A 72,089-nucleotide genomic window follows, 5' to 3' on the forward strand; every position below is an offset into this window, starting at 1 on the left:
CCAGTGATCCTGCATCCTGTATATCTTTTGGCGTCCTTTGTGGAGTTTTGCCTTGTGCGTCACACGAAATTGCGGTTGTTGACCCCGCTGACTCACTTTGCCATTTAAAAACTAGAGAGAGGGCTCCCTTGTCTCTGCCTGCATTATACATACCTTGTGTGTCTGTGATATACAATCCGGACATTGTATTGGTCAGTATTTTTCTCCTATTTTTCTTCTTTTTATTTATGGATGACAGCCTTTACTGATTGTTATTAGATGCTTGAGATGTTGACATGTTGCATTTCATTTGATTTTGTTCTAATCTCAGATATACAATCCTTGATCACTGTTTCATGTGAATTACGTACACCCCTGATGAAGAGAATTTTATACAAGATCTTGAAACGCGTTGGGTTTTTTCTCCTATACCCACTGTAATGTGCTGTAATACAGTGGGGTTTAGGTCAAATTGCATGAAAGCCGGAAAACAAATATTGTCAATTGTGTCTGTTGTTGATGATACCATATTTTTTGTAAATATATGAATTGTGTAATGTACTGTCTATGTCAATTATGTATGTGTTGTTATCATTTTAAGTATCACAATTAAAAATGATATGTTTTATTATATTTGGTAAAATTTTCTGGCCTCCTAGCCCACTTTAAAGTCCTTTCCCTAGAGGAAACAATTTGGTTTTCAAATAAAAAAGAGCTGTCAAAGGACACCAGAAACAAAATTGTAGACCCGAACCAGGTTGGGAAGACTGAATCTGCAATAGGTAAGTAACTTGGTGTGAAGAAATCAACTGTGGGAGCAATAATTAGAAAATGGAAGACATAATCTCCCGCGATCTGGGGCTCCACGCAAGATCTCACCCCGTGGGGTCAAAATGATCACAAGAACAGTGTCAAAAATCCCAGAACCACACGGGGGGGAGGCCTAGTAAATGACCTGCAGAGAGCTGGGACCAACGTAACAAAGGCTACCATCAGTAACCCGCTACGCCGCCAGGGACTCAGATCCTGCAGTGCCAGACATGTCCCCCTGCTTAAGCCAGTGCATGTCCGGGCCCGTCTGAGGTTTGCTAGAGAGCATTTGGATGATCCAGAAGAGGATTGGGAGAATGTCATATGATCAGATGAAACCAAAGTAGAACTGTTTGGTAGAAACACAACTCATCGTGTTTGGAGGAGAGAGAATGTAGAGTTGCAACCAAAGAACACCATACCTACTGTGAAGCATGGGGGGTGGAAACATCATGCTTTGGGGCTGTTTCTCTGCAAAGGGAACAGGACAATTGATCTGTGTACATGAAAGAATGACTGGGGCCATGTATCGTGAGATTTTGAGTGCAAACCTCCTACCATCAGCAAGGGCATTGAAGATGAAACGTAGCTGGGTCTTTTAGCATGACAATGATCCCAAACACACTGCCCGGGCAATGAAAGAGAGGCTTTGTAAGAAGCATTTCAAGGTCCTGGAGTGGCCTCGCCAGTCTCCAGATCTCAACCCCATAGAAAACCTTTGGAGGGAGTTGAAAGTCCGTGTTGCCCAGTGACAGCCCCAAAACATCACCGCTCTAGAGGAGATCTGCATGGAGGACATGGAGGCCACCATACCAGCAACAGTGTGAGACAACCTTGTGAAGACCTACAGAAAACGTCTGACCTCAGTCATTGCCAACAAAGGATATATAACAAAGTATTGAGATGAACTTTTGATATTGACCAAATACGTATTTTCACCATAATTTGCAAATAAATTTGTTCAAAAATCAGACAATGTGATTGGCTGGATTTGTTTCCAGTTTGTCTCTCATAGTTGAGGTGATACCTATGATGACAATTACAGGCCGCTCTCATCTTTTTAAGTGGGAGAACTTGCACAATTGGTGGCTGACTAAATACATTTTTGCCCCACTGTAAATTCAAACATAGAGCAAAGCTTACATTGTATATTTCCAGGACAGTTTAAATAACTTACTGTATCTATGAATACCCTAATATTATGTTTATTATACAACATTTATAAAGCACCAACAGCGCTTTACAACATGAAGGCAGACAGTACACTTACAATTCAATACAGGAGGGATCAGAGGGCTCAGCTCGTTAGAGCTTACAATCTAAAAGAGGGTCAAGCGATACAAAAGGATATAACTGTGGGGGGTGGGCTGATGGAGAAAATAAATGTAGTTGTTAGGTGGGGGCTGGGTAGGCTTCCCTGAAGAGATGAGTTTTCAGGGAACGTCTAAAAGTGGATAGAGTAGGAGATAGTCAGACAGATTGAGTTAAGGAATTCCATAGGATAGGAGAGGCTCTGGAGAAGTCCTGGGGGCGAGCATTGGAGCAGGCAATGAGAGAGCTAGAGATTTTGGGAGGAATGAAGAGAACAATTTGGTTAATATTCTGATACTAGATTAGTGATGAAGCTGGCGGCCATGTTGTGCATGGCTTTATAAGTTATTGTTCGTATATTGAATTTCACTTGTTGGCTGAGCAGAAGCCAATGGAGGGATTGGTGGAGAGGGGTGGAGGACACTGAATGGAGACCAGTGGAGGGATTGGTGGAGAGGGGTGGAGGATACTGAATGGAGACCAGTGGAGGGATTGGTGGAGAGCGGTGGAGGATACTGAATGGAGACCAGTGGAGGGATTGGTGGAGAGGAGTGGAGGATACTGAATGGAGACCAGTGGAAGGATTGGCAGAGAGGGGTGGAGGACACTGAATGCAGACCAGTGGAGGGATTGGAGGAGAGGGGTGGAGGATATTGAATGGAGACCAGTTGAGGGATTGGTGGAGAGGGGTTGAGGACACTGAATGGAGACCAGTGAAGGGATTGGAGGAGAGGGGTGGAGGATACTGAATGGAGACCAGTGGAGGGATTGGCAGAGAGGGGTGGAGGACAATGAATGGAGACCAGTGGCGGGATTGGCGGAGAGGAATGGAGGACACTGAGCCGTTGGTAAGGTGGATGAGTCTGGCAGCAGCAATCATGATGGACCGAATGCTTGGATTATCCAAATGATGATAAGTTCTCTTATAGACACAACAATGCTTTACTTTGAAACTCAGATAAAACCGTTTTTTTAGTGACTGAAGAACGCGTGGCCACTCACTAAAATTAGAAGAGAGGTTTAATCCTAAACTACATAGAGGGTTCTTTACTGTAAGAGCGGCAAGCATGTGGAATTCCCTTCCACAGGCGGTGGTCTCAGGAGGGGACATTGATGGTTTTAATAAAAAATAAGCACCTGAATGACCACAACATACAGGGGTATACAATGTAATACTGACATATAATCACACACATAGGTTGGACTTGATGGACTTGTGTCTTTTTTCAACCTCACCTACTATGTAACTATGTAATATCAGATATAATTTTATTGGCTCCCACATGACAATAGCAGAAAACATGCTGAAATTCCAAATGGGTCTGTCTATGTATTCACTAATTATCACATGTTCTATGGTATGGATGGGTAAAAAAAGGAAAACAACGAGTAGCGTGAGGCACACACGGGTATTGTTCTCTATCATATATAAAAATGGGTGAGATGGGAGGTATTGGGGAACTGCTTAATAAAAAAAAACAATAATTGGGACCAACAAGATTTACAAAGGCACCTTATTTTTTTCAGTTTGGCCATTCCATATTTTACTGACATTTCCATATTTTTTAATGCTTTCTTCCATTGTTTTAATTCTCTCCAAAAATCCAGTCTTTCCTTCCCGCTTCTCTTTTTCGATGAGCAGCTTTATGTAATCCACAGCAGACATCGGATTTGTTTTTAAGGCGATCTTCTGGAGACGTTGGAGGATCTCAGCAATCTTCCCAGTAAGTTCCCGTACCTTATCCTCTGCCTTCTCAATGTCTTCCTTCAATTTAAATAAAACCTCTTCTAGATCCAGCACCTTCTTCCCTACTTTTTCATATTTTTCTTTAATATCAAAATAAGTCTTCTTTTTGATTTCAACACAAGTTTTCCAGTAAGACTTTTCTGAAAGGTGTGTTTTGGTGCCATGTTTACACACACGACAAATTCCCCTCCAATTAAAAACTTCACATAAATAAACCGGGTAGTCAGCAGCCACGGGGCAGTCTTGGTGACATGTAGAGCTGCACTCCCGGCAGTTGATTGAGTATTTGGATGAGTCTACCTTTCTTCTTACAGTTTCCGTCACTTCATACTCGAAATTCTCATTCTTTTTAACCTCCGCCCTGTTTTCATTCAGAACTCTCTTGGTTTGCTCCAATTCCTGCTGTTTCCCGGTCACCATCTCAATGTTTCGGCCAAGTCCATCCAAAGTTATCTCCAAAGCATTTCTTTTTACTAGAACTTCCTTTGTTAAAGTTAAATCTTTACTGGCTAATCCAGGCAAATATTGTAAAAAAAATTCCTCAATGCTTTCCATTGCCATTTCCCACTGCATTTCCTGAGTCTTGTAGACACGTTTACCAACTTTATCAGGGTTGTTATCAGTGTACAGCATGCCGTTATTGACCATAAAATACACAGGTTTTCCATCTTTAGATTTTGCACAGGGAACATCAGCCTCAGTAATTACTGAGAGAACGCTCGGTTCCTGGACATCAGCGAAGGTGGTGAAGAAGACTATATTATCCTTGATGTCTTTTCCAAAAATGGATAAAATGTTGTCATAGATGTACTTCTGTGTTGGAGTTAACCGTGCCAAAGATGACTGAACCACAAAACAAATCGCATCAATTTCCGTGAATTCGCATTTCAAAAAAAATTCTCGTATCTTCCGCATGATTTTCTCATCATGATCCATCCCTCTGGTGTCTCCAAACCCCGGAGTGTCAATGATGGTTATGGGGTACGGGATTCGGAAGCCATCTTCATGGTGGATCTGGTACGTGGTGATACTCGATGTTTGGCTGTGGGCTTGACTCTTCTCACTACTCTCTTCAATTAGCTGGAACCGGTGATCATCCTTCCACTCCACACCAAAGATGTAGTTGATCATAGCATTAATCAGGGTTGTTTTACCGGATCCGGTTTCACCAACCATCATGATCACATTAGTTTTCTTATTGAGCTGCAGTGTTTTAAATTCCTCTTTACTCTGCTGTTCTATTTTCCTCTTGTAAATGGTCAGAGATCCAACCTTCTCTGTGCTGCTCGTTAATTTGTTCAGTTTCTCCAGTAGAGACCTTTTACGATCTTCTACCGTAGAAAGGCCGCGTTCAGTACCTACAAAATCCACATCCACACAGTTATTAATATCTTTATATGATCACTACAACAAGTCACCAAACACTGAATATCATACAAGGGCACAAGCAGACAAGTTATGGTGAGATGGGCAAAGCCCTACCACGTTCTATGCACTGAATAAGCAAAAACAACCTATTTCCTTGTCACAGACACCTATAGGTCAGCAGGACAGCAGAAGCAACAAAGTTGCAACATTGTATTTTATTAATGTTCTCAAAAAAATAAAACAATGAATACATTACTGTAGCCACTGTGGGCTGCTGTTAAATATATCCTTGCAAAGGAGTACCCAGGGCACCCCATGAATTAAAGAGGAGCTCCAGCTCCCCCCCCTACAAAAAATATTAAAAGTCAGCAGCTACAAATACTGTAGCTGCTGAGTTTTAAATGGACACTAAAGGTTCCCTTTTTTTCTTTTTAAAATAACAAACATGTCATACTTACCGTATTTATTGGCGTGTAACAAGCACCCCAAGTTTAGGAGGGAATTTTAAGGAAAAAACGTAATGCCCGTCAATGCAGCCTTATCAGTGTCCATCTGAAGCCTTGTCAGCGTCATTTGCAGCCTTGTCCTTCATTGCACCCTTGTCAGTGTCATATGTAGCTTTGTCATGTAGCCTTGTCCATCAATGCAGCCTTGTCTCCTTGTCTGTGTCATTTTCAGCCTTGTCTGTTTTATTTTTAGCTATCCTTTTTAAAAATTGAGCCGCCGAGATGTCCTGTGTATCTTGGCTGCGCTCGGTAGTTCTCAGCCGCCTTCGGCCGTTCTTATTGGCTTTCGGCCGCCTTCAGCCCTTCTCGGCGGCTTATGGCCGTTCTTGGCCATTCTCAGCGGAGGAAAGCGGATGAGAAGAGCCAAAGGCGGCAGAAAGCCGCTGAGAAGGGCCGAAGGCACCTGAAAGCCGCCAAGAATGGCCGAAGGCAGCCGAAAGCCGCCGAGAAGGGCTGAAGGCAGCCGAAAGCCACCGGGAAGGGCCGAAGGCCACCAGGAAGGGCCGAAGGCAGCCGAAAGCCGCCGGGAAGGGCTGAAGGCAGCCGAAAGCCACCGGGAAGGGCCGAAGGCGGCCAAAAGCCGATGGGAAGGGCCGAAGGCGGCTGAAAGACACTGGGAAGGGCCGAAGGTGGCTGAAAGCTGCTGGGAAGGGCCGAAGGCAGCCGAAAGCCGCCTACAAGGGCAGAGGGCAGCCGAAAGCCGCTGAGAAGGGCCGAAGGCGGCCAAAAGCCGATGAGAAGGGCCGAAGGCGGCCGAAAGCCGCCAGGAAGGGCCGAAGGCCGCCAGGAAGGGCCGAAGGCAGCCGAAAGCCGCCAGGAAGGGCCGAAGGCCGCCAGGAAGGGCTGAAGGCAGCCGAAAGCCGCCGGGAAGGGCCGAAGGTGGCCAAAAACCGATGGGAAGGGCCGAAGACGGCTGAAAGCCACTGGGAAGGGCCGAAGGCAGCCGAAAGCTGCCTACAAGGGCAGAAGGCAGCCGAAAGCTGCTGAGAAGGGCCAAAGGCGGCCGAAAGCCGCCAGGAAGGGCCGAAAGTGGCCGAAAGCCACCGGGAAAGGCCAAAAGCCGCCCAGAGGCTCCAAAATGGTGGGGGTCGGCGTATAACACGCACCCGCGATTTCCCCCTGATTTTAAGGGGAAAGTGCATGTTCTACACCAATAAATACGGTACATCCTCTGTGCAGTTGCTTTTGCACAGAGTGGCCCCCGATCCTCCTCTTCTGGGGTCCCTCCATGGCGCTCCTGGCTCCTCCTCACAACAAGTGACCCTTTGGAGAAGCACTCTCCTTCAGGGGACCGTCCGTAGACACAGATAGCAGGACTTGGCGCCACCCGCGTTATTGAATTTGATTGACAGCAGTGGGAGCCAATGGCTACGCTGCTATCAATCTATTTTCAATCAAGAGCCAAGACATCAGCCAAAGAGGGTGTGCGCATCTCCCGAGTGAAAACAAACTGGCTCAGGTGAGTAAAATGGGGGGTCTGGGGGTCTGGTGCACTACAAACACTAGGTTTTTTTACCTCAATGGATAGAATGCATTGAGGTGAAAAACCAGGAGGGTTTACAACCCCTTTAATATTAGGGTACTTACCTGTCTAGGCTTCTTCTCAGCCTTTTGGCTAAAATCAAGTGTAGTAGACTATCCCCCTTTCAGTCCATCATGAACGTTGCTGCCAGGCTCATCCACCTCACAAACCGCTCAGCATCTGCTGTACCCCTCTGCCAATCCCTCCATTGGCCGCCACTCAGCCAATTAATTCAATTCAAGATACAAACTATAACTTACAAAGCCACCCACAACCTGCCCCTCAGCTACATCACTAACCTGGTCTCAAAATACCAACCAAATCGTTCTCTTCTCTCCTCATAAGACCTCCGGTTCCCAAACTCCCTCGTCACCTCATCCCATGCTCGCCTTCAGGACTTCTCCAGAGCCTCTCCCATCCTCTAGAATGCTCTACCCCAATCTGTCCAAATTTCTCCTACTTTGTCCACTTTCAGACGATTCCCTTAAAATTCATCTCTTCAGAGAAGTCTATGTGCCCCCCACCTAACAGCTGTATGTTTATCTTCTCCGTCAGCCCATCCCCCACTGTTATCTCTCAACCTTCCCTCTTAGATTGTAAGCTATAGACTGAATATAGCCTCAAATACAAAATATACGTAATACATATAACAGTACCATCATCCCAATTGATAATTGTCAAGAATTGGGAATTCTAAGGATATCGGGGCAGTTGCTGAGGCTGCTCCCTTGATAGCCACACCCAAAAATGTTTGTTGAGGGGACTATTGCGGTACTAAATAAATCATAAAAGACTTTGTTATAAAAAATTACAAATAATTTAATAAGGACAAAAAAATGAAATCCATCAAAACTTTCATATTGCTAAAATCATATACACCATAATTTAGTAAACTACCGACGGGTAACCTCATAAGGTTTCTATTGAAGAGGGGTATAAAAACGTTTCCTCTACCGGTTTCGCGGTGAACCGCTTCTTCAGGAGGATAGTCTACAGAGTAAATAAAAATATTTCCAAATAATCAAATAGCAGCGAATCATATAATGACATAACAGAAGAGTTACAGTAATTTAAATAGCGAGGGGATCAGCTCACCAACAAAGGAGGAAGCAGTAGATCACAGGACTCATCGGTTTCCTCCCACGGCAGATGCGGGGGGTTGTAAAGGACTCTTCAAATTTAAACAGATATATATGATATGAGAGTTAAAGTGAGATGAGACATTAACCTATACACACCTAAAGAGCGATATATAGGTGAAAAGGGATGGAAAATAGACTGTGTATAGGGTAGGGATGAGCCGAACACCCCCCGGTTCGGTTCGTACCAGAACTTTCGAACGGACCCCACGTTCGTTACGAACGTTAGAACCCCATTGAAGTCTATGGGACTCGAACGTTCGAAATGGAAAGTGCTAATTTTAACGGCTAATATGCAAGATACTGTCCTAAAAAGGGTTTGGGGACCTGGCTCCTGCCCCAGGGGACATGGGTCAATGCCTAAAATGTTTTTAAAAATGGCCGCATTGATTTTACTGACAATGAAAGTGAAAAAAAAAGTGAAATATTCCTTTAAATATGGTGCCTGGTGGGTGTCTGTAGTATGCCTGTGAAGTGCCACGTGTTTCCCGTGTTTAGAACAGTCCCTGCACAAAATGACATTAAACGGAAATAACATCATTTAAAACTGCTTGCGGTTTTAATGTTATATCTGGTTCCTGCAATATGGTTGAAAATCATTCAGAAAAATGGCATGGGTAGCCCTCCCTGCCCATTACCAGCCTATTTGGGTCTTGTACGCATATTAAGGGGAACCCCGTACCCATATTAAAAAAAAGGAAATGCGTGTGGCCCCCAGGCCCTATATACTCAGAACAGCAGTATACAGGCGGTGCAAACAAGACAGGGACTGTGTAGGTTTGTTGTGTTAAGTTGAATCTGTTTGTAATTTTCAACCGGTACATTTTTAAAGTGTAGCTCCAGTCAAAAAAAATATTTTTAAGCTTTTTGGAAAACATAGGGAAGGGTTATCACCCCTGTATAATTTGTTTTGTCGTCCATCTTTTTTCATCTCACTTGCTGTTGTCTCCTTCCGTTTGCAAGTAGGAGATGTTTGTAAGTTGGATGTTTGAAAGTAGGGGCCTGCCCTATATGCTCTGCAGAAATGGCGGAACAAGGTGTTGGTTTTGCCACAACATTGTAAGCCCTGAAAGTGACTCTTGGTGGGCGCTGGAGCGCCCTGCTGTGAACGATTATATCAAGAATTGTAATTACATGCCATTGTTGAACAGTGGTAGAAAAATTGACCTTTGGTGGTTGTGGTGCTGGTGCCACAACACTATAAGTCCTCACAGTTACTCTGGGTGGGCACAGGAAGGGGCCCTCCTGTGAAATATTATATCAAGAATTGTAATTACATGTCCCTGTTAAACAGGGGCAGAAAAATTTGGCCTTAGGCATTGGTGCTGGTGCCACCACACTGCAACCTCTTCCATATACTCTAGTTTTTTTTGTTGGAATTAGCCCTGCTGCAAAGCATTGCATCAAAAATTGTACTTAAACGTCCCTGTTAAACAGGGGCAGAAAAATTGGGCCTTAGGCTGAGGTGAATATCGCGGTGTATACTGCGGTCAGGGCACGCAGACAATAACCAGAAAACAGCAGAGATAAAGGGGTATATACAGATGTATACTGTGCTGTGCTGGAAGCACACACAACTTCCAATAACTCCTGCAGATGGCAAGTGGGCTCAAATAGAGAACAGCAATGTAGGTGGATATAGTGGTATGTACTGGGTACAGAGCATGCAGACAGCACGCACTATCTCCTAACACTACTGACTGCAAGCTCTATTATTAAAGCTAGATCACTAGCTATATAGGTGAGGTGAATATAGTGGTGTATACTGCGGTCAGGGCACAGACAATAACCACTACACAAGAGCAAGATAGGAAATCTGCCAAAAACGATCGGTGTGTACTGTGTTGAAGGTACACAGTACACCCACTGCTTCAGATGCCAACACACTACACAAGGCCACCTCAATGGCGGCCTTATATAGTGTGGGGCGTGCACTACACAGCCTGAGCTATGATTGGCCACAGGCATCCTGCCTGTGGCCAATCATGGCTCTCCTCGCTGCTGGCGCTGCGATTGGCCAAGCATGCGGGGTCACAGGGCATGCTTGGCTAATCATGAGCCAGCGATGCACTGCGCCATCGCAGTGCATTGTGGGCCGTGAGCGCCACACGAATTTTGACGCGAATGGACCAAGTGTTCGGATTTCGCCGAACGGACGAACAGCCAATGTTCAACACGAAGCTCATCCCTAGTATAGGGGCTGTAAAAAGAGCCTATAAAAAGGAAGTGCTTGATTGTGCATTCTAAGGTGTCCTAAACAAGCAAGAAATTACCAAAGAAATGTGACCAAATTGGGAAGAAAAGGAAAAAGAAATAAGGAGTCTGTGGAGAAGGGCAAACCACCACAAAAAATAGGGTAAAAAGGATATAAGTGAAACAAGTGTGTAAGTAAAAGCCAAACATACAGTTTGTGCTATATTATCCAGTGCACACCACCCATGTTCATAGCGGGAGATCGAACAGGGCAATACCATAGTAGCCAGTGGTGACACTGAAGTATGGTTGTTCCCATGCTTTGTTTATTACATTATTACCTTGATTATACGATGTTTGTAGTATTATTGTTTATATATTATTTTTGTATTTTGTGAATAGTGTTGCTGTAAAGGAGATCCGCTCCCCCAGGGGGAAGCTTGGGTCTTTTCTTGGATCCCTTGTTGTGTTCTCCTGTCTGGCAGATGTGCGCTCGCCCTGGTGGGTCCCTTATTTTGGGTCCTTCTTGTGCTGGATGCGCCCGGACCTTTTGGTCCATGGGCCCCTCCGGCACGCACATGCGCTGTGCGCACATCCATGCACAGTGCGTCCGCATCAGCGTGCGCGATGGTTGCATGGCCGTGCGAGCACGCGGTGTGGGTGGGCGGACCCCCGTGACGTCAGACGCTGCTGTTTAGCGGCGTGCGCTGATGCCGGAAGGGTTGGGGGCTTAAATAGTGGTCTGTGTTAGACCACTGTTGAGCAGTTTTCAGCACTCCACATGCCGGGTTGCGCTGTTGGACATGTCTATACAGGTTAGAGTATTGCTGCTTTTGTACCCGATGACTAGGACCTCTAGTACCCTAGGTCTCCTGGTCTTATCTTACTTTATGCCTTTTTTCATATGTGCTTAAAGTGATTGCTCTGTGTGTACCCCCACAGATGGCAATCAATACCCAGGTTCATGTTTGTTTCCTGGCTAATGAATTACCATATTAATTATCATGATTACCTGGTGTGCTAACCTGCAATACACCTGTGGTGTCCACAGAGGCGGCTCTAGGCTTTGTGAGGCCTTAGGCAAAACCTAGACATGAGGCCCCACTCACGCCCATAATGGGAAAAATAATTCAAGCAATAAAAATTAACTGTATAAATTGTATATAATAAGAGCCTTAAACGCTATGAACTATAATTTCACAGTTTCTAGAATTTTCTCAAGCAAAATCATTAAACATATATATATATATTACATGCACACAAATATAAATACAATTTGCGCAGCTACTACTAGTAATGTGTAGTAGTAGAATAAAAGTCAAAAATCATATTTCTTCATTCACATGAAGCTCAGGTTAATATAACCCAGCACAGAGTTCCGCCTTACATCAGAGTCTGCAACAGGATTCCCCCTTACAGTGCAAGGGGAAATTTGATGTAAGGGGAATGCTGCAGACTGGAGTAAGGGGGAACTTTAAAGTACGGTGGGCTCTGGTGACTAGAGATCACCTTATATCAGAGTGAACAGCATTCCCATTTACATCAGAGTTCCCCTTTTTATCAGGGTCCCTGGAGTTCCAACTTGCATTTAAAATGAGAACGCCAATGTGGGGGATACGCTGGTGACCACAGACCACAGAGTTAATACACTAAGGTGAAGGGGAGGTTACTAATATAAGGGGGAACCTTTATATCAGTGCCTCCTTACCTTACTGTATTCACTCCACCTTACATCACTGACCCTCATCAGACTATCCTGTCACTGACGTCCTCTCAGGTTCACTGGTGCAGGGCTCAGCCAGACAGTCCTCTCTGGGCTCCGGCTTGGTGGCTCTAGTTTCATCCTCTATTATCCTCTACACAGTCTACACAAGTCAAACTCCTCTTGTGACCCCCATCCTAGCAGCGCTCCAGCTCTTGACTCCTTTGCAGAATGCACAATAAAGAAGATGGTCAGAGACTGTGCAGACATGATTCAAGAGATGGTCAGAGACTGCAGACATGATACAAGAGATGATCAGAGACTGCAGAAATTATACAATAGATGGCCAGAAACTGCGGACATGATACAAGAGATGGTCAGAAACTGCGGACATGATACAAGAGATGGTCAGCAACTGCACACATGATACAAGAGATGGTCAGAGACTGCACACATGATACAAGAGATGGTCAGAGACTGCACACATGATACAAGAGATGGTCAGAGACTGCACACATGATACAAGAGATGGTCAGAGACTGCACACATGATACAAGAGACGGTCAGAGACTGCAGACATGATACAAGAGATGATCAGAGACTGCAGAAATTATACAATAGATGGCCAGAAACTGCGGACATGATACAAGAGATGGTCAGAAACTGCGGACATGATACAAGAGATGGTCAGCGACTGCACACATGATACAAGAGATGGTCAGAGACTGCACACATGATACAAGAGATGGTCAGAGACTGCAGACATGATACAAGAGATAATCAGAGACTGCAGAAATTATACAATAGATGGCCAGAAACTGCGGACATGATACAAGAGATGGTCAGAAACTGCGGACATGATACAAGAGATGGTCAGCGACTGCACACATGATACAAGAGATGGTCAGAGACTGCACACATGATACAAGAGATGGTCAGAGACTGCACACATGATACAAGAGATGGTCAGAAACTGCGGACATGATACAAGAGATGGTCAGCGACTGCACACATGATACAAGAGATGGTCAGAGACTGCACACATGATACAAGAGATGGTCAGAGACTGCAGACATGATACAAGAGATAATCAGAGACTGCAGAAATTATACAATAGATGGCCAGAAACTGCGGACATGATACAAGAGATGGTCAGAAACTGCGGACATGATACAAGAGATGGTCAGAAACTGCGGACATGATACAAGAGATGGTCAGAGACTGCAGAAATTATACAATAGATGGTCAGAAACTTCGGACATGCTACAAGAGATGGTCAGAGACTGCAAATATGATACAAGAGATGGTCAGAGACTGCAGATATGATACAAGAGATGGTCAGAGACTGTAAATATGATACAAGAGATGGTCAGAGACTGCAGACATGATACAAGAGATGGTCAGAGACTGCACACGATACAAGAGATGGTCAGAGACTGCAGACATGATACAAGAGATGGTCAGAGACTGCACACATAGATGGTCAGAGACTGCAGACATGATACAAGAGATGGTCAGAAACTTCGGACATGATACAAGAGATGATCAGAGACTGCAGACATGATGCAAGAGATGGTCAGAGACTGCAGACATGATGCAAGAGATGGTCAGAGACTGCAGACATGATACAAGAGATGGTCAGAGACTGCACACGATACAAGAGATGGTCAGAGACTGCAGACAGGATTCAAGAGATGGTCAGAGACTGCGGAAATTATACAATAGGTGGTCAGAAACTGTGGACAAGATACAAGAGATGGTCAGAGACTGCAGACATGATACAAGAGATGGTCAGAGACTGCAGACATGATACAAGAGATGGTTAGAGACTGCAGAAATTATACAATAGATGGTCAGAAACTGCGGACATGATACAAGAGATGGTCAGAAACTGCGGACATGATACAAGAGATGGTCAGAGACTGCACACATGATACAAGAGATGGTCAGAGACTGCAGACATGATACAAGAGATGATCAGAGACTGCAGAAATTATACAATAGATGGTCAGAAACTGCGGACATGATACAAGAGATGGTCAGAGACTGCAGACATGATGCAGGAGATGGTCAGAGAATGCAGGCATGATACAGGAGATGGTCAGAGACTGCACACATAAAAACAGGAGACGGACAGAGATTGCAGAGATAAAAACAGGAGACGGTCAGAGATTGCAGAGATAAAAACAGGAGATGGTCAGAGATTGCAGAGGTAAAAACAGGAGATGGTCAGAGGTTGCAAACATAGAAACAGGAGACGGTCAGAGATTGCAAACATAGAAACAGGAGACGGTCAGAGATTGCAGGGATAAAAACAGGAGACGCTCAGAGATTGCAGAGATAAAAACAGTAGATGGTCAGAGGTCGCAGAGATAAAAACAGGAGATGGTCAGAGGTTGCAGACATAGAAACAGGAGATGGTTAGAGGTTGCTGAGATAAAAACAGGAGATGGTCAGAGGTTGCAAACATAGAAACAGGAGACGGTCAGAGATTGCAGGGATAAAAACAGGAGATGGTCAGAGATTGCAGAGATAAAAACAGGAGATGGTCAGAGATTGCAGAGATAAAAACAGGAGATGGTCAGAGATTGCAGAGGTAAAAACAGGAGACGGTCAGAGGTTGCAGACATAGAAACAGGAGATGGTCAGTGATTGCAGAGATAAAAACAGGAGATGGTCAGAGATTGCAGAGGTAAAAACAGGAGATGGTCAGAGGTTGCAAACATAGAAACAGGAGACGGTCAGAGATTGCAGGGATAAAAACATGAGACGCTCAGAGATTGCAGAGATATAAACAGTAGATGGTCAGAGGTCGCAGAGATAAAAATAGGAGATGGTCAGAGGTCGCAGAGATAAAAACAGGAGATAGTCAGAGGTCGCAGAGATAAAAACAGGAGATGGTTAGAGGTTGCTGAGATAAAAACAGGAGATGGTCAGAGGTTGCAAACATAGAAACAGGAGACGGTCAGAGATTGCAGGGATAAAAACAGGAGACGCTCAGAGATTGCAGAGATAAAAACAGGAGACGGTCAGAGGTCGCAGAGATAAAAACAGGAGATGGTCAGAGGTCGCAGAGATAAAAACAGGAGATGGTCAGAGGTCGCAGAGATAAAAACAGGAGATGGTCAGAGGTCGCAGAGATAAAAACAGGAGACGGTCAGAGATTGCAGGGATAAAAACAGGAGACGCTCAGAGATTGCAGAGATAAAAACAGGAGACGGTCAGAGGTCGCAGAGATAAAAACAGGAGATGGTCAGAGGTCGCAGAGATAAAAACAGGAGATGGTCAGAGGTCGCAGAGATAAAAACAGGAGACGGTCAGAGATTGCAGGGATAAAAACAGGAGACGCTCAGAGATTGCAGAGATAAAAACAGGAGACGGTCAGAGGTCGCAGAGATAAAAACAGGAGATGGTCAGAGGTCGCAGAGATAAAAACAGGAGACGGTCAGAGGTTGCAGACATAGAATCAGGAGATGGTCAGAGGTTGCAGAGATACAAACAGGAGATGGTCAGAGGTTGCAGACATAGAATCAGGAGATGGTCAGAGGTTGCAGAGATACAAACAGGAGATGGTCAGAGATTGGTAATGACAAGCAAACTCACTTTGCTGCAGCATCCATCGAACACTTGCAGGGGGTGGTTCCTTGAGAAGGGGAAAGACTTGTGCTGGGGGGTGAGGGGAGTGGATTTCATATCCATCCCCCCTTGTAGCACCAAGTCTTCTACAATCCTAAAGTGCCCATATATCCTCTCCAAGTGGATATACAAACAAATCCAAGTGTAATGCATGTTTAACCCCCCCCCCCCCCCCCCGTAAGTCTCACTTTTAGTCTATTAAAAATGACCTCAGATCAGCGCTGTCCCGGCAGAGCTGCGTGGCTGTCCTTCCTCCCTGCCTCCTCCTCTGTGTCCAGGAAAACATCACAGCAGGTGGAGGAGGGGCGGGGTCAGCGCGCAGAGCTCCGTATGTGAATGTCAGCCAGGGAGAGATGGCACTTTGCGGCTGTCATACAAAGCGCTGCTCATGGGAACCAAGGCATCCCGCGGGCATTCCGGGACTCTGATTCGCCAGCACTCCAGATTGGGACATTGTACAAGTTGCGTGACGATCCCAGGGATGTTGAGCTATGGGCAAATTAGGCTTTTGCGAGGCCCCTCGGATTTCGAGGCCTTAGGCAAACGCCTAAACTGCCTAATTAGAGAGCCGCCTCTGGGTGTCCATCTACAACAGCAACCTGTGCATACATGCTTACCAATTCCTCCCTTTAGGGAGTGGATTATATATATATATATATATATATATATATAGTAGGTGATACCTGCCCTGCACACTATACATTTGTATTCCTTGGCTACTATGGTGGTGCCCTGTTTGATCTCCCGCTATGAACATGGGTTGTGTGCACTGGATAATATAGCACAAACGGTATGTTTGGCTTTTACTTTCACACTTGTTTCACTTATATCCTTTTTACCCTATTTTTTGTGGTGGTTTGCCCTTCTCCAGACTCCTTATTTCTTTTTCCTTTTCTTCCCAATTTGGTCACATTTCTTTGGTAATTTTTTGCTTGTTTAGGACACCTTAGAATGCACAATCAAGCACTTCCTTTTTATAGGCTCTTTTTACAGCCCCTATACACAGTCTATTTTCCATCCCTTTTCACCTATATATCGCTCTTTAGGTGTGTATAGGTTAATGTCTCATCTCACTTTAACTCTCATATCATATATATCTGTTTAAATTTGAAGAGTCCTTTACAACCCCCCGCATCTGCCGTGGGAGGAAACCGATGGGTCCTGTGATCTACTGCTTCCTCCTTTGTTGGTGAGCTGATCCCCTCGCTATTTAAATTACTGTAACTCTTCTGTTATGTCATTATATGATTCGCTACTATTTGATTATTTGCAAATATTTTTATTTACTCTGTAGACTATCCTCCTGAAGAAGCGGTTCGCCGCGAAACCGGTAGAGGAAACGTTTCTGTACCCCTCTTCAATAGAAACCTTACGGGGTTACCCGTTGGTAGTTTATTAAATTGTGGTGTATATGATTTTAGCAATATGAAAGTTTTTTGATGGATTTCATTTTTTTGTCCTTATTAAATTATTTGTAATTTTTTATAACAAAGTCTTTTATGATTTATTTAGTACCGCAATAGTCCCCTCAACAAACATTTTTGGGTGTGGATATCAAGGAAGCAGCCTCAGCAACTGCCCCATTATCCTTAGAATTCCCAATTCTTGACAATTAGATTGTAAGCTCTAAGGATCAGGGCCCACTGAAACTGTTGGCGCTATATAAATACTGTATTATAATAATAATAATAATAATATCCAAAATGGAACAACACAATTTTTTTCCATTCTGCACATGTCTACTGACGTGGCAGCAGAAAGTCTTCCCCTCAGCTGTGGATGTGAGAGGAGTGAAGGAATAGCCCCCTACAGCTTTGCATATGAATGAGTCAGAGGTAGGATTTGAATATTAAAGATCCACTATAGCTCATTCATATACAAGCCCTGCCATCAGATCATTTCCAAATTTGCATATTGCGTGTCAATTTACATGTGAATGCCCATTTTTTTTCACATTCGTTTTTCTTTTTTTTTTTTTGGTTAACTTTTTTTTGTCTGTCTATAGATCTATGTTTATCCCATGCATGTTTGAAGCCATTTACTATTGACTGTCTCACTACCTCTGTTGGTAGTTTATTCCAATCATCAACTACCCTTTCAGTAAAATAATACTTTCTAAGATTAGTTTTGAACTTTCCTCCAGTTAGTTTGAGGTCACGTTCCCCGTGTTCTTGATTTTGGTTTCATATTGAAAAAAAAAAAAGTAGCGCAATCTGGGACTGTTAGGAGGTAAGTCTGGACATACACTAGTAGGGTGCAGCCAAACTGCCCTGGATTCTTTTTCAGCAGGGTTCGGTGAACTTCAAAAAGTTTGGATGTGGAATCCTCACCCACTGACATTAATGGGAATCAAATCTGTCCAATTAAAAACACCAATTTTCTAGTCAATTTGGCAAGACGGTGTCAAAAAAATAATATCACAGGGGGAGGGGCACTACCTTGGGAAACGTGTACCACTAAATTCCATTGGCCCAGGATCAGTGATTTCTTTTTTAAATGCTTAAAGTGAACCATTAATAATGTCCAGTTACATGTTGTTATGGACCAGCTGGCATCCCGTGTCGGTGCTTCCACCTCTCCAACCTAGTGTGCAGTTGGGTCACCATATTCCCTCTGACATTTAACCTGTACAAGATTAATATTACACCTTTCCATCCACTCCAGAAGGAAAGCTTTATTGTCCTTATTCAGAGAATGAATTCAAACCTCTCTCTCAGCGTTCATCACGTTGTCCATCCTTAGAGAATGATCTTCTCTCTCCATGGGATCAGATGTGGAACTGAGCTCTTTTTCATGCTTTGACCGAGAGAAGCAGACAAATCCCCAGTCTCCTCCATTAGTAGTGGGTAGGAGTCCCCTCCAAAAGCCCCTGTCTCCTTTGGGTCTGTGACATTTCTTCCCCCAGCAAATGTAGACTAACCAGGTCCCAGACTTCCACCTGGTAGACCCGTGTTAGTCAGGCAGAGTGACACCACTAGTGATGGACGAACTTCCGACGGGATGTTTCGCGAACGCGACCAAAAGTTTGCAAACCGCAAAGTTTGCGGCGGACCTCATTGACTTTAATGGCAGTGAACCTTAAAAACCTCCAGGTCATATTTTCAGCCACAAAATACTTACTAGCTGTGCATACATAGTCCCACCACATGGACACTGACATAACACATGTATGAAGTGAATCTGGGATCGACAACGACAAGAATTCTTTTTTTATCTGTGAAATTTTACAATTCAGGAGCGCATGAAGGCCATGGAGGAGAGCCAGGGTCAGGGCAGGCTATGAAGGGGGTGCAGGAGATGATCAGTGCCACAGTCAGGGCAGCGCAGTCCTGTGCCAGTGTGCCAACCTGTACTTGAGCCCCTCCCTCTGCCCAGCCCTTACCCCTACCTATGCAGGGCTCCACTGCAGTGGTCCGGAGGTGCCAGTCCAGTGCTGATCTTCAGCCATGGTGCTGACCCTGCCTGCTGATTGGCTTCTCCGCTGCTATCGCCCTCACTGACACCAGCACTGAGATAGAACACTGACACCAGCACCACGATAGAGACTGAGCACTGACACCAGCACCGAGATAGAGAGAACTGACACCAGCACCGTGATAGAGAGTACTGAGACCACACCAGCACCAAGATAGAGAGCACTGACACCAGCACCGAGATAGAGAGCACTGACACCAGCACCGAGATAGAGAGCACTGACACCACACCAGCACCGTGATCTAGAGCACTGATACCAGCACCGTGATCGAGAGCACTGACACCAGCACCGTGATCAAGAGCACTGACACCAGCACCGAGATAGAGAGCACTGACACCACACCAGCACCGAGATAGAGAGCACTGACACCAGCACCGAGATAGAGAACACTGACACCAGCACTGAGATAGAGAGCACTGACACCAGCACTGTGATAGAGAGCACTGAGACCACACCAGCACCGAGACAGAGAGCACTGACACCAGCACCGAGGTAGAGAGCACTGACACCAGCACCGAGGTAGAGAGCACTGACACCAGCACCGAGGTAGAGAGCACTGACACCAGCACCGAGGTAGAGAGCCCTGACACCAGCACCGAGATAGACAGCACTGACACCAGCGCTGTGATAGAGAGCACTGAGACCACACCAGCACCGAGATAGAGAGCACTGAGACCACACTAGCACTGTGAAAGAGAGCACTAAGACCACACCAGAACTGAGCTAGAGGGCACTAACACCACACCAGCACCATGATAGAGAGCACGGACACCAGCACCATGATAGAGAACACTGAGACCACACCAGCACCGAGATAGAGAGCACTGACACCAGCACCGTGACAGAGAGCACTGAGACCACACCAGCACTGAGATAGAGAGCACTGACACCAGCACCGAGATAGAGAGAGAGCACTGACAACAGCACCGAGATAGAGAGCACTGACACCAGCACCGAGATAGAGAGCACTGACAGCAGCACCAATACCAGAAACTTGCTGCGGTACCCAAAAATATGACATCGCTCAACCTCTTCAAACAGGAGGGTACGGGCATATAGTACGGTGTGCTTTTTCTGTACAAGGAAGTGAGTCAAAGGTAGAAGAAAGGTCTGTGTGCTCGATTAAATAAATTGTTTATAGAGTTATACATATACATGGTCTACTGGTCACATGTGTTGAATTCCTCCGAGATCCATGCCTCATTCATTTTTATAAATGTCAGGTAGTCAACACTGTCGTGAGCTAGGCGAGTACGCTTATCGGTCATGATCCCCCCTGCTGCGCTGGACGTCCTTCCGGACAGGACACTGGAAGAGGGGCAAGCCAACAGTTGCAAATTGGGCAAGCTCTGGCCAGAGGTCAAGCCTGCCCACCCAGTAGTCCAAGGGTTCATCAATCCTCAGAGCATCCACATCGGCTGTTAACCCGATGTAGTCGGACATCTATCGGTCTAGGCATTCCCTGATGCTGGATCCGGATGAGACCTGTCGATGGGTCGGCTGAAATAATGACCTCATATCAGAAGTAACCAACACATCTTCAAACCGCCCTCTTCTTGCAGGCGCTGTTTGATTGGTACCCGCAACTTTCTCTGGGAGTGGGAATTCCTCCTCTGCCAGCGCACGCAAAGCCGAATGCAGCAGTTGTCGAAGCAAGCCTGGAAGTGCTCCATTCTGGCAGCCCTCTGTGGTGCTGGTAACATTTCCGCCATTTTGTGTTTGTACTGGGGTCTAAGTACATTGGCCACCCAGTACTGGTACTTGACCCTTATGCTTTTTATACGGGGTCCCTATTAAAAGACTGGAGCATGAAGGCCCCCATTTGCACTAAACTGGAAGCGGTGGTGGCCTGGCTCCTGCTCATCATCCAGGATAATGTCGTCCTCCTCGTTCTCCTCTCCCCATCCACGCACAACAGGGATCCCAGAAAGTTTAAAGCACGCTCTTCTTGCTCCTCCTCATCTGCCCCGGCAACATCCTCCTCTGACTCCTGTTGTTCACTTGTCTCAGATAGTGTAGCCCCCCTGGGAATTCATCCAGCATTGCGACTTCCTCATCTTCCCGCTCCTGCTCCACCACGGCTTGATCAATGACACAATGCAATGCACACTCCATAAAGAAGGCATAAGGTTCCATGTCACTGATGGCGCCATGGCTGCGACTGACCAGTTTGGTGATCTCATCAAATGGCCCGCAGAAGTCTGCATGCGTCGCGCATAAGCAGCCACTGACGGGGTGAAAAAAAACCAAGCTCCCAAGAACCTGTTCTGCTGCAAAGTTCGTACAGGTAGTCGTTAACTGCACGTTTCTGCTGGAGTAGCCTGTCGAGAATATAGAAGGTTGAGTTCCATCACGTCGGGCAATCGCAAATAAGACGTCTGACCAGCAGATTGTGTCCGGCTGAATGTCAGCAAGGCGAGCCATGGCCGTGTAAGATCTTCTGAAATGGGCCGAGATTTCCTTTGCCTGCCGCAAGATGTCCTGGACCCCAGGATATTGGACATCAAATCGCTGCACGACCAGTTTAAGACATGTGCTATGCATGGCATGTGCGTAATTTTGCCCTGTTTCAATGCGCTAAGCAGATTGCCACCGTTGTCACCCACCACTTTACCAACTGTCAAATTGAGCGGTGTTAGCCACTAATCTGCCTAAGAACGCAAAGCTGAAAGGAGTTCAGGGCCAGTGTGGCTCTTGGCTTCCAGGCACAACAGATGCAGCACAGCATGGCAATGTCTCACCTGGCATGTCGAATAGGTTCTGGGGAGCTTGGGCGGCGCAGTGGAAGAGACGCTAGCAGTGGAAAAGGAGGAGTCAGCCAAGGAGGAGAGGGAGGAGGATGGAGTAGGAGGAGGAGAAGAAGAGGCAGGCCTGCATGCAATCTGTGGTGGTAAAACCAAATCTAGTTTACCCAGTGGGCAGTAAAATGATATACCTTCCCTGCCTGTGTTTGGTAGACCACGTATCTGTGGTAAGATGTATCTTGGCACTGACACTGTGTGCCAGAGATACATTCACTTGCCGCTGAACATGGCCATATAGCTCTGGGATGCCCTTCTGTGAGAAATACTTCCTTCCTGGGACCTTCCATTGTGGTGTTCCAATGGCCACAAATTTTTGAAAGGCCTCCGAGTCCACCAGTTTATATGGCAGTAGTCGACGGGCTATCAGTTCTGACAAGCCAGCCGTCAACCATTGGGCAAGAGGGTTATCTGGCGTCATCATTTTTTTACGCTCGAACATTTGGTCCACGGAAGCTGCCTTTTTCCAGAAAAACGTGAGGATGGCGTGATGGAAGGTGGAATGGAGGACAATTGTGAGGAGAGAGGAGAAGGAGAAGTAGAAGACGAGGCTGGACGGTGAGAGCCTGGAGTGTGGCTTTGTGTGTTCCTTTGCTCCCACTCGGCTCGGTGATGGCTGCTCATGTGCCTTCTTAAGGCGGTCGTCCCTAGGTGAGTGTTGGGCTTACCGCGACTAATGCGTTGACTGCAAAGATTGCAGATGGCAACGCTATTGTCAGCAGCGGACACGTTAAAAAAAGCCCACACTGCGGAGCCATGTGCCGGTGTCCTGGGAGCGCCAGATGTGACCGTACATGGTCGATGACTCGCTCCTGATACATTAGCAGTCTGCTTTGTCCCTCCTGTGCAATCTACGTTCTGCCTGCTTCTCCTCCTTATCTGCTGGTCCATATCTCCCTCTGAACTCCCCTCCTCTTCCTCTCTTGTGGGCACCCACGTGACATCACTAGACACGTCATCATCAATGTCACCTTCCCCACCGCTGTAAGTAGAGATCTCGGAGTAGGCAGCAACACCGGGGACCAACCTCCTCCTTGGGCTGATCTGGGTACTGTCTTCAGACTGCTGAGTGGCGGTTGTTGCTACCTCCTCTTCCTGATCCAATACCAAGAGTGGCTGCGCATCAGAAATGTCCTCTTGATATGGATCGGAAATAATTCCTGTGACTCAAGCGGAAGGTATGTGGTGGTGGTGGTGTGTTGGTGGTAGTGTCTTTGGGGGTGCACATAGCAGAGAGTGAAGAAGAGGGTGCAGATCGAGAGGATGAGGAGGGTGCAGAAAGGTAAGGCTGAGTGAGCCACTCAACCAAGTCTGGTGCGTCCTTTGACGTAATCACACGCACCTTTTGCAATTTGCCACGTTGGCTCAAGTCTGTTGCTCCTGCCCTACCTCTACCACCCCTGCGGAAGGGACGCCTCTTCCTCTGCCTGTCATTTTTTAAATGACCCCTGTGACAAAGTCTCTAGAGAAGTGCAGTATGTATGTGGAAAGTATATTATACGTGTACAAGCCTATATACTGTATACCTATAAAAGGACCTTTGTGGACCTAGTAGCAAGTGATTTGCAGACTGTCCCTGCTCAGAACACCAAAGTGTCCCTCAGTCCCTACACTGATAAAAGACAGCTACAGAACCGGGCAGCACTCAGCAGCAAAGCAGTCAGCAGTGCACCATAATATACGTTCTATATTTGAAAGAGGTATATTATACGTGTACAACCCTATATACTGTACACCTATACCAGTCCTTAAAAGGACCTTTGTGGACCTAATAGTAATAGCTAGTGATTAAACTGACTGTCCCTGCTCCACACAGCGTCTTGTCCCTACACTGATAAAAGACAGCTGCAGAATCGGTCAGCAGTGCACTCAGCAATCACCAGCACAGCAGTTAGCAGCAATGCACCAGAACCCTACATACTGTACACCTATACCAGTCCTTAAAAGGACTTTTGTGGCCCTAATAGCTAGTGATTTGTGTCACTACAGTCTGTCCCTGCTCCACACAGCAACCTCTCCCTACACTGACAAAAGACAGAATGTAAAATGGCCGCCAGATCAGGTCTATTTATAATTAGGGGGAATGTCCAATTGTCCATGTGCTGGAATGTCTCAATTGGCTGTCCTGTACCCCATGATGGATGTGTCATGGGTCAAAGTTCTTCACAATGTAAACAAATATGGCCGCCGCGAACAACGACAGAAGTCCGCCGGCTTGGCGAATCGCAAACGAGAAAAATTTGCCACGAACCGACCGCCGGGCGAACCGCAAGGCCATCACTAGACACCACATAGTCCATTTTTATTCTTGGCCACAGGGAAAGGTTTTGTCAGTAGGTGGTCATGAACCCTTTGTCCAGCTGGCAAAGCTTCAGCTGGGTGGTCTTTACCATTCTAGGACTTGGTCTGCTGCTGGGGAGAGGGGCAACTCCCCTGACTCCCTGGAGCTCTGAAGTTGTTTCCAGTGCTGGGCAGAGGTTGGTAGCACTCTGCCCTGATGCCAGCACTTATGTTGGGGACCCCACATCGTTCGATCTGGCTAACTGTTGGGGAGGGAAGCCGGCTTCCTCCACTCCCAGACTTTGAATCTGCTGCTGGGGAGGGAGGACAACCACCAACTCTCCCAAACTGTATATATAGATGTATATAAAATGCTATTCTTTGTCAAAAGTGTTTCCCAGCGCTAAACCTTTCATCCGGATTCTAAATTGCTGCATTTGTACATTTCAAAAGCCAATATAAAGGAATAGTAGTGGTAAAAAAATAAAAAATCACTTGTGGGTTTAACTTTTTTGCATTATTTTTCCTTAAAGGGGGTGGGGCAGGGGGCATGTCCTATGCCTACATACTTTTGCTTATAGGTGTCCCTCTCAGAAAGTTGGGAGGTATGCCACGTCTGTACACCCCACTACCCACCCCTGTCCACCCCACTGCCCCCTGCATATCACATTACATCCCTGTCCACCCCACTACTCCCTGCACACCACACTACATCCCTGTACATGCCACTGACCCCCTGCACACCACAATACTTCCATATACACCCCACTGCATCCCTGTACATCCCAATGGCCCCCCTGCACACCACACGATTTCCCTGTACACCCCGCTGCCCTCCTGCACACCACATTGCCCCCATGCACACCACACTACTTCCCTGTACATCCCACTGCCCCCTGCACACCACACTACTTCCCTGTACACTCTACTGCCCCTTCACACCACACTACTTCCCTGTACACCCCACTGCTCCCTGTACACCACACTACTTCCCTGTACATCCCACTGCCTCCCTGTACACCACACTACTTCTCTGTACACCACACTGCCCCCTTGTACACCACACTACTTTCCTGTACAGCCCACTGCTCCCTGTACACCCCACTACTCCCTGCACACCACACTACATCCTTGTACATGCCACTGACCCCCTGCACACCACACTACTTCCCTATACACCCCACTGCATCCCTGTACATCCCAATGCCCCCCCTGCCACACACACTACTTCCCTGTACACCCCGCTGCCCCCCTGCACACCACACTACTTCCCTGTACATCCCCACTGCCCCCCTTGCACACCACACTACTTCCCTGTACACCCCACTGCCCACCAAACTACTCCCCTGTACATCCCACTGCCCCCCTGCACACCACACTACTTCCCTGTACACCCCACTGCTCCCTGCACACCACACTGCTTCCCTGTACATTCCACTGCCCCCCTGCACACCACACTACTTCCCTGCACACCCCACTGCCCCCTGCACAACACACTACTTCCCTGTATACCCCACTGCCCCCCTACACACCACACTACTTCCCTGCACACCACACTACTTCCCTGCACACCCCACTGCCCCTGCACACCACACTACTTCCCTGTACACCACACTACTTCCCTGTACACCCCACTGCCCCCTACACACCACGCTACTTCTGTGTACACCCTACTGACCCCTTTACACCCCACTGCCCCCTGTACACCACACTACTTCCCTGTAAACCCCACTGCCCCCTATACACTCCACTGCCCCTTCACACCACACTACTTCCCTGTACACCCCACTGCTCCCTGTACACCACACTACTTCCCTGTACATCCCACTGCCCCCCTGTACACCATACTACTTCTCTGTACACCACACTGCCCCCCTGTACACCACACTACTTCCCTGTACACCCCACTGCCCCCTTGTACACCATACTACTTTCCTGTACAGCCCACTGCTCCCTGTACATCCCACTACCCCCCTGCACACCACACTACTTCCCTGTACACCCCACTGCCCCCTGCACACCACACTACTTCCCTGTACACCCCACTGCCCCCCTGCACACCACACTACTTCCCTGTATACCCCACTGCCCCCCTGGCACACCACACTACTTCCTGCACACCACACTGCCCCTTGCACACCCACTTCTTCCCTGCACACCCTATTGCCCCCCTGCACACCACACTACTTCATGTACACTCCACTGCCCCCTGCACACCACACTACTTCCCTGTACACCCCATTGCCCCCTGCATACAACACTACTTCCCTGTACACCCCATCGCCCCCTGCACACCACACTACGTCCCTGTACATCCCACTACCCCCCTGCACACCGCACTACTTCCCTGTACACCCTACTGACCCCTGTATACCCCACACTACTTCCCTGTACACCCCACTGCCCCCATGTACACCACACTACTTCCCTGTACACCCCACCTTCCCCCTGTACACCCCACTGCCCACTGCACACCACACTACTTCCCTGTACACCCCACTGCCCTCCTGCACACCACACTGCCCCCATACACACCACACTACTTCCCTGCACACCACACTACTTCCCTGTACACCCCATTGCCCCCCTGTACATCACACTACTTCCCTGTACACCCCACTGCCGTCCTCAGTTCATCCCATTATCACTTCTGTAAATCTTTCTGCCCCCTATCAAAAACAAAAAAAAAATACAAAAAGAAAGAATGATAAACAGACTGACTGCAGAATGTATATAAGAAGTCTGTATAAAATGATATCTATTAGATGATGTGTCATTTAGTAATGATTTGCAGTGATCTGTGTCATTGTTATTGAATTCGGATGTAATTAATAAACAAAGAATACGCCTTCAATCACACGACTGACAGCCTGTCATTGTATTGTACGGGAGAAGCGGCTGCAGCTATCCGCTCACAACTGCCAAACCCAGGAGCATGTGTCAGTAAATTTCCCATGTGACTGGAGGATGAGAAAGCTGAATTGTTGACACGAACATCAAAAAATTATTTTGTTACTTTTAGGATATAAAATGTTACAAATTTCTTATTGGACTCAAATAAAGAGGAAACCCCCTCTTCCCACCAACAATGTGACTATAAAGACTCTCCGATAATTCCCCTCCAATCCCCCCCTGGTTATAACACTATGTAGTCATACCTGTCCCTGGAGCAGCAGCATGGTCTCTGTGTCTGTCTGTTATCTGTTACCAGTCCTGACTCCTCTCTTATATACTCTTCACCTTCTTTCACTTTCTCTTCACCTGGATGTCGGCCAGCAGAACTTTCATCATTTTTTTTCTTACAAATAACATTAAACTTGTACTTCTCTCTCCATGAATATGTAAATTCAAAGAGTACAATATAAACACCGCAATCACTATCAGCTGAGGCGGCTGGTGCTCAATACTGGGGGGGGGGGGGGATCAACACCACCCCCCAGTGGGAGATGGTGGGGGGGTGGCCATCACTCCCCCCTGTGGGAGACGGGCAGTTGTGGTGGCCGGTGGTAATTTTCTTTGGAGGGGGGGCAGCAAACAAGGAGTTTTTGTGCCCCCCCCATAAGCAGCCTCAATGTCCCGACCGCTGTGAGCTGTCCCTACCTGACATGTTTTGTTTTTATTACAACATTCACAATCATTTTAAGTGGTGAAAACACAAAATAAATTATTAGACCTCAGATCACCCCAATTCCTGCACCTTCACCCCTCAGATCACCCCAATTCCTGCACCTTCACCCCTCAGATCACCCCAATTCCTGCACCTTCACCCCTCAGATCACCCCAATTCCTGCACCTTCACCCACAGCTCACCCCAATTCCTGCACCTTCACCCCTCAGATCACCCCAATTCCTGCACCTTCACCCCACAGATCACCCCAATTCCTGCACCTTCACCCCTCAGATCACCCCAATTCCTGCACCTTCACCCCTCAGATCACCCCAATTCCTGCACCTTCACCCCTCAGATCACCCCAATTCCTGCACCTTCACCCCTCAGATCCCCCCAATTCCTGCACCTTCACCCCTCAGATCACCCCAATTCCTGCACCTTCACCCCTCAGATCCCCCCAATTCCTGCACCTTCACCCCTCAGATCACCCCCCAATTCCTGCACCTTCACCCCTCTGACCACCCCAATTCCTGCACCTTCACCCCTCACGTCACCCAATTCCTGCACCTTCACCCCTCAGATCACCCCAATTCCTGCACCTTCACCCCTCAGATCACCCCAATTCCTGCACCTTCACCCCTCACGTCACCCCAATTCTGCACCTTCACCCCTCACGTCACCCCAATTCCTGCACCTTCACCCCTCTGATCACCCCAATTCCTGCACCTTCACCCCTCAGATCACCCCCCAATTCCTGCACCTTCACCTCTCAGATCACCCCCCAATTCCTGCACCTTCACCCCTCAGATCACCCCAATTCCTGCACCTTCACCCCTCACATCACCCCAATTCCTGCACCTTCACCCCTCACATCACCCCAATTCCTACATCTTCACTATTTGGATCACCTCCCCATTCCTCACTGCACCACCCTGAATGCTGTCCCCCTTTCCTGCACACCTGTGCCCCCCCCCACCTAATGCCTGTTCCCCTCTCTAACCCCCAAATCCTTTTTACAACTGTACCTCCTACATACAGTACCTGTTCTTCACTGTAAACCCTCCCAACCAACACACACACACACCTTTGCCCCTCTGTACCTCCTACATATTTGTGTTTTCCACTGTGACCCCCCCCCCCCCGCTCTGCTGTTGTAGAACTAAGCGTGACATGTGCATCTCCTTCTGCTACAGATTCCGATGATCGGGGGGGAGGTGGATAGAGGGGATATCAGGCAAGCAAGAACTTACATGCCGGTCTTCTGACGCACCTGCCCTGCGGCCGTGGTTCCCTAGTCATGCCGCTTGGATAGTTGCAGACTTCTCTTTATCCTGGATATTTCCTCTCCTGCTCGCGCTGCAGACACCTTTTTCCAGTGAGAGCTTGAGACAGTCACGGCAAATTTCAAACTGCTTTTGCAATCTAAGTGCTTCCTTAAATTTGAATTGCCTCTGTTCCTCAATTCAGTGTCCATAAAACAACATTAAACTGGGAAGATCAGCATTAAAGTTGATCCAATACAAAGGAATAACCCTTTTTGAGCAGTCATTAAACACTTCACTGGCAGCAGGACAACATTTGCCGTGACCGTCTCAAGCTCTCACTAGAAAAAACATACTGACTGATTGAATTTCTTAAGCACCCTTCTCTAATGCCGTGTACACACGATCAGAAATTTGGCCAGCAAAAGACCGATGAGAGCTTTTGGTCGGAAAATGCGACCGTGTGTAGGCTCCATTGGAATTTTGCTGGCTGAATTTCGGCCAGCAAAATATTGAGAGCATGGTCTAAATTTTTCACTCGGAAAAAGTTCCTATCCGAAATTGTGCAATTGGCTACTGGCTATTGAACTTCCTTCTTCTAGTCCCGTCGTACGTGTTGTACGTCACCGTGTTCTTGACGGTCGGAGTTTGGTGTGACCGTGTGTATGCAAGACAGCTTGAGCAAAATCCCATCGGAATTCTGTTGGAAAAACTATCAGAGCTTTTTCCGACCAAAATTCCGACCATGTATAGGACAAACAGGCTCAACTGGAGGGTATTTGTTCTTCCCTCCTGCTCTTGGCACAGACATCCCCGATCAGACCTCCTGGAGGGGTTTAGGGATTATTTGGAACCATAATCATTAAGGGTGATATTGTATGTAAAGGTACTACAGAAGCTCCAGACGAAGCTACGATTGTGGTGAAACATGGAGAGGCAACCATTCTGTATTGTAACCACAGGGCTGTTTTTGCCTGAATATTTTATAGTAATTTTTTATTGTCTATGTAATATAATAAAAAAATTTTTTTTTTTTGATAATTTGATGTTGATCAATTTTTTCTGTACCTCAAAACTCCATCTTTCTACCCTTCGGATATTTTTTGCTCTGGTCCTTGCTTCAGCTACTCGCTGTGGTCTCTGGTAATAAGGTCCCTTAGTGGCGACAGCTTCCCCTCTACCTCCGACCATGACAGGTTCTCCGGCCGGTAGAACCGTCACTTCTGGTTGGACTGCAAGCCGCAATCCCAACCCTGCGCTGCTCTCTTGCTTCTGGATAGGCCCTCGGACAGCCTGGCAGCCAGATGTGCCCGGGATAGGCCCACACTCTGGCCTAGCAGCCTGGGGAAATATAACACACGTCACCCAGACAACCATCCAGGTGGCACAGAACACCGATCACCTGACTCCACCCAAATATATAGGTTCTCCAAGCAGGCCAAGGGATTCAAGAAAACCCCTGCCAATTGGCTGAGATACCCCATATACCCATAATCTGACCTTGCATTGCCCTTCTCGTATCAAATGCCATCAGGTACCCGGCCACCTAGCGGCACAGGAGATGGTGTTATATGTGACACTGAAAGTGTGCTGAGATAGGCAGGAGGAGAACCAGGAAAGAGTAGAATCGCAGAGGCTAAGGAAGTAGAGTTTGTTGAGGAGGAGCAGGTGGTCAACTGTGTGATTATATAGGGGTGATTCTTTCCTATACGCACTGTACTCAGGGCCAATGGCAGGGGGGCACCGCAACTGGTACCAATCCTCCTGCATCCCCACCTCTACATCCCGCTAGTGGACCGACACCAAACCCCCCCCCCGCTACTCCGGTCCCCCGCAGCACTCACCTCCTCTCCCTGGGTAGCTGTGCAGTATGTGGACGGGCTGGATAAAGACATAATCCTAAGCACTGAATATTGTTCTCTTAGGGCAGGATGATGAGATCAGGATAGACACCACATCCCAATTTTATGAAAGATACATGAAAAAGGAAGGAAAACGATGGGACTTTTAAGGTGTAAAAATAAATGAGTAATAGATTGTATATGAAAAAACAGAAATTTTATTAATATTACAATTCATAAAAATTCCTTGTTGTACTATTAGATCAATTCATATACAGATACAAACACTAGCGCTTTACATGTTTCGCTTCAAAGAGCTTTTTCAGGAGACTTTAAAGTGCTGTATAGATTGAATGCTAAAAAAAAATATAACAAAAGAACAGCAAGAAAATAATTACATAAAGTTTTGAAAAAAACAAAAAATTACATTTATCATATGAGTTCCGCCTTTTAGATTTTGCGCATTCGCATTAGCATCCAAACAGGTGCCTGCGTTCCAGAAGTGACGTCAGAGGCTCCCGCAACAGTGCAGGTATATAATTTTGGCTGCAGCCACCATTACTCTGTCAGAGGGCACCTGGAGTGAGAGATTATACATATTTCTTCCCTCTTTTATGCCTCAACCCATATCCAACTGATTGGTAAGTCTCTTTCCTTGAAAAAAGTTGCTTTGTTCCCTATTTACTCTATTCTCTCACTCTTATGGCCTATTCTAAGGCCAGACCTCTCTATATTATACCCATTTTATAGGTGTGCTCCTAGTGATCTACCCTGGAGTTTATCAGTTCTGGGGTGATCAGTTGAGGAGGAATTTTAGGCGGATCAATATTACTCTGCTAATCCTCAAGACTTCTCACCAGTACCATCTTGATTTACAGGCCTTCTCTCTTCCTCCATCTAGCGCTCAATGTTTTGGGGTCTTGTTCTCCATCGAGCACTAAATATATTGATCCCATCATACCATTAGGATGAAGGTAATCTCCTGTTCATCTATTGAAGTTAGGAATACTTTTTCAATATCTATAATATATATATATAATGACATATTTAGGCCTCCTCTTTCCTAGAAAAGAGGCGATATTCCTTATCCCCACTCTGTGATTTCTTGATCTATTGGATTAGGGCTTTCATCTTGTCTGGCAATCGGAATTTCAATATCTCTTTGATCCTATATTTGTTCTCCCGCTCTTTTCTTCCTCCGCTTTCCATCCTGTCTGCTGCCACGGATAATCTAGATGGAGAGCGGGGGAAGGAAAGAGCAGGAGAACGAGTGCCGTGGAAGGATATGTTATAACTGTGTTTGCCTGTCTTTCCGGATCGTACGATGAGCTTCTCAGTGCGGAGGATCATGTCTTTATTCAGCCCGTCCTCTGCCACATACTGCATTGCTAGCCAGGGAGAGGAGGTGATCGCTGCGGGGGACCAGAGAAGGAGGGGGAACAGAGGAGCAGAGGGGACCAGAGGAGCATGGGGGGGGGGGGGGGACCAGAGGAGCATGGGGGGACCAAAGGATAAGGGAGGGAAACAGAGGAGCATGGGGAGGGCAACAGAGGAGTATGGGGGGGGCAGAGGAGCATACGGGGGACCAGAGGCATACAGGGCGGACCAGAAGAGCATGTGGGGGACCAGAGGAGCATTGGGGGACCAAATGATAAGGGGGACCAGAGGAGCACAGGAGGGACCAGAGCAGAATAGGAGGGACCAGAGGAGCATGTGGAGGACCAGAGGAGCACGGGGGGGGGGGGGGGTTTGAGGAGCACAGGGGTACAGAAATGCGTGGGGGGGAATAGAGGAGCAGGAGGGAACATAGGAGCATGTGCTGACAAGTAGAGCACAGGGGACCAGAGGAGCATGGGGATACGAAAGAGCATGGGGGGAATAGAGGAGCATGTGTAGTACCAGAGGAGCATATTTGGTACCAGAGGAGCATGGGGAGAATATAGGAGCATGTGGGGGCCAGAGGTGTACAGGACAGACCAGAGGAGCATGTGGGGGGCCAGAGGAACATGGAGGGACCAAAGTATAAGGGGGGACAGAGGAGCAGGGGGGACCAGAGGAGCATTGTGGGGGATCAGAGGAGCATGGAGCATGGAGGGACCAAAGGGGGGATCATGTCTTTATTCAGCCCATCCGCTGCCACATACTGCATCGCTAGCAGGGGAGAGGGGGGGCAGAAGAGCAGGGGGGGACCAGAGGAGCATGTGGGGGACCAGAGGAGCATGTGAGGGACGAGAGGAGTACGTGGGGGACCAGAGGAGCATGTGGGGGACCATAGGAGCATGTTGGGGGCCAGAGGAGCATGTGGGGGACACGAGGAGCATGTGGGGGACAGAGGAGTACAGGAAGGGGGGGGACAGAGGAGCATGTGGGGGAGTAGAGGAGCTTCGGGGGGACCAGAGGAGCATGGGAGTACAGAAGAACATGGGGGAAAAAGAGGAGCAGGGGGAACATAGGAACATGTGTGGTACCAGAGGAGCAGGGGGGGCTCCAGAGGAGCATGGGGGGAATAGAGGTACAAGGGATAACAGAGGAGCATGTGTGGGAGGAGCATGGGGGAAGACCAGAGGAGCAGGGGGGCAACAGAGGAGCAGGGGGAACAGAGGAGAAGGGGGGGAACAGAGGAGAAGGGGGCAGAGGAGCACAGGGGGGGACAAAAGAGGAGCACGGGGGGGGCAGAGGAGCACGGGGGGGGGGGACAGAGGAGCACGGCGGATGGGGACAGACAACTGACTCAACAGCTACAGCCTAGGAGTTTCTCACTTTCCTGCCTGATCTTGTCCTGGTATGGGGGGGGGGGGGGGGGGTGTGGAGGGGGAACGCCAAACATAGTATTTGCCCCGGGTGAAAGAATGTCTAGCTTCACCACTGAATGTACTCTTCACTCTCTTTCACTTTCTGTAGGTCTGGACATTTGCCAACAGAAACGAATCTGCTTTCATTTGCTTGGAAATACCGCTGAGATATTATATTTCTACAAAAAGAACAATGCAAACACCGCTGTCACTATCAGAGTAATTCTGATTGATTGATTGGTTGAGTTCAGGGTGGCTCCAGGCAATGTGCAACTTTCCTTATACAAAGCTTTTATTAGTTCTATACTGGAGTATATCTACGGTGTATATACTTATGGTTAAGGTTAAGTGCTGGTTGCAGTAGCTCCTCTGCCCCCAATGACTTTGATTAGATTACTGGTTCATTTCCCAGGAAGGGACTCCTTTCTGTTCTTGCAGATTGCAACTGCACTTTGAAAAGTTGACAGTCTATTTGCTTTTAGTAAATCAACCTTTCATTACCTCCATTCTCACCACATAGATATTGAATGGTTGCAAAAAGCACATTTGAAGCATATCTGTGCACCAAAATACTTCAGTGCTTGTGTAGCGGTGTGTTGCCACTAGTTACTAACAACATCCACGTATATTCACCCCTCTGCCAGGCTTTCACACATCACTCTCCAGTAGACAATGAACAGTCATTTGCGTTGTTTTGTTTTATTTGGGGGATATAACTTGGTTGTGGAAGGGATATGGGGTGCCCATAGAACAGATTACATTCGCCATGTTATAGCAGTTGTGCTTTAAACTGGAAATGGTCATTGTGACTTTGCTGATTAAACTTGAAGAATTGTTATAGTAGTTGCACTTTGCATATTCTTGAATAGAGCACTTAGAAAACTGATGGACTCTAACCTTGACAGACTTTACACTCCTCCTCTGCACGAACTCTAGGAGACTGTAAGACCCCTTTCACATTGCTGCCGGCGGCGTCGGCGGTAAAGTGGCGGTATTTTTAGCGCCACTTCAGCTCTCAGCCCTGTGCCTCTTCCAGAACATTCTCACTGAAAGCAGGGTAGGTGCCCAAGAGCTGAAGCACATGTCAGTCACATCCACTGCTACTCTAACCACTCCCTGCCCCCAGATCAAAAACAGCTCACAGCATTAGGCCTGCTTAAATTTACCTGCGCCTATGGTAGAGGGTAGTGATGGACGAACTTCCAGCGGGACGATTTGCGAACGTGAACTGCGAAAAATTCACAGATAAAAAAAGAATACTTGTTGTTGTCGATCCCAGATTCACTTCATACATGTGTTATGTCAGTGCCCATGTTGTGGGACTATGTGTGCACAGCTAGTAAGTATTTTGTGGCTGGAAATATGACCTGTAGGTTTTTAAGGTTCGCCTGCCATTAAAGTCAAAAGTTCGTGAACTTTTGACTTTAATGGCAGGCGAACCTTAAAAACCTACAGGTCATATTTCCAGCCACAAAATACTTACTAGCTGTGCACACATAGTCCCACAACATGGGCACTGACATAACACATGTATGAAGTGAATCTGGGATCGACAACAACAAGCATTCTTTTTTTATCTGTGAAATTTTGACAATTCAGGAGCGCATGAGGGCCATGGGGGAGAGGCAAGGTCAGGGCAGCCTATGAACGGGGTGCAGGAGATGATCAGTGCCACAGTCAGGGCAGTGGAGTCCTGTGCCAGTGTCCCAGTGTGCCTACCTGTGCTTGAGCCCCTTCCTCTGCCCGGCCCTTACCCCCACCTATGCAGGGCTCCACTCCGGTGGTCCGGAGGTGCCAGTCCAGTGCTGATCCTCAGCCATGGTGCTGGCACTGCCTGCTGATTGGCTTCTCTGTTGCTATCTCCCTCACTGACACCAGCACTGAGATAGAACACTGACACCAGCACCGTGATAGAGAGCACTGACACCACACCAGCACTGAGATAGAGAGCACTGACACCCCACCAGCACCAAGATAGAGAGAGAGCACTGACACCAGCACTGAGATAGAGAGCACTGACACCAGCACCGAGATAGAGAGCACTGACACCAGCACCGTGATAGAGAGCGCTGAGACCACACCAGCACCGAGATAGAGAGCACTGACACCAGAACCATGATAGAGAGCACTGACACCAGAACCATGATAGAGAGCACTGACACCAGCACCGTGATAGAGAGCACTGACACCAGCACCAGGATAGAGAGCACTGACATTAGCACTGAGATAGAGAGCAGCACTGACACCAGCACCGTGATACAGAGAACTGACACCAGCACGAGATAGAGAGAGAGAGCACTGACACCAGGACCATGATAGAGAGCACTGACACCACACCAGCACCGAGGTAGAGAGTACTGACACTAGCACTGATACCAGCAACTCGCTGTGGGACCCAAAAATATGACACCGCTCAACCTCTTCAAACAGGAGGATACGGGCATATAGTACGGTGGGCTTTTTTTGTACAAGGAAGTGAGCCAAAGGGAGAAAAAAGGTCTGTGTGCTCGTTTAAATAAATTGTTTATAGATTTAGGCATATACATGGTCTGCTGGTCACGTGTTGAATTCCTCCGACATCCATGCCTCATTCATTTTTATAAATGTGAGGTAGTCAACACTGTCATGAGCTAGGCAAGTACGCTTATCAGCCACGATCCCCCCTGCTGCGCTGAACGTCCTTTCGGACAGGCACTGGACGAGGAACAGCCAACAGTTCAATTGCAAATTGGGCAAGCTCTGGCCAGAGGTCAAGCCTGCCCACACAGTAGTCCAGGGGTTCATGACTTCTCAGAGCGTCCACATCGGCCGTTAACCCGATGTAGTCAGACACCTGTCGGTCTAGATGTTCCCTGATGCTGGATCCGGATGACACCTGTCGATGGGTCGGCTGAAAGAATGACCTCATATCCGAAGTCACCAACACATCTTCAAACCGGCCTCTTCTTGCAGGCGCTGTTGGATTGGTACCCGCAACTCTTTCTCTGGGAGTGGGAATTCCTCTTCTGCCAGCGCACGCAACAGCAGAATGCAGCATTTCTCTAAGCAAGGCCTGGAAGTGCTCCATTCTGACAGCCCTCTGTGATGGTGGTAACATTTCCTCCATTTTGTGTTTGTACCGTCGGTCTAAGTACGTTGCCACCCAGTATTGGTCCTTGACCCTTATGCTTTTTATACAGGGGTCCCTGTTAAAACACTGGAGCATGAAGGCCCCCATTTGCACTAAACTGGAAGTGGTGTGGTGGCCTGGCTCCTGTTCATCATCCAGGATAATGTCGTCCTCCTCGTTCTCCTCCCCCCATCCACGGACAACAACAGGGATCCCAGAAAGGTTTAAAGCATGCTCTTCTTGCTCCTCCTCTTCCGCCACGGCACCATCCTCCTCTGACTCCTCTTCAGACTCCTGTTGTTGACTTGTCTCAGATAGAGTAGCCCCCCTGGGAATTCATCCAGCATTGCGACTTCCTCATCTTCCTGTTCCTGCTCCTCCACAGCTTGATCAATGACGCAACGCAATGCACGCTCCATAAAGAAGGCATAAGGTACCATGTCACTGATGGCACCATGGCTGCGACTGACCAGTTTGGTGATCTCCTCAAATGGCCTCAGAAGTCTGCATGCTTCGCGCATGAGCAGCCACTGGCGCGATGAAAAAAAACCCAGCTCCCTAGAACCTGTTCTGCCGCAGAGTTCATACAGGTAGACGTTAACTGCACGTTTCTGCTGAAGCAGCCTATCAAGCATATAGAAGGTTGAGTTCCATCACGTCGGGCAATCGCAAATAAGACGTCTGACTGGCAGATTGTGTCGCCGCTGAATGTCAGCAAGGCGAGCCATGGCCGTGTAAGATCTTCTGAAATGGGCCAAGATTTTCCTTGCCTGCCGCAAGATGTCCTGGACCCCAGGGTATTTGACAACGAATCGCTGCCCGACCAAGTTTAAGACGTGTGGCATGCATGGCATGTGTGTAATTTTGCCCTGTTTCAATGCGCTAAGCAGATTGGCACCGTTGTCACACACCACTTTACCAGCTGTCAAATTGAGCGGTGGTAGCTACTGATCTACCTATGAACGCAAAGCTGAAAGGAGTGCAGGGCCAGTGTGGCTCTTGGCTTCCAGGCACAACAGACGCAGCACAACATGGCAACGTCTCACCTGGCATGTTGAATAGGTTCTGTGGATCTTGGGCGGTGCAGTGGAAGAGACGCTAGCAGCGGAAAAGGAGGTGTCAGCCGAGGAGGAGAGGGAGGATGGAGTAGGAGGGGGAGAAGAAAAGCCAGGCCTGCATGCAATCCATGGCGGTAAAACCAAATCTACACAGATGCCACAGGTTACATGCTTGACGGCCGTCAGAAGGTTCCCCCAGTGGGCAGTAAAAGTTATATACCTTCCCTGCCTGTGTTTGCTAGACCACGTGTCTGTGGTCAGATGTATCTTGGCACCGACACTGTGTGCCAGAGATACATTCACTTGCTGCTGAACATGGCCATATAGCTCTGGGATGCCCTTCTGTGAGAAATACTTCCTTCCTGGGACCTTCCATTGTGGTGTTCCAATGGCCACAAATTTTCGAAAGGCCTCCGAGTCCACCAGTTTATATGACAGTAGTTGGCGGGCTATCAGTTCTGACAAGGCAGCCATCAACTGTTGGGCAAGAGGGTTATCTGGCGTCATCTTTTTTTACGCTCGAACATTTGGCCCATGGAAGCCTGCCTTTTTGCAGAAAAACTTGAGGACGGCATAATGGAAGGTGGAGTGGAGGACAATTGTGAGGAGAGAGGAGAAGGAGAAGTAGAAGACGAGGCTGGACGGTGAGAGCCTGGAGTGTGGCATTGTGGGTTCCATTGCTCCCACTGGGCTCGGTGATGGCAGCTTATGTGCCTTCTTAAGGCGGTCGTCCCTAGGTGAGTGTTGGGCTTACCGCGACTTATGTGTTGACTGCAAAGGCTGAAGATGGCAACACTATTGTCAGTAGCGGACACGTTAAAAAAAGCCCACACTGCGGAGCCATGTGCCGGTGTCCTGGGAGTGACAGATGTGACCGTACATGGTTGATGCCTCGCTCCTGATACATTAGCAATCTGCTTTGTCCCTCCTGTGCAATGTAAGTTCCGCCTGCTTCTCCTCCCTATCTGCTGGTCCATATCTCCCTCTGAACTCCCCTCCTCTTCCTCTCTTGTGGGCATCCAAGTGGCATCACTAGACACGTCTTCATCGGCGTCACCTTCCCCACCACTATAATTAGAGATCTCGGAGTAGGCAGCAACAGTGGGGACAAAGCTCCTCCTTGGGCTGATCTGGGTACTGTCGTCAGACTGCTGAGCGGCGGTTGTTGCTACCTCCTCTTTCTGATCCAATGCCAAGAGTGGCTGCACATCAGAAATGTCTTGATATGGATCAGAAAATAATTCCTGTGACTCAAGCGGAAGGTATATGGTGGTTGTGGTAGTGTCTTTGGGGGTGCACATAGCAGAGAGTGAAGAAGAGGGTGCAGATCGAGAGGATGAGGAGGGTGCAGAAGAGTAAGGCTGAGTGAGCCACTCAACCAAGTCTGGTGCGTTCTCGGATGGTGGATAAGCAGCCCCAAACAAGTTCCAAAGAAATTCAAGCTGTCCTGCAGGCTCAGGGACCATCAGTGTCAGCGCAAACTATCCGTCGACATTTAAAAGAAATGAAACGCTATGGCAGGAGACCCAGGAGGACCCTACTGCTGACACAGAGACATAAAAAAGCAAGACTACAGTTTGCCAAAATGTACTTGAGTAAGCCAAAATCCTTCTGGGAAAATGTCTTGTGGACAGATGAGACCAAGATAGAGCTTTTTGGTAAAGCACATCATTCTACTGTTTACCGAAAATAGAATGAGGCATACAAAGAAAAGAACACAGTACCTACAGTGAAATATGGTGGAGGTTCAATGATGTTTGAGGGTGGTTTTCTGCCTCTGGCACTGGGTGCCTTGAATTTGTGCAAGGCATCATGAAATCTGAGGATTACCAAAGGATTTTGGGTCGCACTGTAGAGCCCAGTGTCAGAAAGCTGGGTTTGCGTTCGAGATCTTGGGTCTTCCAGCAGGACAATGACCCCAAACATACGTCATAAAGCACCCAGAAATGGATGGCAACAAAGAGCTGGAGAGTTCTAAAGTGGCCAGCAATGAGTCCAGATCTAAATCCCATTGAACACCTGTGGAGAGATCTTAAAATTGCTGTTGGGAAAAAGTGCCCTTCCAATAAGAGAGACCTGGCGCAGTTTGCAGAGGAAAAGTGGTCCAAAATTCCGGGTGAGAGGTGTAAGAAGTTTATTGATGGTTATAGGAAGTGACTGATTTCAGTTATTTTTTCCAAAGGGTGTGCAACCAAATATTAAGTTAAGGGTGCCAAGAATTTTGACCAGCCCATTTTTGTTTTGTTCCAATACACACAAAGGGAATAAACACGTGTATAGCAAAACATGTGTTACTGCAATACTTTTCTGTGAGAAATACTTGATTTTCTGGACAAATGTCTGGGGTGCCAACAATTTCGGCCATGACTGTACGCTCGCTTGATTAATACCTGGCTAGGTATTGGTGATGGTGTAGTTCATGAAACTATAGCAAAAATACTTTCAAAATTTTCTCGGCCAGACTGTATTTGTCAGCACGTGGATATGATTTTGCTGAGTAATCAGAATATCGATGAACTGGCTCTTTTGTCTGAGATGTTTATGAAAGAGCGAACAAAAGTCCTTGATGGCTTAACTCCAATGAAAAAATGCATATAAAAGCAAAGGACAAGGCCTTTAAAAAATACAAGGTTGAGGGATCATCATCAGCATTCAGACTTTATAAAGAATGCAACAAGAAATGTAAGGGAACAATAAGGACGGCTAAGAGAGAACATGAAAGACACATAGCAGAGGAGAGCAAAAAAATCCCAAGAAATTCTTTAAGTATGTAAACAGTAAAAAAGGGAGGACAGACCATATTGGCCCCAAAAAGAATGAGGAAGGACATCTGGTTACAAAGAATGGGAAGATAACGAAGGTATTGAATTTATTCTTCTCCTCAGTCTTCACAAGGGAATCGAGGAGCTTTAGTAACCAAAACTGCAGTGTTTATCCCCATGATACATCACAGGAAGCACCACCATGGTTAATAGAGGACAGAATTAAAATTAGACTTGGGAAACTTAACATTAATAAATCACCGGGACCAGGTGGCTTGCACCCGAGGGTACTTGGGGAACTCAGTCAAGTCATTGTCAGACCATTGTTCCTAATTTTTACTGACAGTCTACTGACTGGAATGGTACCAGCTGATTGGAGAAAAGCCAATGTAGCACCAATATTTAAAAAGGGCCCAAAATACATCCCTGGGAATTATAGACCAGTTAGCCTAACATCAATAGTATGTAAACTCTTGGAAAGGATGATAAAGGACTATATAGAAGATTTTAGTAATGAGAACAGTATCATTAGCAGTAATCAGCATTGATTCATGAAGAATCGTTATTGCCAAACCAATCTATTAACCTTCTACAAGGAGATGAGTTGACATCTAGATAAAGGAAGGCCTGGATATTGCAAAAGCATTTGACACAGTTCCCCATAAATGTTTACTGTGCAAAATAAGGCCCATTGGCTTGGACCATAGGTTGAGTACATGGATTGAAAACTGTCTACAAGGGCGAGTTCAGAGGGTGGTGATAAATGGGGAGTACTCAGAATGGTCAGGGGTGGGTATTGGGGTAGGGTTTGGTGCAGGGACCAATCCTGTTTAATTTGTTTATAAATGACCTGGAGGATGGGGTAAACAGTTCAATCTCTGTATTTGCGGATGATACTAAGCTAAGCAGGGCAATAACTTCTCCGCAGGATGTAGAAACCTTGCAAAAAAATCTGAACAAATTAATGGGGTGGGCAACTACATGGCAAATGAGGTTCAATGTAGAAAAATGTAAAATAATGCATTGGGGTGGCAAAAATATGAATGCAATCTATACACTGGGGGGGAGAACCTCTGGGGGAATCTAGGATGGAAAAGGACCTGGGGGTCCTAGTAGATGATAGGCTCAGCAATGGCATGCAATGCCAAGTTGCTGCTAACAAAGCAAACAGAATATTGGCATGCATTAAAAAGGGGATCAACTCCAGAGATTTTTTTTTTTTTTCTTGCCATCTCAGTCCGTTACTTTATAGTCGCGGAGCCTAATCAACTTAATGTTCATATCTCCGCTTACTCCTTTTGACATCATTGTGGCAATTCTTTCTTTTCTTTTCATTTCATTTAATAACCTATCTTCTTTATTTATCCATTTTACATTTAAACATATATGTATACATTACATGAAATTACTTATACTCCTTTTCTTTCATTAATTTCCCTAACCTCCCCCCCTCTCCAAAACCCTTGGGCAGAAGAGGAACAAAAAAAAATAAAAATTTTATTGAGTGGGGAGGTCTGCCCCCCTCGCTTCCCACTCAACGTCCTCCCCCTCTCTGTCCCCCTATCCCTCGATTATTTCACGACAGTCCCCTCTCTCCAAGAATGCAAGCCATTGTTGCCACTCCCCGTGGCCCTCTTCCTCTATATCTTGTAATTTATATAACGATTCCTCCATTATCCTCGTTTGCTCCACCCTCTTTACCCATTCCGCTATCTTTGGGATTTGTATGGTTTTCCAGTAACGAGGAATCAGCACTTTAGCAGCATTCAGGAGATAGGGGACTATCGTGTTTCTATATTGCGTTACTCCAAGTTCGGTGTCATGGAAAAGGCATGTCCAGGGGTTTTTTATAAGTTTCTTTCATGTCACCATGTTTATGATTTCAACAATTTTGTCCCAGAACGGTGTTATTTTGGGACATTCCCACCAAATATGCAAGAGGGAGCCCTCTTCCGAACACTCCCTCCAACACAATGCCTGCTGTGCCCCTGTAAACTTCTGCATCCTTTGGGGGGTCATATACCATCTTGATAGCAATTTATAGGACATCTCTATCATGCGAACTTCTCTTGATACTGAGTGTGTCAATTTAAATATTTTTATCCTGTGTTCATCATTCCTTAGTGAGCCTAAATCTTCTTCCCATTTCCCTAAAAATCTTGGAAATTCTGAATCCGCTTCCTGTCTTAATATTTTATACATTTTTGATACTTTTCTAACTAAACACTTTTTATCCTTCAGTAAATTCTCCAGAGGTCTCAGATGCTCTAATCCCCGTAATGGATGTGGAAGACTTTGGGTAAAGTGCAAAATTTGAGCGTGCCTCCATTTATCTAACGGTTTATGTCCCCACTCTTGTGTAAGTTCCCTATATGTGAATATCCTATTCCCCTTAATAACTTCTCCTAATTTTATTTCCTCTTTACTTGCCCATCTACTGAAATACAACCGCTCCTCTTTTCCTGGTAAAAAATAATCTGTGTCCAAAAGTGACATTAATGGTGAATTATACGTCCAGTTATGTGCCCTATTAATTTTATCCCATACTCTTAATGTGTGTCTCGTTAAGGTACTTGTGTTTGCTCCTAAGTTCCGCTGATCAGCTGGTATCCATATAATTTTTTCCAAAGGTGCCCCACTCAGTCTAGTTTCCAGGTCTACCCAACCCTTTTCCTTCTGATTATATAGCCAATCTGCTACTCTGGCTATTATTATTGCCTCATAATATTTCTTGATTTCTGGTAATGCTACTCCCCCCCCTCTCTTTTCCCTTTACCAAAACTTTGTATGGTATACGCGAGCGTTTCAGAGGCCATATAAAGGCCATCATCAATGTTTTTAATTTCCTAAAGAAACACATTGGGACTGGAACAGAAATCATTTGAAATGTATAATTTATAATTGGGAGTATAGTCATTTTTATTACATTTACTCTGCCCATCCAAGATACTGCTTTATACCTCATATTTTCATTGTACTTTTGATTTTATTAAGGAGAGGGATATAGTTTGCCTCGTACAGCCCCTGTCTTTGTGCCGTTAATTTAGTCCCTAAGTAGGTCAATTCTCCCTTACACCATTTAAACGGTAAACTTGTTGCTAGGATACTCTGTTCTTCCTCGGATAGATTCAAGTTTAAGATCTCTGTCTTCATGAGATTTATCTTAAAATTTGATAATTTTCCGTAGTGATCTAGTTCTTTCAGGACCGGGGGGATCGATGTTCTTGGGTTAGCTATATATAATAGTACGTCATCTGCAAATGCAGATAGTTTATACTCTATCCCTCCAACCCGGATACCTTGGATATCCTGGTTCCTACGTATTGCTACCAATAGGGGTTCGAGGCTCAAGACGAACAGCAGCGGTGAGAGAGGGCATCCCTGTCTCGTCCCGTTGAACAACTCAAGGGGACGAGACAGGGATCCATTAACTCTTATTCTAGCAGTTGGCTGGGTGTATAGCGCCTTGATCCATTTCATCATTCTTTCCCCTACCCCCTTATAACTTAGGGTCTCATACATAAACTCCCAGTCTAGTCTGTCAAAGGCCTTTTCGGTATCGACTGACATAAGGACTGTTGGGGTCTTCTCTTTACTTGCCTCTTGGATCGGAATGATGGATTTCACCGCGTTGCCCCTTACCAGAGATAACTCCAGAGATAAAACGATAATTCTTCTGCTCTACAAGACTCTGGTCCAGCCGCACCTGGAGTATGCTGTCCAGTTCTGGGCACCAGCCCTCAGGAAGGATGTACTGGAAATAGAACGAGTACAAAGAAGAGTAAAGCCCTACTTCACATGCAAATTAGTCAAGGAAAGAGACAATTGTTGCAAGAAACAGATAGAGATATCACTGCAATCCCAACTCCAACAACTCATAAGGCATTGCATACATTTTTGCATAAAATAAATCATTGCAAAGAATTTGTACACTGTTTTGCAGAAAAAGTTAATCCACTATATAATCTTTTGAGGAATAAAAGGTAATATAGTTGACCAATAGGGTCCAAATTAGAAAAATGCCTTTGAAGTGTTGAAAAAAGATTTGCAGAATGATACAGCATTAAGTGAAATAGAGGTTTGTTTTGAAGCATCATTTGTTGTGAAAACTCATGTATCTGAGAATGCCATCTTAGTAACTTTGTCTCAATCATAAAAAGGTAAGGAGAAAACAATTGCTTATTTCTCCAGAGTTTTTTCATTTTTGGAAAAAAAAATTGATTCAGGTGTAAAGCAACTGCTAAATGTTTACTATGCAATTAAAGCTACAGAGAGCATAGTAAAATCAAACAAAATCATTGTACATACACCCGACTACTCACTAAAAGGTATTTTTGAAAAAGATAGTTTTAAAGAATGTCGGAAAACATTTCCTCTATGGTTCAAAGCTTTATCATCCAAACACATTCAGATAGATGTAAAAGGAAGACATCTTCAGGAATGTACACCAGCACATGTTTATATAGCTGTATCTGAGAAGTCTTTACCTCAGGTTTCCAGCATGAGAACAGAGAAAGACATTGAACCAGTATTTGTTACTACAGAAGAGTCTAACACTAGAATAAGAGCTTCAACACAGAATACAGGTACACATATTTCTAATGTTTTAGAGATAAGAACAAAGGCATAGTCCATTCTCAACTCTGGGGTGATACAAAACCTTTCTTTGTTTGTGAAAACAAGGATTTGTATCATGACCAAAAGGAGGTGTTGCGTCCTGTCATACCTAAACTTCACAGTACATATGTTTTATAGTTTAGGCCATCTTAGACAAGATAAGGACATTGTCATACAGAAGTTCTCTTTGAAGGAAAATATAAGATAGTATTATTTGACATATAGTTTAACAAATTCACAAAGCTATTGTTGAAAAGAAAGGAGAAAAAAAGTACAAGAACGAATGTAGATATTTTATGCCTAATTAATGATACTGCATCTCTTTTACAGAAATGGCATCTAAAATTAAATAAATATGGAGGATAACAAGCTCATATGAAGAGCAAAGAGAATATCAGGAAATTCAATGTTAAAGAAGGAATCCTCTCGGGAAGAATATTGGACAAAAGATTTATACTTCATATTTTGTGTTTATGTTTTATCTTATTCAACAAGGTTTTACTAACCTAACAGAACTTGAAGAAGAAATTTTAAAGACATTTCATGGATAAACTTTATCTCTCTACTATAGATAAATAATTTAGGACTGAAACATTTGTCCATATATAAATTTTTTGATTATCCAATTATTCTGATATTAACCACCTCAATACAGTGCACTTACACCCCCTTCCTGACCAGACCAATTTTCAGCTTTCAGCGCTCTCACAGTTTGAATGACAATTACTCAGTCATCCAACACTGTATCCATATGAAACTTACGTCCTTTTTTCCACACAAATAGAGCTTTCTTTTAGTGGTATTTAATCACTAGTGTTTTTTTTTTTTTTTTGCGCTATAAATAAAATAAAACGTACATTTTGTGAAAAAAAAATGCCTTTTTCTTTGTTTCTGTCATAAATTTTTGCTAATCAGTAATTTTTCTTCATAAATTTTGGCCAAAATTTATACTGCTACCTATCTTTGGTAAAAATAACCCACATTAGTGTATATTATTTGGTCTTTGTGAAAGTTATAGAGTCTACAAACTATGGTGCCAATCACTGAAAATTGATCACATCTGATCAGGCCTTCAGTACATCAGGTGTACCTCATTTCTTGAGACACTAACAAGTCAGGAAAATACAAATACCCCCCCAAATGACCCCTTTTTACAAAGTAGACATTCCAAGGTATTAAGTAAGTAGCATGGTGAGTTTTTTTAAGTTGTCATTTTTCCCACAATTCTTTGCAAAATGAAGATTTTTTTTATTATTATTTTTTTTTACAAAATTGTCATATTATCAGGTTATTTCTCACACACAGCATATGCATACAACAAATTACACCCCAAAATACATTCTGCTACTCTTCCCGAGTACGGCGATACCACATGTGTGAGACTTTTACACAGCCTGGCCACATACAGAGCACCAACATTGATGTAGTACCTTCAGACGTTCTACGAGCAAAAATGACGCATCTCATTTCTCAACCACCTATTACACTTTTGAAGACCCTGGAGTACCAGGACAATGAAATTTCCCATAAAATGACCCCATTTTGGAAAGCAAACACCCCAACCTATAATCTGTGAGGCATAATGAGTCTTTTGAATGGTTCATTTTTTTCCAGACGTTTTTGAAATATGTGGAAAAAAATTAAAACGCATTTTTTTTTACACAAAATTGTCAATTTATAAGATATTTCTAACACATAGCATGTATATAGCAAAAATTACACCCCAAAATACATTCTGCTACTCCTCCCGAGTATGGCGATACCACATGTGTAGGACTTTTACACAGCCTGGCCACATAGAGAGGCCGAACATTGAAGTAGTACGTTCAGGCATTCTAGGAGCATAAATGACACATCTCATTTCATTCCTACCTATCACACTTTTGAAGGTCCTGGACCACCAGGACAGTGCAATTACCCACAAAATGACCCCATTTTGGAAAGCAAACACCCCAACGTATATTCTATGAGACATGGGCTGCAAATAGGTACTCGGGTACTCTGATGGCCTGGTGACAAGTACTCGGGTACTCTGATGGCCTGGTGACAGGTACTCGGGTACTCTGATGGCCTGGTGACAGGTACTCGGGTACACTGATGGCCTGGTGACTGGTATTTGGGAACTCTGAAGGGCGGTGACAGGTACTCATATGGACTGTGACAGGTACTCAGGTACTCAGATGAACTGTGACAGGTACTCGGGTACTCAGATGAACTGTGACAGGTACTCGGGTACTCAGATGGACTGGGACAGGTACTCGGGTACTCAGATGGACTGGGACAGGTACTCGGGTACTCATATGGGCTGGGACAGGTTTTAGGGTACTCGGATGAACCGTGACAGGTACTCGGGTACTTTGATAGGCTGTGACAGCTACTCGGGTACTCGGATGAACCGTGACAGGTACTTGGGTACTTTGATGGGCTGTGACAGGTACTCGGGTACTCTGATAGACCGTGACAGATACTCGGGTACCATGATGGACTGTGACAGGTACTTGGGTACCCTGATGGACTGTGACAGGTACTCGGGTACCCTGATGGGCGGTGACAGGTACTCGGGTACTCTGATGGGCTGTGACAGGTACTCAGGTACTCTGATGGGCCGTGACAGGTACTCGGGTACTCTGATGTGCCATGACAGGAACTCGGGTACTCTGATGTGCCGTGACAGGTACTCGGGTACTCTGATGGGCTGGGACAGGTACTCAGGTACTCTGATGGGCTGGGACAGGTACTCGGGTACTCAGATGAACTGTGACAGGTACTCGGGTACTCAGATGGGCTGGGACAGGTACTCGGGTACTCAGATGAACTGTGACAGGTACTCGGGTACTCAGATGGGCTGGGACAGGTACTCGGGTACTCAGATGGGCTGGGACAGGTACTCGGGTACTCTGATGGGCTGTGACAGGTACTCAAATACTCTGATGGACTGTGACAGGTACTCTGATGGACTGTGATTGACAGGTACTATGAGGGGTGGTGACAGGTCCTCTTTATTGGGGTGGGGGGGCAATCAGTGTGCTTGATGTGTACTGTAGGCGGTAACGAGATGTTACCGCAATTTCCTCCTCACACACGATCGGTGTGTGAAGAGGAGAACCCGGTAACATCTCGTTACTGCGGTTTGTTTACATTTTAGTGATCGGCTGTGAAATGATCACAGCCGATCACGTGGGTAAACAGCCGGCCAATGGCTGTTTACCAGCGTCAGTGACGAGCAGTGTTCCCAGGGAACACGCCGCCACCGACGCGCACGATCGCGCGCATGCGCCGTGCACAGTCGGGGTGTGACCATCTGTGATCGGCCGTGACTTCATCACGGCCGATCACGTGGTAAACAGCCATAACCAATGGCTGTTCACCCCCTTCGGTGGCGAGCGGTGTCTACGCGACACGCCGCCACCGAAGAAACAGGGATGCGCGCGCACGATCGTGCGCATTCCCTGTTTAAACGGGAGGCCGTCATATGACGGCCTCCCGTCACAATAGCTGCGCCGCCTGGCCATCATTTGACAGCCGGCGGTCAGCAACTAGTTAATGTTCATGTTAAATTAGGATTAAGTTAGGATTAAGTTAGGATTATCATTATTATTTTACCTTATTCATATATTGAATAATTTTTAGTTTACAACTGCACAATCATTCTAGTTAATAGAACATCTTTTGTTCATAACTTAAGAAACATATCACTCTTGAAAGAACAATGGAACATTATGACAAGTATTAGAGTGTAAAGTATATTTCCAAAGAGCTAAAATATAATTTGAGCACAAATATGGAAATATATTATTGCATCCTTTACTTATATTATTATTATTATTATTATTATTAATAATAATAATAGTTATTGTTATTAATATTATTATTATTATTAATAATAAAAATAATTATTGATATTAGTTATCTTTATGTCATACATTTTTAAAATCTATACCATTATTTTAAGATTTTGAATAGATAGATCTAAGAGGAGTTAATAGTAAAGTGAAAAATGTTCAGAAGGAGAGCTATTTCTAGCTGCTTCAATTTTAAGGAATATTGTGTCCGATCATTTGATACAAGGATGTGTATATATGACGTGAATGATATTTTGAATGTATTAATAATAATTTAATACGATTAATCATAATTCAGGGGGGTTGTTATAATATTATTCCAAATTCATAATTTCGCATATATGGTTGTTATATTATATTCATGGAAAGCTTACAAAACATATTTGGTTTTATGATTAGTCATAATAAATATAGTATGTGTGAATGACCTTGATCAATTGATTTGATATGAGTCTTCATCTAAAGCTGAGTATTGCTAGGAGTTTCTGGTGTATGAGAATGACATATAAGGTATCTTAGCATAGAATAGGGATGAGCTTCGTGTTCGAGTCAAAGCCATGTTCATCTCGAACATCGCCTGTTCGACTGTTCGGCGAATTCCAAACATTATGGGCCAAATTCGAGTGGCGCGCCACTGCCCATAATTCACTGCGGCATTGCTGGCTGATGATTGGCCAAGCATGCACTATGCCCCGCATGCTTGGCCAATCACAGCGCCATCTGTACAGCGAGCTGTAATTGGCCAAAGCCAGTGGCCCCACACTATATAAGGCCTTGCGTAGTGTATTGCGTCGGTGGAGAGAGAGATAGACGGAAAGACAGTGTCTTTGAATTTCATTTGAAGCTCTTGCAATTACAGTCGGTTTATTGTGCCACCTGCACAGTGTACACCTAAAGCTACCCCAATTGCTGGTGTTCTGCTGGTCCTATACTACAGGCAGCTGTAGTAATTACAGTGGGTGTATTGTGCCACCTGCACAGTGTACATCTAAAGCTACCTCAATTGCTGGTGTTCTGCTGGTCCTATACCACAGGCAGCTGTAGCAAATACAGTTGGTGTATTGTGCTACCTGCACAGTGTACACCTAAAGTTACCCCAATTGCTGGTGTTCTTCTGATCCTATACCACAGGCAGCTGCTGCAGCAATTACAGTTGGTGTATTGTGCCACCTGCACAGTGTACACCTAAAGCTACCCCAATTTCTGGTGTTCTGCTGGTCCTATACTACAGGCAGCTGTAGTAATTACAGTGGGTGTATTGTGCCACCTGCACAGTGTACACCTAAAGCTAACCCAATTGCTGGTGTTCTGCTGGTCCTATACCACAGGCAGCTGTTGCGGTAATTACAGTCGGTGTATTGTACCACCTGCACAGTGTACACCTAAAGCTACCCTAATTGCTGATGTTCTGCTGGTCCTATACCACAGGCAGCTGTAGCAATTACAGCTGGTGCATTGTGCCACCTGCACAGTGTACACCTAAAGCTACCCCAATCGCTGGTGTTCTGCTGATCCTATCCGCAAGCAGCTGTAGCAATTAGAGTCAGTGTATTGTGCCATCTGCACAGTGTGCACCTAAAGCTACCCCAATTGCTGGTGTTCTGCTGATCCTATACCACAGGCAGCTGTAGCAATTACAGTAGGTGTATTGTGCCACCTGCACAGTGTACAGCTAAAGCTACCCAATTTCTGGTGTTCTGTTGGTCCTATACCACAAGCAGCTGTAGCAATTACAGTTGGTGTATTGTGCCACCTGCACAGTGTACAGCTAAAGCTACCCCAATTGCTGGTGTTCTGCTGATCCTATACCACAGGCAGCTGCTGCAGCAATTAGAGTCGGTGTATTGTGCCATCTGCACAGTGTGCACCGAAAGCTACCCCAATTTCTGGTGTTCTGCTGATCCTATACCACAGGCAGTTGCAGTAATTACAGTGGGTGTACTATGTCATCTGCACAGTGTACACCTGAAGCTACCCCAATTGCTGGTGTTCTGCTGGTCCTTTACTACAGGCAGCTGTAGTAATTACAGTGGGTGTATTGTGCCACCTGCACAGTGTACACCTAAAGCTACCCCAAGTGCTGGTGTTCTGCTGGTCCTATACCACAGGCAGCTGTAGCAAATACAGTTGGTGTATTGTGCTACCTGCACAGTGTACACCTAAAGTTACCCCAATTGCTGGTGTTCTTCTGATCCTATACCACAGGCAGCTGCTGCAGCAATTAGAGTGGGTGTATTGTGCCACCTGCACAGTGTACACCTAAAGCTACCCCAATTGCTGGTGTTCTGCTGGTCTTACACCACAGCCCGATGTAGCAATTACAGTTGGTGTATTGTGCCACCTGCACAGTGTACACCTAAAGTTACCCCAATTGCTGGTGCTCTTCTGCTCCTATACCACAGGGAGCTGCTGCAGCAATTACAGTTGGTGTATTGTGCCACCTGCATAGTGTACACCTAAAGCTACCCCAATTGCTGGTGTTCTGCTGGTCCTATACCACAGGCAGCTGTAGTAATTACAGTGGGTGTATTGTGCCCCCTGTACAGTGTACACCTAAAGCTACCCCAATTGCTATTGTTCTGCTGGTCCTATACCACAGGCAGCTGCTGCAGCAATTACAGTTGGTGTATTGTGCCACCTGCACAGTGTACACCTAAAGCTACCCTAATTGCTGGTGTTCTGCTGGTCCTATACCACAGGCAGCTGTAGCAATTAAAGCCGATGCATTGTGCCACCTGCACAGTGTACACCTAAAGCTACCCCAATTGCTGGTGTTCTGCTGATCCTATCCGCAAGCAGCTGTATCAATTAGAGTCAGTGTATTGTGCCATCTGCACAGTGTGCACCTAAAGCTACCCCAATTGCTGGTGTTCTGCTGATCCTATACCGCAGGCAGCTGCAGTAATTACAGTTGGTGTACTGTGTACTCTGCACAGTGTGCACTTAAAGTTACCCCAATTAAGTTACCCCAATTGCTGGTGTTCTGCTGATCCTATACCATAGGCAGCTGTAGCAATTACAGTAGGTGTATTGTGCCACCTGCACAGTGTACAGCTAAAGCTACCACAATTGCTGGTGTACTGCTGATCCTATAACACAGGCAGCTTTAACAATTTCAGTCGGTGTATTGTGCCACCTGCACAGTGTACAGCTAAAGCTACCCCAATTGCTGGTATTCTTCTGATCCTATACCACAGGCAGCTGCTGCAGCAATTAGAGTCAGTGTATTGTGCCATCTGCACAGTGTACACCTAAAGCTACCCCAATTGCTAGTGTTCTGCTGACCCCATCCGCAGGCAGCTGTAGCAATTACAGTCGGTGTACTATGTCATCTGCACTGTGTGCACCTAAAGCTACCCCAATTGCTGGTGTTCTGCTGAACCTATACCACAGGCAGGCAGCTGTAGCAATTACAGTCGCAGCTGCAGTAATTACAGTTGATGTATTGTGTCATCTGCACAGTGTGCACTTAAAGCTGCCCCAATTGCTGGTGTTCTGCTGATCCTATACCACAGGCAGCTGCTGCAGCAATTAGAGTGGGTGTATTGTGCCACCTGCACAGTGTACACCTAAAGCTACCTCAATTGCTGGTGTTCTGCTGGTCTTACACCACAGCCCGATGTAGCAATTACAGTCGGTGTATTGTGCCACCTGCACAGTGTACACCTAAAGTTACCCCAATTGCTGGTGCTCTTCTGCTCCTATACCACAGGCAGCTGCTGCAGCAATTACAGTTGGTGTATTGTGCCACCTGCATAGTGTACACCTAAAGCTACCCCAATTGCTGGTGTTCTGCTGGTCCTATACCACAGGCAGCTGTAGTAATTACAGTGGGTGTATTGTGCCCCCTGTACAGTGTACACCTAAAGCTACCCCAATTGCTATTGTTCTGCTGGTCCTATACCACAGGCAGCTGCTGCAGCAATTACAGTTGGTGTATTGTGCCACCTGCACAGTGTACACCTAAAGCTACCCTAATTGCTGGTGTTCTGCTGGTCCTATACCACAGGCAGCTGTAGCAATTAAAGCCGATGCATTGTGCCACCTGCACAGTGTACACCTAAAGCTACCCCAATTGCTGGTGTTCTGCTGATCCTATCCGCAAGCAGCTGTATCAATTAGAGTCAGTGTATTGTGCCATCTGCACAGTGTGCACCTAAAGCTACCCCAATTGCTGGTGTTCTGCTGATCCTATACCGCAGGCAGCTGCAGTAAGTACAGTTGGTGTACTGTGTACTCTGCACAGTGTGCACTTAAAGTTACCCCAATTAAGTTACCCCAATTGCTGGTGTTCTGCTGATCCTATACCATAGGCAGCTGTAGCAATTACAGTAGGTGTATTGTGCCACCTGCACAGTGTACAGCTAAAGCTACCACAATTGCTGGTGTACTGCTGATCCTATAACACAGGCAGCTTTAACAATTTCAGTCGGTGTATTGTGCCACCTGCACAGTGTACAGCTAAAGCTACCCCAATTGCTGGTATTCTTCTGATCCTATACCACAGGCAGCTGCTGCAGCAATTAGAGTCAGTGTATTGTGCCATCTGCACAGTGTACACCTAAAGCTACCCCAATTGCTAGTGTTCTGCTGACCCCATCCGCAGGCAGCTGTAGCAATTACAGTCGGTGTACTATGTCATCTGCACTGTGTGCACCTAAAGCTACCCCAATTGCTGGTGTTCTGCTGAACCTATACCACAGGCAGGCAGCTGTAGCAATTACAGTCGCAGCTGCAGTAATTACAGTTGATGTATTGTGTCATCTGCACAGTGTGCACTTAAAGCTGCCCCAATTGCTGGTGTTCTGCTGATCCTATACCATAGGTAGGCAGCTACAGTAATTACAGTTGATGTATTGTGTCATCTGCACAGTGTGTACTTAAAGCTACCCCAATTGCTGGTGTTCTGCTGATCCTATACCACAGGTAGGCAGCAGCAGTAATTACAGTCAGTGTATTGTGTCATCTGCACAGTGTGCACCTAAAGCTACCCCAATTGCTGGTGTTCTGCTGATCCTACAGTTGATGTATTGTGTCATCTGCACAGTGTGCACTTAAAGCTACCCCAATTGCTGGTGTTCTGCTGATCTTATACCACAGGTCGGCAGCAGCAGTAATTACAGTCAGTGTATTGTGTCATCTGCACAGTGTGCACCTAAAGCTACCCCAATTGCTGGTGTTCTCATAGTAAGAATACTACAGGCAGGCAGTTGATTCTGCTAGCTGCAGTATAATCAGTATATACGTCACAGCTTTGTGTAGCTACATCTCCCTGCAGACCATTAGTATGTCTGGAAGGCCAACAAGAAGAGGCAGACAGTCATGAGCCAATAAAAGAGGGCTAGCAGGCTCTGTGTCTAGAGGCAACAGTGCTGGTCGTGGACACGGTGCATCCTCATCATCATGTGGCCATGGGACACGCTTGTCCTTATTTTCGGCAGCTGGACGTGTTGAGCCGCAACATTCCGAAGACTTGGTAGAATGGATGACCAAGCCATCCTCATCCTCCTCATCCTCTCTCACCCAGGCTCAGGGTATTGGCAAAGCAGCTGCCAATGTGGCCTCTTCCCTTGTCTCAATGGCGTCAGTCACTCATTCCCAAGCCCCACCATGTCCTCCTGAGGTGTCCCCCAAACTGTTGGAGCACAGTGTTGGGTACATGCTCCAGGAGGATGCCCAGCATTTTGAAGGCTCTGATGATGATACCCAGCTAGAGGAAGGCAGTAACGTGAGACCAGAGAGAGGGAATGCCCAAGTAGGACAGCAATCTGGCAGTCATGTTCCCCCAGCTGCAGCATACTGACAAGTTTGCTCCAGTGATGAGGAGAGAGGGGATGATGAGGTCACTGACTCCACATGGGTGCCTGATAGGAGAGAGGAGGAGGAGGCACATCTCCAATCAGGCAGGATGCCCTCCAGGGGCCAGCTTAAGGGCAGCACACCGACTGCATCACACCGCAGAGCTCCGCCTGTGCAGAGCACTGTCTCTGCGGGTTATTTCAAAAGTTGTTTGGTGTGGGCCTTTTTTGAGGCGAGTGCATCAGATCGCACCGCTGCTATTTGCAACATATGTCTCAAGCGTATCTCACGTGGCCAAAACATCATTGGGCACCACATGCTTGACCAGACATATGTTGGCCTGCCATGCAGTTCTTTGCCAAGCACACCTAAAAGACCCACACCAAAGAACAAAGCGGACCTCTCCTTGCTCCTCATCTGCTGGGATCTCCAATCCCACTATACCTTCAATCACTTCTGAAACCTGCACTGAGAGGAATGAAGGTGTAGAATTAGGTGTGTCACAGCCAAGTACTTGCGGGCAATCTGCTATCGGTACCTCGATGTCTGATTGTATCAGGCAAATTTCCCTGCCCCAGCTGCTGCACCGCCAGAATAAGTTCACTCCCAGCCATCCACATGCCCAGCTTGGCTAAATTGCTAGCACTTCAACTGCTGCCTTTTCAGTTGGTAGACTCTGCCCCCTTCCGTTTGTGCAATGTGCGGTTCTGAAGTGGCAGGTTCCCAAACGCCACTTTTTCTCACGGAAGGCGATTACGGCTCTCTACTGGCATGTGGAAGGCCTCCCTGGACATGGCGGTCAGCGGTAAGGTGCATATTACCGCTGACTCATGGTCCAGCAGGCATGGACAGGGACGTTACTTATCTTTCACGGTGCATTGGGTGACTCTTCTGGCAGCTGGGAAGGATGCAGGACAAGGTGCAGTAGTGTTGGAGGTTGTTTCACCACCACGCCTCCAAAATGCTACTACTGGTGATTGTGATACACCTCTCTCCTCCACCCCCTCCTCTTCTTCTTCCTCCATGGCCTCTTCCTGTGCTTTGTCCTCGGAACCAGTGGTGCTCCGTAGGCATTCAAGGGGCTACGCAAGTACACAGGCAAAAAGATGCCGTGCTTGCGCTGGTGTGCTTGGGAGACAGGAGACACACTGGGGCAGAGATTCTGTCAGCTCTGCAGAGGCAGGCTGAGAGGTGGTTGATGCCACGCCAGCTTAAGCCAGGAATGGTGGTTTGCGACAATGGCACCAACCTCCTCTCCGCCCTCCGACAGGGACAACTGACCCATGTGCCCTGTCTGGCTCACGTCTTTAACTTGGTGGTGCAGCGGTTCTTGGGCAGGTACCCGGGCTTACAGGATGTCCTGAGACAGGCCAGGAAAGTCTGTGTGCATTTACGCCAGTCATATAATGCCAGTGCTCGGCTGGCTGACCTCCAAGAGGAATTGAACCTGCCCAAGAACCACCTTAGTCTGTGACATGCCCACCAGGTGGAACTCAACATTGGCCAGGCTGCAGCAGCTGCACATGCAGCAGAGGGCCTTAATAGGTACCTGTGCGATTACGGCACCAGGACAGGGTCAGGGGAGCTTGTTTTTTTCCCCCATGCCAGTGGGCCATGATCAAGGATGCATTCACTGTCCTGCCACCATTTGAGGAGGCCACGAGAATGGTGAGCAGTGACAGTGCATGCATCAGTGACACTGTCCCTCTTGTCCACCTGTTGTGGAATAATGGACAGGTCACTTGAGGCAGAACAGAGGCCTCTCAAGGCCCCTTTATCCAGACAGTGTTCCTGCTGGCCCGCCGATCACACAGGAAGAGGACGAGGAGGAGGAAGATTGTGTCAGCATGGAGGTGGAGCCTGGCACTCAGCAACAGCAGCAGTCTTTTAGGTATGATTTACAGTCCCAAGAAACCCGTGAACTTGTACGTGGCTGGGAGGAGGTGGCTGCAGATCATGTCGTCCTCAGGGCCCACTAATAGGCCAGGTTTTATTTATTACCTTGGGAAGATGCAGACTAGAATACTGCAATCACTGAGCAGCAAATGATATCACCTGTGATGTATCTCAGTTATCTTGCAAAGCTGGACTGTTAGTGGGCCCTGAGGACAGGGTTGATGACCACTGACCCAGAGGACTCTGGACCGAATGCCTCAGCTAACCTATGCTGCATGGCCTCCCCGATCCTGCAAAGCCTGCGGAAGGATCCTCGTATTCATCAGATCAAGGAGGGGGATCATTAAAATAGGCACGTATCTATGTAGCCTATGTATAAATATAACTGCTAGTTAAAACCCAAGTAAGGGAAAAAGAAAACCCAGTGCAAAAAATTGCTAAGTTAGTAGCTAACAATACACATGTGAAAAGAAACAATATTGCATAACAGAATGGATAGGCCTTGGAAACCAGAAGTGGGATCGAGAGGGTATGAGTGAGCATGTTCCCAGAGCTGGGAGAAGGAATAGGACAATATAAAGGATGTAGAACCATGGTAAGGTAATTCCAAATTTTTATGGTTGGCTTAAGACCAGACCACTTTTTGCGATTCGGCACTGCGTCACTTTAACTTACAATTGCACGGTCGTGCGACAATGTACCCAAACAATTTACGTCTTTTCTTTCCCACAAATAGAGCTTTCTTTTGGTGGTATTTGATCACCCCTGCGGATTTTATTTTTTGCGCTTTAAACAAAAATAGAGTGACAATTTTGAAAAAAACACATTATTTTTTACTTTCTGTTATAATAAATATCCCCCAAAAATATATCCCAAAAATTCTTTTTCCTCAGTTTAGGCCGATACGTATTCTACATATTTTTGGTAAAAAAAATCGCAATAAGCGATTATTGATTGGTTTGCGCAAAAGTTATAACGTTTACAAAATAGGGAATAGTTTTATGGCATTTTTATTAATAATTTTTTTTTAATATTATTTTATTATTATTATTTAATAACTTTTTTTTTTACTAGTAATGGAGGCGATTTATGGGACCATTGTCATTTATACAGCAATCAGTGCTATACAAATGCAGTGTAAATGACACTGGCAGTGAAGGGGTTAACCAGGGGGTGGCAGTGTAGGGGTTAAGTGTTCCTATGGGCGTGTTACTAACTGTGGGGGGCTGGGCTTTGTTTTAGTGAACACTGATCTCTGCTCCAATCACATGGAGCAGAGATCAGTGTCACTTGTTGCTAGGCAGAACGGGGGGATGCTGTTTACAACGGCATCTCCTCGTTCAGCCGCCCCGTGAGACGATCGAGGGAATCCCCGCGGCGATCGAGTCCACGGGAACCGCGACCGGACTCACGGGGGTCGTGACCGGCATGCGAGCACGCCGGCGGCGGCGCGCACGCGATGGCAGGGCGGCATTTAAAAATGGACGTACCTGTACGCCAATATGCCTGCTTGTGCCATTCTGCCGACGTACATCGGCTCGTGCCGGTCGGGAAGTGGTTAAGCATCAAAAAATCACTGCTGATTTAAAAATGATTTTATCCCCAGACCCCCATATCCTTTGTATGCCCAATTACTTGCATGTAAGCCTTCAAAATGGGCACTTGATTTTTCCAGTTTGGGTCCCATAGACTTCAATGAGGTTCGTTATATGGTTCCAAACTTTTGCGGTGTTCGAAAGTTCTGGCGTGAACTGGTGGTTTCTTCCCATGTCTACTCATAGGCACCAGGTCCCTGACTGGGCTGCAGGCTGTGACAGACTTCCAACTCTCATCCCTGATGTAACTTCTCTTCACAGGGGAGTCACCAGCCTTAGACTCGATCAGATGTTTCCCGGCCCACTCTGACCTTCCGGTGTTCCCTGGTTGTATCATGCAGAGGCTTGCCTCTCCGTCCCCTCGATCATCCCAAGGGCCAATCCGCTGCATTGCTCCAGCCTGACACTGGTGTTCACTAGTATCTGCTACTGCACATTAGGCTACCAGGTCAGCGCTGGGTACACGCTTGCACCTTCCGCCATCTTGATCCTCTCTAACTCTCTTGCTGTAAGCAGAGCACACTGGGTCTCCTCCGGGGTGTGGTTCCACAACCAAACTTCAAGGCTGGCTGCGCCCGCAGTTCTGCTGAGCAGGCCTTTTTCCACACACTCTGCTGTAACCTCTTGTTAACTGTACTGAAGTTTGCTGGCACAGTGATGATGATGATGATGATGATACACACACTGGAAGTTGCAGAACTTGTCCAAACATGCCGCTCAGCGCCAATTGGGCCCGAGCAACTGGAGGTTGCAGATGGCAGCAAGCATTTACTATGGTTGCCATGAGTAACATCAAAAAAATCCATATAAAAATTCCCATGAAAAATCTTTTCTATGCAAAAAATTCCTATAAATAAAAAATCGCATTACGTAAAATGCAATTAGCGATCCGAAACAAAGAAATTTATGTCAAACTCTACATTTAGACCCATAGGCACTGCCACCTTAGTTTCATATAACCAGTATGATTCTCGACGGCTAAGTTGTCGGATAAAATTACCCCCCCTCCTGTGTTTCTTATCTCTCTTAACACCCCAAAATTTGAGGTGTCTGGGGTCACTATTGTGAAACAATTTAAAATGCTTAGAACCGTTACGGGTTATGAGTCCTTTTTTAATATTAACACATTCGTCCAATTCTGACTTGTAACGATCTGGAAGTTCTACCTACGTATTGCAAGCCACACTCACATTCCAACATATATACGACTCCTGTGGTTGCACAAGTGATAAACTCTTTGATTTTATAAGTCTTGTTGGTGGCAGCTGTCACAAAATCCTTTCTTTTCTTCATATTACCTCTGGCCTGCCTACAGGCTGGACATCGCCCCACACGCATAGAAGCCAGTCAGAAAGGAAAAGAGCCTATTCTCTACTTGAGTAGGGGGGGCCAATTAACCCTGGTGCTAATCTGTCCCTAAACGTGGGTGCCTTCCTGTAGATGGACTGAGGCCTTTCGGGGAGGACTGGACCCAAAATCCTGTCCTGCTTTAAAGAGGAAGTAAACCCTGATGAGTTTACTTCCTCTTTCATTCCCTGCAAAGGTAAAGTATAATGGACTACTATGCATCGCATCGCATCGCATAGTAGCCCATTATGTGTCACTTACCTGACACAGGAGCCAGCGAAGTAACCGCTGTCCCCTGTAGTCGGGCGCATCCATCTTCTCAGTGGGTCTCGCTGCTCCGCCGCTGTCATTCGGCGAAGCCGCGATGACGTCATTCCCGCGCATGCGCACGGGAGCCGCCACTTGCGGCATATCGCTGTTGACCGTGGCGCGCTCAGTGTGCCTGATCACCACTGTCTACGGCGCATGCGTCGTAAACAGCGGTGCCTGTCTTTCAGCAAATATCTCCTGAACCGTGTAGGTTTAGGAGATATTTCTTGGACCTACAGTTAAGCCTTAATCTAGGTTTACCTGTAGGTCAAAGTTGGTTGTAAGGGTTTACAACCACTTTAATATAGGTCAATGCTTCTGGATGATTTTTTTAAACTTTTTATATTGGATGTTGTAGACCAGAACCATCTTCATATTAGTAGAAGTATTTTCATTCTTACGTGATATGTTGGAAACCAAAATCTTTCTTTCCATTTCCACCTCCTTCTCAAGGCCAAATCTATCATACACTTTCTTTCTTTCATAGTTAGTAAGTTGAATAAAGACACCAGTCCAACCTGAGTGAATGTCTACAATTGTCCCTATCCCTGTACATTGCACACTCACATCAGTCCCTACCCTCAAGGAGCCCACAATCCAAGTGTCCCCATTCATATACTAGGGCCAATTTTGGACAGAAGCCAACTAACCTACCTGCATGTCTTTGCATTGTGGGAGGAAACCAGAGTACCTGGAAGAAACCCACGCAGGTACAGGGAGAACATGCAAACTCCAGGCAGGTAGTGTTGTGGTTGGGATTTGAACCAGCAACCCTTCTTACTGCTAGGTAAGAGTGCTAACCACTACACCGCTATGCTGCCCTGGAATCATGTTGACAGAGACTGGGAAATGAAATTTTCCCCTGAGGTGCAGTTCCATCGTAGACGCATAAACTGCCCTCTGGGTATGTTACACAGCCATTTGGTATGAGGACAACTCCCCAATGGAATGAAAGAATTCTGGTCCGTTGTCATCATACCAAATGGCTGTGTAACATACCCAGAGGGCAGTTTATTCATCTATGACAGAACTGCACCTCAGAGAAAAATTTTATTACCCAGTCTCAGGTTCTGTCAACTCGATTCCAGGAGACTAAAAAAGATCTGATATTAATGGAATTTTTATTGTTACGTAAACAGAGGAAAGTGAAATCCTTAAGCCCCATACACACTATCAGATTGTCTGCTGAGTTTTTCCTTCAGATTTACCAAAACCATATAATATGAGGTCAAACCTTAGGAGTTTCAATGTGTATGCAATCAAGCAGGCCCTTCTACTACATGGTTTTGGTAAATCTGAAGGAAAAACTCAGCAGACAATCTGATAGTGTGTATGGAGCAGACAATCTGATAGTGTGTACGGGGCTTCAGAGAGCCAGATTCATGAGCTAAAGAATTTAATAGAGCCACATAAAGATACTGATGAATTTCTTAAATTATCTACTGAATTAAAAAATAGATCAGTCAAATGGGATCGTGATACACAGAATAAGAAAAATACATTTTTTTTAAGGGACTTTGAAAATTTTGATAAAAGGAGCATCTACAAATGAGCTCAGTTGATCCAGTCATGATCCCCAATCAGCCAGTATTGTCCAATCCAGGGGATTTCAATACACCATTACCTACCCCCATAGGAAATGTTACATACACTTATGATGAAGTAGGTACACCACCAGGAGAAGACATTATCATGTGGTCCATAATAAAAGAGGTAAAAATCAAAGGCGGAGAGGTAAGAGGGGGGGGGGCTCACACCCATCCCCACATAGACACTATAAGTATAACACTCCCCTTCATGATTATGATGACCCTAGGGAGGGTTCCTCTTTTCAGAATAATTACCAACATGCACCAGATTTCCAAGATTCTTATACTGATCGGGGGAGATTTCCCCCTCAGTATGCTAATCAGGTTCCCACCAATAACCGATTCTCCCCATTACAATATCAAGGTCCCCAAAGGGGGAGGGGATTTTCAGCAGTGCCATATTAAGAGCATTATAGGCCCCCGGGCAATACAGTGCGCCCGGGCCCTGTCTACAAAATCACGCACGAGAATAAAAATGCAAATTATCAATTAGGCTATATTTATTGGTACTTCCATCATTGGGATTGAGACAAGATGTTAGTTTTGGAAGTTTGCACATTTTCTCTCTCTCCTCTTCTGTGCTCCACTCAAATCATTACGTTTCATTTCTGCTCTAAAGGTTATTTTCACCAACAATAATAAAGTTTCTTTTTCCTCACCTTTCTTACACTTCCTCGAACTAGTGGCAACTCTAAGATTGAAATATAAGGGGGACACATAAGATATTACAGTCAAAACTTGAGCGGGGGGGGGGGCGGGCACTAATAACCTTCACCACTAAATCATACAACAAAAAAAAACAAATAAATATATATTAATGTATACACTCCGGTGCTGCTGGTGCTGACTGGTGGGTATTAATGCTGGCGTGGGTACTGCTGGTGCTGCCTGATGGGTATTAATGCTGGCGTGGGTACTGCTGGTGCTGGTGGGTATCAATGCTGGCGTGTGTACTGCTGCCTGGCTCCTCTGAGACGTGGAAGTGTGACAGGAAGCATGTGGCTGCAGTAGAGAGCAGAGCCGATGCTTCCTGTGTCTGTCACAGGCGGAGTGCATTTCATATCACTCCGCTTGTGAAGAGCCAGAAAGACACAGAAAGAAAACATTGGCTCCATTCTTCACAGTGACAGCTGTCTCACACTGCACACTGTCCGCCGCTGAGTCGCTGTCTGATTTCGGGACGGATCGCGCGGATCTGTCTCTGTGAGTGAGCCGCAGCAAACTTTGTGACATCTGAATGATGCTTGGCTGGGGTCGCTGGGCAGGTGGTGGGCCCCCCAGGCAAGGAGGCCCACGGGCAATTGCCCAGAGTGCCCATGCGAAAAGACAGCCCTGATTTTCGGGAACACCCGAGAGGAATGGGCATGCCTCCCAACCTGGGGGGATGGCAGGTGAGCCTCCCCCCACCACAATGCAGCATCAACGGCAATGGCCAGCAACAAAAAAGAAAACTCAGAGAGGAAGGAGAGAGGGCAGGAGAATTCAAAAGAACAAAACCCCTATAGGCAGAGGAATATATAATCTTAGTGGGAAGCCACTAACCGACGATGAAAATCGGGTATTAGATAGAGGTTTAAAGTTTTCCCCCACACGTAACTTAAACAAATTGCAAATGTATATTAGTATACAGAAGCATATTAGGGGCCTCAATATTAAGAAATACTTTATTTCAAACCCCTCTAGTTCATCAGTTAGGATTTCTCAAACATCTGAAGGTATACATTCGAACCTCCGTAATGGGTCAATTTTTAATCCTCCAAATGTAGATACTAAAAACATGGTGGCTAAGGACCTTGAAAAACTGGTAGTCCGAAAAGCTAATGACCCCTTTTATATCAAAAGGGGCATTGAGCTATTGGAAACCAAAAAGGACCTGGTAATCTGACCAGCGGATAAGGGAGGAGGATTGGTCGTTCTAAGTAAAGCATACTATAGGAAAGAGATGGAAAATGTACTCGGGGATAATAATACGTATAGTATATTATCTAAGGACCCAATGTTTCAATTTAAAGAGGAGTTGCATGTCCTGATCGAAAAGGGTAAACAAGTAGGGGTGCTCAATAAAAAGGAGGCTCTATTTTTAGACCCCCTGTGAAGTAATCTATGCAATAATATACAATCTATTATAGCCTATATAACTATTGGATACATGTATTAAACTGCCTATCCCTATAAATTAGCTAGTCTATAAGAGTCTGATAAGCACAATGATATAATAAACACACCTGCTTAGTGAACAATGTTACATTTATTTCCCAAGAAAATAGGAATATACTAAACAGCAGAATTAGTAAACTAACTTAAACATATTAAAATATTACAATATTATAAAGCTTACTGTAGCACTGACCCCCATAGGGGCTGCTGGTTTTATTGGGCTTACCGTTACCTTCTTGACCTCTTCTCTGTCTAGGGGTTCCCCGTGGTAGATGGCCCCAAGAAATGTGGAAACTGACACTGAATCTTCTTTTGGGTTATTTATTTGAAGTAGAAACAGAATCTCTCAGTTTAGGGTAGAGGGTTAGGAGAAAGCTCAGATACCTTGAACTGCAAAAATGGAAAGTCACTTATAGAAGAAATCCAGAGAATAACCGATTCCACAACCCCCGGATAGATCTCCTCTCACTAGACCTAGCAGCCGGTAGGGTGTTAGGTAAAGTAAAGTCTCTGCCACAGACTTGGATGTAGAATACTTGAGCACAGTCTCTGCCACAGACTTGGATGTAGAATACTTGAGCGAAGTCTCTGCCACAGACTTGGTTGTAACTGAGGGACATAAATAAAATTTAAAAAACTATCATATGGTACCAGTATCTCTCAGCCAGTCCGGCGATACCATATGAGTGTAGATTCATGAAGTGTCCTTCAACTGAGCCTCCAGACTCCTTCAGAGAAGCCAGCCTTGCACACAGCCTTCTCCTGAAGAGTCCTCCCCTGGATACTCTTCCAGTTTCTGGGCCTCTCCTTAGATGAGATGACACCGGACCACCTTTGAATCATTAGGCCCCGATATCCATTCAGGCCTGTCCCTGCAGTTGCTTCACCCCGGGGCAGCCAGCCCCAAGACTTGAAAATGCATGGATCCACACCCCAGGCCAGGAGGGCCATGGGGGCTGGTCAGGAGGACCAGAACCAAACAGACAAAAATTATCCTCTGGCACGGAAAAACCCCAAAGCATGTGATGTCAGTACCTTAAATACCACCTCCCAGAATTCACAGCAGGAGAACACTCCCCTGGGCTGGTTCCGAAAGAAACGTGGCATTCAGTACAACCAGCCATGATCCAAAGGGGAAGAGAGAGAAAGCCAGAGCCAATATGGCTCCAGCAAAGGCCAGTATTGAAAGGGAGAGAGCTCTTTGTTTGAAACTGCCCTTTTACAAACCTCAGTCACACCTCATCTAACCCCCCCCCCCCCCCAACATTGCCAGACCCATTCGGTCTTGGACGAATCAGAGTGTTCACAGGGCAGTCTTCCTCAGAAGATTATATTACTGTCTTGCCGTAATTGGCCTCTGGGGGCAGTGTTTGTCCATGAATCATCTCTATTAGCACTGGGCCTTCTTAGCTAGCCTTTATTCTCATTGTAGCCTGTAATCAGACATATCACAGCAGGTGGGCTTGAGCCAAGCCATTGTTATTCTGATATGCTACAAAGCTTTGATGTGTTTCATGCAAACTTAGGCCACCTGGCTGTATCAACCAGGAAATGAAATACCAGAAGTATGATATGAAACCATGTTGCTATCCAACATGTGCCGCTTTGCACCTAAAGGGCACATACCACCCTTCTTCAGACACGGCTCCTATGGAACAGTTCATAACTGTCTTAACGTGTTAGGTTTTCCAACAGGTCCTTAAGAAACAGCTCCTATGGAACAATCCATAATGGTCTTAATGGGTTGTGCTTCCCAACATGTGCTGCTTTGCCACTGAGTGGCACACCACCATCATTCTTCAGTGACAGCTTCCATGTGTTTTGCAGATCCCCGATAATTTACTTTTGCCCAAGATGCATAAGGATACCGTTAATTCACCAGGTAAACCCATTGTCAATGGTATTGAATCAGTCTCATCTATACTGGGTCAATACATTGACATTTTTCTCCAACCTATTCCTAAAAGATACGAAACATATCATTCAGATTCTTGAGAGCCTTAAAGCCAAGAAGCAAGTTCCTAATCACAGCAGATGTGAGTTCACTGTATACTATTATTAGTCATGAAGATGCTTTATCGTTGATCAGATGTGCTTTTTTGTCATCTGACCTCCTGAGGAAACATAAGAAATTTATTTTGCGTTGTCTGAGTTTTTTTCTGTCGAAATATTACTTTCGGTACAATAGGCAGTTCTTCCTACAGACTAGGGGAGTTGCGATAGTGGCTTGGTTTGCTCCCAGTGTCGCCAATTTATTTATGGCCCACTGGGAGGAAGAATGTGTGTTCAAAAACTGCCCCCCTGAGCTAGTATGTTACCAAAGGTACAGTATCTCACAAAAGTGAGTACACCCTTCACATGTTTGTTAATATTTAATTTTATCTTTTCATGTGACAACACTGAAGAAATGACACTTTGCTACAATGTAAAGTAGTGAGTGTCCAGCTTGTATAACAGTGTAAATTTGCCTCCCCCTCAAAATAACTCAACACACAGCCATTAATGTCTAAACCGCTGGCAACAAAAGTGAGTACACCCCTAAGTGAAAATCTCCAAATTGGGCCCAATTAGCCATTTTCCCTCCCCGGTGTCATGTGACTCGTTAGTGTTACAAGGTCTCCGTTGTGAATGGGGAGAAGGTGTGTTAAATTTGGTGGTCACTGGAAAAGAACTCTCTGAGGATCTAAAAAAAAGAATTGTTGCTCTACATATAGATGGCCTAGGCTAGTGTTTCTCAACCTTTTTACCATGGAGGAACCCTTAGCAAAAGTCTGAGATCTCGGGGAACCCCCAAAAAAAAATTCAGATCTACAGCTCTCAGAATATCGGATCTGATCAACAAGCTGTAGATCTAACTGTAGAGCTCCCCACTCTCCAATCTCGGCTCCTCGCTCTCCATGCTCGTCTCCCCGCTCTCCAATCTCGGCTCCCCACTCTCCAATCTCAGCTCCCCGCTCTCCATGCTCAGCTCCCCGCTCTCCAATCTTGGCTCCCCACTCTCCAATCTCGGCTCCCCGCTTTCCATGCTTGGCTCCCCCCTCTCCACTCTCGGCTCCCTGCTCTCCAATCTTGGCTCCCCGCTCTCCATGCTCGGCTCCCCCCTCTCCAATCTTGGCTCCCCGCTCTACAATCTCCCTGTCAGTGGAGATACACCCCCTTACAGGCACTTGGTATCCCCTGTCCAGCGACACACACTGAGAGGCTGGCCGGAGGATGAGAGCAGCGACATTGCGTAGGGGGGGTGGACCGCACCCGGGTGACACCATAAAGAAAGCTGGCAGTTGTAGTGGGTGCTGTCAAGCCCCCCTCCCTCCACCTCCCATCAGCAAAGCTGTGATAGCGGTGGTGTGACAGGGGAGAGGCGAGCTGCGGGATGTCAGAATGTTTCCCCCACTCGCCCCCCTTTCTCCTGTCAGCAGTGCAGGAGGCAGTGGCGTAACTAGAACCTTTAGGGCCCCGATGCAAGAAACCATGAAGGGCCCCCCTGACAGGGCCCTTTACTCCGAGTTTGGTGGCGGAACAACAGGACCTGGTTGCAAGTGGGTGGCTACATGTAAAGGAACCAATTTCTCCATTTGCCGCCGCTTCTCCACCTCTCCCTTCCACAGGCATTCAGCGGCTGCAGGAGGAAAATGGAGAGAATGGTTCCTCTATGTCGGTGTTTCTCAAGCTTTTTCCAGTCAGGGCACCCTTTAAGTACATCCCTATGTGAATGGGGCTGCACTGCAACCCCCCTGCAACTGTGTGCATTGCATGCAGTTGCAGCATAGTGATGATGCATTTAAGGGGTTGTAAACCCTCGTGTTTTTTCACCTTAATCCATCCTATGCATTAAGGTGAAAAAACACCTGGCAGTCACCGGAACCCCAGCCCCCACCGTTTTACTTACCTGAGCCCTGGAACTTCACCAGGTGGAGATGCACTCTTCCTTTGCCCGGGGTTCTCGGCTCCTGATTGGATAGATTGATAGCAGCTCAGCCATTGGCTCCCACTGCTGTTAATAAAATCCAATGAGGCGGGCGTCGGGGGCGCCTGCAAGGTAACACCCCCCGGGAGAGCGCTTCTCCTAGGGGGTTGTCTAATAAGAGGAGGAGTCACGAGAGCCACCGAGGGACCCCAGAATACAAGGTTCGGGGCCACTCTGTGCAAAACGAGCTACACAGTGAAGGTAAGTATAACGTGTTTGTTATAAAAAAAAAAAAATAAAGCAAACCTTTACAATAACATTAAGGGCTTAAAACAGGTGGTCAGGAGGCAACATATTGCCCCTTTACCAGCTGTCAAATGCCTCTGAAAAGCGATCTGAGCACAGATCGCTTTTCAGAGTAATAGCATTTTTTTGCTGCTACTTTGAACAAGCAAGAAAAATAAATCATTTATGATTGTACACATATGGGGTAGGGCTGGGGAAAAAAAATCAATTTGAATCTTGAATTGAGTTGACAGGTGAAATCGATTAAAATTTTCAGCAAATTGTTTTTTTTAGATATTTATTTTTTGACCAGGATCAGTGCTGACACCGCACCGGTCCTGAGGAGCTGCGGGCAGGAGTTTTTAGGTGAGGTCCGTGGACCTGCGGACTAGTATGAAGCCACGGCCTCACCTAAAAACTCCTGCCCGCAGCTCCTCAGGACTGGCGCGGTGTCCATAAAAAAAACCTGGATTCGAATTGTGAATTGAGTTTTTTTTTTTTTTAAATTACAACATTTTTTGTTAGAAAATCGCCCAGCTCTAATATGGGAAGGGGGGGCAGGATTAAACGCAGATACATAAAATGTGCATACATACATCTAAGCGGTGGCTGGTGCTCAAAATTTTTGGGGGGCACAAAAAATTTTATAAACCAAATCATCAAATGCTGCCACTGTGCCATCAAACGCTGCCACTGTACCCTCAAATGCAGCCACTGTGCAATCAATCGCAGCCACTGTACCCAAACGCTGCTACTGTGCCCAACAAACGCTGCCACTGTGCCATCAAACGCTGTCATTGTGCCATCAATTGCAGCCACTGTGCCAAACGCTGCCACTGTGCCCATTTAACGCTGCCACTGTGCCATCAATTGCAGCCACTGTGCCATCAATTGCAGCCACTGTGCCATCAAAAGCTGTCATTGTGCCATCAAAAGCTGCCACTGTGCCATCAACTGCAGCCACTGTGCCCTCAAATACTGCCACTGTGCAATCAAACGCTATCACTGTGCCATCAATTGCAGCCACTGTGCCATCAATTGCAGCCACTGTGCCATCAAACGCTGCCAGTGTGCCATCAATTGCTGCTAGTGTGCCCTTGAATGCCCCCAGTGTGCCCCCCCCCGCCCGCTCGCCATCTACACACATGCACAGTTGCACACACATACATGCACATACACACACAAATGCACACACATTAAGTCTTTTCAAAAACGGCAGTGCTTTATCTTACCTCCTTCTGCCGGGTACTGCACTGTAGGGGGAGACAAAGAGCACACACTGCTTTCACTTTATATAAGCAGTGTGATGACTCCGAGCTCCCCGCACAGTGCCGATTACACTTCGGCTGAAGATCGGGGAGCTCGGTCTCAGCCGCCCGCTCCTTCAGATATACAGGGGGGCCCTCAAGGCCCCCCTGCAGCATGGGGCCCGGTCGCCTTGGCGATCTCAGCGACCCCTATAATTCCGCCACTGGCAGGAGGAGAGATAGCGGACAGCTTCTTGCCCACTCTTTTTCCCTCCCTATTGATCACAACACAGGGCCAATCACAGCAGACTCATGGAGCATCATGGGACATGTAGTCCCAGAAGATCAGCAACCCATTGCTCTCCACAGGGAAGACACTACAGCTCCCAGCATGCACTCTGCTGGGGGAAAAAAGAGAGAGAGAGAGCCTGGGAACCCAGAAACAAGCTGGGGGAATGAGTGACATACTTTAACTGCTCCAAAAGACAGAAACAGAAAGAGAGGAGTATACCGGGGGAAGCCAAAGAGAAAGCCACGCTGCTAACAAGAGAGAGCCACGCTGCTAACCAGCGCCACCAGAGAGAGCCATGCTGCTAACCAACTCCACCAGAGAGAGCCACACTGCTAACCAGAGAGAGCTACGCAGCTAACCACAGAGGGCCACGCTGCTAACCAGAGAGAGCCACGCTGCTAACCACAGAGAGCCACGCTGCTAACCAGCGCCACCAGAGAGAGACACGCTGCTTTACAACTCCACCAGAGAGAGCCACGCTGCTAACCAGAGAGAGCCACGCTGCTAACCAGTGCCACCAGAGAGAGCCACGCTGCTAAACAGAGAGAGCCACGCTGCTAACCAGCACTACCAGAGAAAGCCACGCTGCTAACTAGCGCCACCAGAGAGAGTCACGCTGCTAACCAGCACCACCAGAGAGAGCCACGCTGCTAACCAGTGCCACCAGAGAGAGCCACGCTGCTAAACAGAGAGAGCCACGCTGCTAACCAGCACTACCAGAGAAAGCCGCGCTGCTAACTAGCGCCACCAGAGAGAGTCACGCTGCTAACCAGCACCACCAGAGAGAGCCACGCTGCTAACCAGAGAGAGCCACACTGCTAACCAGTGCCACCAGAGAGAGCCATGCTGCTAACCTGCGCCACCAGAGAGAGCCACGCTGCTAACCAACTCCACCAGAGAGAGCCACGCTGCTAACCAGCACCACCAGAGAGAGCCACACTGCTAACCAGGGACACCAGAGAGAGTCACGCTTCTAACCAGCACCACCAGAGAGAGCCACGCTTCTAACCAGCACCACCAGAGAGAGCCACGCTGCTAACCAGAGAGAGCCACGCTGCTAACCAGTGCCACCAGAGAGATCCATGCTGCTAACCAGTGCCACCAGAGAGAGCCATGCTGCTAACCTGCGCCACCAGAGAGAGCCACGCTGCTAAGCAACTCCACCAGAGAGAGCCACGCTGCTAACCAGCACCACCAGAGAGAGCCACACTGCTAACCAGGGACACCAGAGAGAGTCACGCTTCTAACCAGCACCACCAGAGAGAGCCACGCTTCTAACCAGCACCACCAGAGAGAGCCACGCTGCTAACCAGAGAGAGCCACGCTGCTAACCAGTGCCACCAGAGAGAGCCACGCTGCTAAACAGAGAGAGCCACGCTGCTAACCAGCACTACCAGAGAAAGCCGCGCTGCTAACTAGCGCCACCAGAGAGAGTCGCGCTGCTAACCAGCACCACCAGAGAGAGCCACGCTGCTAACCAGTGCCACCAGAGAGAGCCACGCTGCTAAACAGAGAGAGCCACGCTGCTAACCAGCACTACCAGAGAAAGCCGCGCTGCTAACTAGCGCCACCAGAGAGAGTCACGCTGCTAACCAGCACCACCAGAGAGAACCACGCTGCTAACCAGAGAGAGCCACACTGCTAACCAGGGCCACCAGAGAGATCCACGCTGCTAACCAGTGCCACCAGAGAGAGCCATGCTGCTAACCTGCGCCACCAGAGAGAGCCACGCTGCTAACCAACTCCACCAGAGAGAGCCACGCTGCTAACCAGCACCACCAGAGAGAGCCACACTGCTAACCAGGGACACCAGAGAGAGTCACGCTTCTAACCAGCACCACCAGAGAGAGCCACGCTTCTAACCAGCACCACCAGAGAGAGCCCTGCTGCTAACCAGAGCCACCAGAGAGCCACGCTGCTAACCAGAACCACCAGAAAGAGCCATGCTGCTAACCAGAACCACTAGAAAGAGCCCTGCTGCTAACCAGAGCCACCAGAGAGCCATGCTGCTAACCAGAACCACTAGAAAGAGCCCTGCTGCTAACCAGAGTCACCAGAGAGAGCCACACTGAGCCGCTACCAGGGTACAGATATGCTAGATCCTAGGGACTGAGCCATTAGGAACTGCCTATCCTGCTATCCTCTAGCACAATACTGCCTCTGCAGGCTAGAGGATAGCAGGTTAAGCAATTATTGACTGCCGCAATGAGCTCCAATGCTATGCTTCTGGCCCAAAAATATTGTGTGTGTATGTGTGTGTGTGGGGAGGGGGGGGCGCAGTTTGCCATCCTCGCCCTGGGCACC

The 72,089-nt window shown here is 46.7% G+C and overlaps 1 protein-coding gene across 1 annotated transcript; it reads right to left on the reverse strand.

The window, feature by feature from the left end:
* Nucleotides 1-3,601: 3,601 nt before the first annotated feature.
* On the reverse strand, nucleotides 3,602-59,945 carry LOC143998134 (uncharacterized). Its single transcript, XM_077493876.1, has 2 exons — nucleotides 59,843-59,945; nucleotides 3,602-5,205 (listed from the first exon to the last, which is right to left on the reverse strand). Exons 1-2 carry the CDS (start codon nucleotides 59,943-59,945, stop codon nucleotides 3,602-3,604), a joined length of 1,707 nt encoding a protein of 568 aa, XP_077350002.1.
* Nucleotides 59,946-72,089: the final 12,144 nt, after the last annotated feature.

The sequence above is a fragment of the Lithobates pipiens genome, unplaced genomic scaffold (genome assembly GCF_037356315.1).
Source record: "Lithobates pipiens isolate NorthernLeopardFrog02 unplaced genomic scaffold, aLitPip1_a1.2 Scaffold_19, whole genome shotgun sequence".
In the NCBI taxonomy this organism is placed as follows: Eukaryota; Metazoa; Chordata; class Amphibia; order Anura; family Ranidae; genus Lithobates; species Lithobates pipiens.

What these genes read in the sequence shown, in the direction of transcription:
- LOC143998134 (XM_077493876.1), bottom strand. Translation starts at nt 59,945, where the DNA reads ATGAAGAAAAGAAAGGATTTTGTGACAGCTGCCACCAACAAGACTTAT. An exon ending in AGTCGTATATATGTTGGAAT is followed by an intron (nt 5,206 to 59,842) that starts GTGAGTGTGGCT and finishes TGGATTTTGTAG; the next exon opens with GTACTGAACGCGGCCTTTCT.